Here is a 56655-nt window from a genome sequence, read left to right as displayed (position 1 = left end):
AGTGGCTCGGTGGTCTGGTTTGTGTGGGAAGAGCGAAGAGTGCAGAGAGGAGACAGTGTTTGTCGTAGAGAGCGGGAGAGTTGTATGAAAGATAAAAAAGTGTAAAAGCTGAATTTTACCCTTTTTTTTTTTTTTACTGTAAAATATTACTGTTGGCCAGATTTACGCTTACAAATATATAAAATATTTTGTAGAGGTTAGAGGGGTTTCAGCAATATTGTTTGTATTTTTTTGATATACATATGGGTAAAAAATTATATAAAAATACGTAAAATATTATTTAAAAACTGAAAACAAGTATTTAAAATACTTTAGCAAACGCACCTTAAGTAATTCCGAACTACAATCTTTTATCTTATATTGAGAAACTGAAGCTAAATGAATGCATTTGTAAATTTTTTATTTTTTTACTTTGATTTTGGTGGTGCTGTAGTTGCACCGAGTTGAGAATTTGAGAATACGAGGAACGAAAGAATCATTGAGACAATACGAAAAAGGGAGGGAAAATGAACTTTTTGTTGAATAATGGGTGGAACTTGGAAGTGAAGAGGAGGAAAATTAATTGGAAGTATTTTTTTTTTGAGCAAATGCAACCCAAAAGTTTGCATAGATAAACTTTTATTGGTTTTTGACTGGAGTCATTATTAACATCATGTTTTTACTTGTTACTAACAATAAGTAAAATTAGTTAGTTGTGAAAAAAAAAATTCAATATTTTTATGTCTATAGAATTTCTCATTATTTTCCCCTCAAATTTACTATTTTTGTTCTTTCCAAATTGGAGAGAGAAAAAGAGGGAGAGGCAGGGATAGACATTTCCTCCGGAGGTTTGTTTAAAGGCTTGTATTAGTGAGTGAGTATTTTATTTATTCTTTAATTAAATATTTCGTTAAAGAAATCTCATTGTGTATTTATAGAAAGTCAAAATCCTCAAGGAAAAAGTTATCATGTTTGTTCAAACTTTAGAGGGATTATCATTTGGTGAAGCCTCAGCCTCTAAGGAAGTTGATGTAGATTATGAAATCATCATTGAATTATATAGACGAAACTACAATATTGGTCCCTCAAGTTTACCATGTGTATGCAATTGATTCCTCAAGTTTTAAAATTGAGTTGTATTAGTCCTTTTACTAACTACTGATAGTAGTGTTACTTACGTGGCTAACGGAATAATGACTTGGCATTTTTTTAATGATATGACATGTTTTTAATTAAAAAATTACAAAATAAATTTACATGTAAGAAACAATATTTACAATCCAATACCAAATTAAAAAAAAAATATATATATATATATATATATATATTCTACTCCACACTCACAAAAATTTCAATCAAAAAACAAAGAAACCAAAAATCCATATTAGGCTATCCACACCAAACAAAAAAAACTAACTGTTTTTTATTTCCTCTTGTTTCACTTTTTTTTTTCTCAGATAACAAACAAAGACACGCACCTAAAACAAACCTAATCATTTTCCCCTTGTTTTTCTATTCTATTCCAAAATTTTCTCGGTTGCCAAACAAGAAATAAAGAGAAACGTAGTTTCAATGCGTAAGAAAGAAAATTGAAGGAAAAAGAATTACCCGCAAGATAGGAGGAACATTTTTCCCAACGAGATTTACAAATTGAAGCGTTGTATTCAAGAGCCAACACTCCATCAGTAACTATTGAGGATATTTCAGAATCAAGGACCCATCAGTTGCCTTTCACTGGGTACAAATTCAATATATATATATACATATGAAAGTCCCCACCAAACATTGGTGTGCGGGAATTCAGATTCATTGTGCTCTTATAGTGACAACTTTCCTACAATCCTCTTCTTTACACTTACAGATCTTGTTCTTCTCTACAATCTTCGATGTGTCCGCTAGCAAATTCCTCTCACACACACTCGCACATAACACCAATCCCTGCGCAAATTCCTTTCACACACACTCGCACATGGATTTTTTAATTTGGTACCGGATTGTAAATATTGTTTCTTACATATAAATTTATTTTGTAATTTTTTAATTAAAAACACGCCACATCATTAAAAAAATGCCAAGTCGTTATTCCGTTAGCCACATAAGTAACACTACTAACAATAGTTAGTAAAAGGACTAATACAACTCAAGTTTAAAACTTGAGGGACCAATTGTGCTCACTTGAAACTGGAGAGACCAATTGTGCACACAGGGTAAACTTGATAAACCAATATTGTAATTTCGCCAATTATATAATAGTCGACAAATCCATTGGGCGCAGCTATTTATACTGGTAGTGCTTGTACTTTCTTTCGAGTAACGAAGCATGAAAGTTGGTATTAGGTTTAATCATAAGAATCAATGACCTAGAATGATGATTTACTTTGTTTTTTGTTAGAGTCAAGTGCATTTCTTCCATAGTTGTGTAGAGTTGTTTTTAAGAGAGATGAATTATTATGTTAGGAAGTCAGTGCATAAACCCAATGATAATCCATAATTCCTAACCACTTCAGGCTAACATGATCAAAGCTATTAATCAAGGCATTGTGAAAACACCAAAGCCAATAAAAATTTAACCAGAATGAGGGAAAAGGCAAGCCTACCCTGCCTAAAATGGGCAAACTAACTGCGTTAAAAAAATAATAATAATTAAAAAGAAAAAGGTATACTAACTACTTTCATTCCCTAAATATCAAACATGACTGAAAACAAGGATCAGGCCTTTATTTGGAATCCAAACATTTACATTTCATTTTTATCTATTTGAAGAACAATCCCCAATAATGGTCTGTTTAGATTGAAGGGGAGAGAGGGAGAATAGAGTAGATTTGGCCTAAATTTAGCCTACTTTTAGCCCATTCTACTCTACTCTTCTCCACTCCCCCTCCTTCCCTCCTCCATCCAAACAGGCCCTAAATGTTGAGTCTCTTCAAAACACCACCAAACACAATGTCATGCAGCAACCTTGTCAATTTTACAGAACTTGTCAAACCTAAAGCACCACACCAATTCAAACCAACCCCCCCCCCCCTTCTCTCTCTCTCTCTCTCTCTCTCTCTCTCTTACCCCATCCCAATAACAAATATCAAACCTCTTCTATAAAGTATGTCAAAGCTTTACAATTTGTTTTAAAGTGGAAAATGAATCATAAACCATTTAAGAAGATTTGCACAGAGTATTAACTACAGAACTTAGAGATGGCTTTAAATCCCCAAACCATTTATTCAATCTCCTCTCTTGTTTCCAACTAGCCTCAGCCGATCTGTCCACGAAAAGGGAAAAATATTATACTTAATGCAATCATTCATCTCAAATTTCAACTAAATCAACAGAACTATAGAAAGCTAGAATATTAGCAGCAAAACCTTTTTAACCACTATAGGTAGTCATAAATACTGATAGTAGTTTTTTCCCTGTAGCAAATTCACCTTCTTTTCCTTTCATTATGCCTATAGTAGCTAATGACAGAATCAACAACCATAAGTTTGACTTTAGAATTTGTAGGCCATATTTTAAATAAACATGTTTATGAGGAGTGAACAAATAAGTAGGATATAAATTTTCATATAACTAAGATAAGGCATGCATATATACAAGTACACTTATTGGTTGAAAGAATCTTCTAAACGATGGCATTCTATCTTTAATGATAATAAATCCAAATTCACATTTGTCCCAATCATTTCTATTGGCTATCAATCAGAAAGACAGTGAACTATTCTGTCTTTACATCATAGGATAGAGAGGATAGTTCAAATATATTGTAGATCATGCACACAATGTCATAGTAACTCGTACCGATATTAAAAATAAAAATAAAAACAAAACAAAACAAAATAATATTTCACTTCTCAATATGATTTATCTGGAGGAAGCTTAACGTAACTTAAAATCAAAATATAATAAGGTAGTGGGGTGAAGCAACTTCAGGCCGGTTTTTGGCCATACAAGAAGATCCTGAGATTTTTCAATTTGTGAAACATAAAAAGCATGTGCATTGTATTCAATATTCATCCCTTTCACATCATTTTCACAATTAAACTGTATAAGATCTCAACCAAGCCAGTATGCTTTTACACAGTTCATTTTCATCAATGAGATGACATGTTTATGATCATATAAAAATGGAAATTGTTTTATTGTGCACATTAAAGAGGTATGAGTAGCATCTAGGATGGACGCATTAATGTATAAGGGGACCAATGTGTCATAAGATGTAAAAATAGTGAGACTAGTACAAGGAAAGAAAAATAGTAGAGATGGAAAATGAATATTATGCCCAAGTTGTCTTTTAAACCAAGTCGCATTTACTAGCTATTTTTTCAAGTCATAACTAACTACATTTCAGAGTGTTTGATGAGGTTCAGAAGTATATTGCAGGCTAATTTTGTAAGAGACCGTGATGAGAAAAAATTAAGCACTATTAGAGGTTAACTTTGTTCAAGCAAAAAACAAGGTTTAGTTGTCTTGCAACATAATAGCCACAAAGACTGAAAGCCAAAATCAGTAATGATTTTTGACCAGCTAACATTCTTACTTTTAAAAAGGCAGCTATTAGGACCATCAAAGATTGAATAGTATGACTATTAGTTAACATGAACACAAAGTTGTAGGGGCAGACAAAAGTCCTTCAAGACTAAAGAAACAAACATAAGATGTAAGATCACGTGATCAGAGCCCCCTTTGTGAAGCTATACTCAGTATATTGTGACAATAAAACTAATAAGTTAAAAATCTTCTTGCCTTTTTAAACTGATCTTTAGTTCTTAGGGTTCATGATGAAACCCACAAAACCACAAACTGGCACTTGCCACATGGAATGCCCTTAAAACACAAGGGATTCAAGCACTTGCCACATCATCAAATTTCACCTAAGTTAACCAAACTGATTAACGGATCTAAGCATAGGGGAGTGAAGTATCGCAAACAAACCATAGGGTACCTCTATTCCATAGGGGTGGTAGTTGCATTCCCAAAAAGAAAGTAAATAAATAAACAAAGAGTACATATAAAGGTGACAAACATAGGACACAAATGAATTCTTACCTACCCGATCATAACTGGAAGCTAACGTGCATTCTTGCACATACCTAAACATTAAACATTCAACAAAATATGTATACCGAAATCTCATTCACACCCTTCAATCCTCCATGTTGACTTTATTATATCAAATGCCTTTAAGCAACAAAAAAGTCATAGTTTCCAACATGCTCTTATCCTTTTCAAACCTCAACATGGTAGACTATGTACAAGAAGACATATTTAAAAATTTCATACCACATTAATTGGTAGCACACTAAATCATCTCTCATGCAGCATAGAATTTCAAAACATAAAAGAATCCCAATGTATACTATTATAGATGAAGCAAGTGTGTGTATGCCACTGAGAGTGTAAAAATAAAGGGGCGGATGTAACTTGCTGAATATTTGTTTATCACAACAAAATTGATTGATAGTTCTCTGTCCCATGAGTCTAGACCATACTCTAATTCATTAGCCTAGATTGTATTGTCTCTCAAAAGTTAAAATCCATAGAATGAGTACTGTTTATAATTGCACTATATATTTTGCATTTTATCAGATAGAAAATGATTAAAGTCCTCCAGGGAACATACACCACTAAGGTACCTAGTACCATAATGTAGAATTAGTACTTTTTACAGTTACAGACTACAGATTTTGCCCTATATCAGATGGGCACAGATTAAAGTGTTCCTTGGAACATACACCACTAATATACCCTGTACCCTACAATTTTCAACCATTGGTAAATAATACAACAGCAATAATGTATCTCTAATTTTTCCCTCTTCAATTTATATCTACTTCCAATGGATGCATAAGTATATTAGTGCTGCTGCACAATTAAACTCAAACTTCATGTATTGGACAAAAGAATCATTATGCTTTGAGCAATTCACAAATAAAAAATAAGGCTGTCTCTGAATCTAAAATCTCCTACAATAAAATTGTTGCCACAGCATTTGCTTACCTCAAAATCATCATCCAATTTCAAGAACGGCCTATTGATGAAGGCAGCAGCCAATTTCAAATTCCCACTACGGAACTCAAAGTTTACAAAGCAGACAACATCTAAAACTTCCAATTGATTAAGCACACACATATCATCAGTAACAGTTACAAGCCAGAAACCAGAGTTGTTCAAAACAACGACTTAGCCAAAATTCACAATCAACAATAAGCATGAAAAATTATAAGTGAAAGAATAGCCAATTCTTTCATTTCCAACAAAACCTAGATCCTTTAGATTCTGTCTTTCATGCACCACTAAGGATTCCATTAAAATTTCTTCTTAGGTGTCATCAACATTTTGCTCATTGCTTTTCCTTTTTATTTCACTCAATCTTTTCCTTTATTTTCTGGGTTGGTATTATTTTCCCTTTGTCATTAAGATACGTTAGTTGTCACTGTGTCCAGAATATAACAATTCAAGCACAAAAATTTGATTGTATAGCTCCACTTAGTTACCAAGATGTCAGTGAAAAGTGAAGAAAGCTTGCAATTTTTCCAAATCCTATGTTTCATCTAAACACTTGCTCCATGCAATTAAGCAAATCCCATATATGAACCGCAAAGTTCCCAGACAAAAAGTCAAAATCCACCGCTGTTGAACTGATGAGATGACCATATCCATAAATAATTCAACAAACTCATCATAGGAAAAAACAAAAACAACAACAATAATGGGGAAAGCCCACAACTTTAGAGGGATATAAGAGGTTGTAATAACCAAACAGTTACAGTTTTGCAAGGATCAGTAAAGTATAGTAGAAATTAAAGAGACGGAAAAAGATATGTTACAGTACATAACAAATAATCAGCATGATAGAGAAATATAAGAAATTGTAATAACCAAACAATTATAGTTTTGCAATGATCAACAAAGTGCAATAGTAATTAAAGAGACAGAGAAAGGTATATTACAGTACACCACAATAATGATCAGCATGGTTTTTAGAGACAAACCAGAAAGCTTTGGACTTGTGAATTTGACAGTCCAATCAGCCAACATGGAAGGGTCCAATATCACCAGTTCTAAGAGAGCCAGCAACCTCATCAGCAACAGTCAAACAGGAAGACACCCACCCAGATAGAGCCACCCACACCATCTTTGCCATCCACAGAGTCATGGCCCATGGCACTGCCATTGCCTCTCTCTCTTTGTTTTGGTTGTTCAATCAAAACCCAGTAATTGTCTTGGGATTCAAAGAGAACACATTTGAGGATCAGCCCCTTTATTTGGAAAGAAACAAAGGAAATCAATTTTTTTTTTTCTATAAGCAATGAAAATCAGAGTTATACATACCCAAAGAAAATTGCAAAGGTGAAGTGTAAGGAAAAGGAAAAAGAGCAAATGAAGGCTAGGGAAGGGTCAAGGCATGTGGCCATGTGGGGTCCCTATAATCTTTTGGGTTTGCTTATAATTTATTGCTTATAATTGGGTATTCTTGGTTTCTTTTTTTTTTTACTCCATTGTCCAAACTATATGTCCCACCCCACCAAAAAAGAAAAGGCACCATTTGATAAGAAAAGGCATCATTTGATAAGATAAGGATGATATCACATATTTAGTGATGACAAATTTTGTTTCTCAGGAAAGAAAATGATGACAAATTTTAATCACACAGACAAATAAATTTAATGTGTTATATAACCGTTTAAATTTTACGATATTTTAACCATTAAACTTTTGTTAAGATGATAAATTATGATAATTGGTGTCACATTACATTTGTAAGAGTCCACCATTAAACATTTATTATTCATCATTTACAATTTATCCACGTAACTCTTTTTTTTTAAATAATTGTTAAGTTTTAACTTAATAATTTTAAATAAAAATTGTGAAATTTGTTTGATATATAAAAGAGAAATTAGAAGAAGCTTTTATGATAAGGGAGATTGGATTGGATTGGATTGCCAGTGAGAAATGCCATAAAGTAACCCCAGAATGTTGCGGCACAGCACAACTTTGAATGGGCTTTGGTTGCAGCAAAAGGCTGAAAATGAGTCCGCAATTCAAAGCATGAACCGAGATTTACTGTAAATAATCATTAGTTTTTTTGTTTTTTATGGGATAATCATTAATTAAACTAAAGTCAACTGTTAATAAATTATAATAGAAAAATTTTAATACAGTTTTATAATAAATTAAAAAACTATTAACAACAAAATGTTTCTAAAAAATCATTAATTCATGAGTTGCATTAATAACTTTCGACAAACTAGAACTTTTTTTGTAAAATATTCTGACAAATTAGAATTATTGGGTGTACTGTTTGGATTCCTTATGGCAAAAAAAAATATATATATATCCGCTTAATCATCGTAATTAATTATGGGGAGTTGGGGACTCTCTTCTAAAAATTTATATGGGGACTCGCAACTAGTTGTGCTATGCTATATTAATTGCATGGGTAAATTATTATTAAAAGGATAATTTATTTGATAAGAGAAATGATGCTGTTAGGCCGTACGGAAATTATAAGTGAAATGATATTTTTTAGAATGAAAATATTTTTGATAAAACTAATTTAGTCATAGGCTTAAAGGAGCTCTAAAACTTTTTTTTTTTATAGGGAAAAACAATTATTTGAATGGTGACTGTGATAGAATAAAATGATGGTTGTTGTTGCCGTGATCAATAAGGTAATGATGAATCATTAGATGATTACCATTATACAGTGAAAATCTATTTGCTTTTATATACTTGGTATGAAATAATAAAAGATAATTTTTTGTTAACTCGATTAGTAAAGTCTATTATTGATATCAAAAGAAATGAAAGGAAAAAGAATTAGATGTATCGAATTCATGACCTTACGAGGTTGAGACGTTTAGTTAGTGGTTTTCAAAACCTCTTGAGATCTATGAAGTCTTAGGTTTGAAATCTCTAATTAGCATTCAAAACCTTTAGCTAGTATATTTGAGACACCTCCAAGAGATTCTTTTTTGTAATTGCCTTATGTCCCTTGATACACACAAATGCATTTAAAAATAAATACAATTAGATACATATTAGCATTTGTACCTAAACTTAATACTATCAAAAAGAGATTGTAGGACAATATTTAGTAGAGTATGCAAATCATTCATTTTTTTATTGATCCATTTTAGTTAAGAAGAAAAGGTATATATTTAATCTGTACTCATTAACGTAATTTTTGTTATGGCGATGTAATGAATTTATATAATGTTTAATTTTTTTCAAATAATATATGAAGATTGATTTATTATAAAATATATTGAAAATGAATACAAATTTTAGAATATGGTAAATTTGTCATTCACGTTTATATTTTAATAATAATAAGTTTTGGCAAGGTAGTTTGAGTTAATGAGATTAAAGCGGAATGAGATAAAGTAATTTTAAATTGGAAAGGAACTTGACACAAAATTATAGTGTAATTAGAATCTAGTCGTAATTATTTATTAAGCTTATATTTAAATATATTTCTAGAATCATATATGCGAGATGCAAATAATAAAATAGATAGTACAAATAAAAGAACAAAAAGTACCTCAAATTACATGAAGAATTTATATTGGGTAAGACCAAGTTTTCGTTTAAAAAAATTCATGAATTATAAAATAATTTAAAATAAATAATCAAACTTCTTCTAGATTTCTTTAAACTTAATAATTGAGTTTTTTATGAAGTAATGAAGAATTTATATTGGGAAAGACCAAGTTTTCGTTTAAAAAAATTCATGAATTATAAAATAATTTAAAATAAATAATCAAACTTCTTCTAGATTTCTTTAAACTTAATAATTGAGTTTTTTATGAAGTAGTATTTTAAATTTTCTGAGACTTTGGTTAAAAATTTTCATTTAAACTAAACTATATTAATATTTTTAATGAATTTAAAATTCAGGGCTTAATTTAAAATAGTAAGAAAAAACTCAATGAGAATTATGCAAATTACCAAAGTCTTTAATAGATGGTAACCACTTGGTGCAAGGAAAGTGTAACAACTTGTTGTAGAGAGAGAAGATATCCACTAAGTTCAATCACAACCAAATGAGTTAATCTCATACAAGAGGCTGTACCGGTTTGACCAGTGAAACTATATATTTCGGTACCGGTATACCGTTTCGGGTCTACTATTATTTTTTATATATTTATAAATAAATATATATGTGTGTGTATTAATAAATATAAAATTTTACCATAAAACATTTCCTCAATTGAAAACAAATTATTCATGGTTTTAGACTTTAGCATCAATTAAAAGAAAAAAAAACACAATATAAAAAATAGAAATCTTAATTGTTCATTGCATACTAAGAAAACAAACAATACTAATAAATTAATGCAAATAAGTTACCATTATACCCTACCAAAAATTCAAAAATTACAACAAAAAAAAAAAAATTGTACCAGCCGGTATTTAAACCGATACGAAACGTTGATGTTTCGATACCAGTATACGTACCGGTATGTTATTGACTACCTTGATCACAACTCCTATGACCCAACTCTTATTTTGGTTAATTTAGTCCATCACTTTGTCCAAATAAGTCAATCTAGTCATCTTGTCCAAAATTCTTAGAAAATTTTTGCTAACCAAAATTCTTAGAAAATTGTTAGCAAATAAAGTAGATTTTTTATTTAATACTCATTAAACAGTAAATACATTGGGTTCCTTTTGTCCTTTCCATTGTACACTACGCACGTGTCACAAAAACGATACACATGGCCTGTTTGGATACTGCTTATTGTTGAAAACTGAAAATATTGTAGCAATTTAAAAAAAAAATGTGTGAATAGTGTCGTAAGACCTAGTTTTAATAAAAATTTTGCTAAAAAAAAAGAGGTTTAAGGGTTCCAAGAACAGTACATAAAACCCACACGTAAAAACATGGGAGCTGAAAAACGAGTAAAACACACTTCCCAAACTCACACACAATCAATCATCTAGACTTGTGGAAGATGGTGTATTTTTTTTTATTTTATTACAGGATAGAAGTTATACTCTAACATAATCTAAATGTATTTGTGTGTGAAACTCTCTTTTGGAGACTTGAACCCTGGTCCTTGTCCCTCTCTCCCCCCCCCCCTCCCTCGCCTACAAGAACTTTGTACTTGTGAAATGACTATCATGCCAATGGGTGCGTAGTGGTGGAAGAGGGTGTAGTTTAGCGTAGCCAATCGTCTCAAAGTCTAAACATCATATTAGTAATAGTTAATATGAGTTTATGAATATTTATTGTTGGGTTAAGATAGCTTGACCCTTGTTAATCAATTCAGTTATCAAAGTTGATTAATTAGGCTAAATTGTATGCAAATCGTGAAGGCACCAATAAATCACCAAAAATACTAAATGTAGCAGAAATTTTTTTTTTACGCAAATGGGGAAAACCTCTCCCAAGGCAAAAACCTCACCAAGTGATTTTAAGGTCACTACTCCCAAAAATCCACTAATCAACAATCAAGAGGTTACAAGTATAAGGAATCTTACCACTAACTTGGCTTATCCCGAAATACCAACCTACAGTTGAACATTTGCTCTAATACCCAATTGGACTTGATTTTGTAGTAGCCTTCTTTTCTTTGTTGCACAAATCTCCAATCTGTGACTAACTCCTTTGCACGGGTCCCAATATATGACTAACTCGAGCAACCTCAATGGTTGTAGGCTGCAAAGTTCTTCACTTCATCAATAATGAGGATCGGGATGCACTTGGTTACAAAACCCTATAACGTACAAACGCAGTATCTTCTCATAGAGAAAAATAAACTCTTGATCTCTGTATCCAAAAGTGGCGGCTCTTAAAATAAGCCTTATATATGTCTAGGGTTGTGAAAAAGAAACCCTAAACAAATACATCAACATAGGCTGAAATTCAAATCTAGAAATTCTAAATTTGAAAAGTTCAATAGATCGAGCTTGTGTTAAACTTATGTCGAGCTACCCATTAAATCTCGATAGCAGCTTTCTGTCGAGCTATCTATCGAAGTTCAATAAAATAGCTTTTCTTCACTTGTTTTTTGGATTAATTTTCATGTTTTTAATACAACCACTTGATATGTATCAAACCCAACTTAGATCTACCCAATGTACAAGTAAAGTGTGTTTTGTCAAAAGATTAGTCAATTACATAGAAATTATGACCCTAAACATTTATGTTTAGCAATGATGAAAAGGAAAGATTGAGCATTGAATATCTTGAAGTAATAGTCAATTTTTTGAAATCTTCTTACATCTACCGATGAGTGGCGGATGATTGTGATGAATATGTAGTTTGGTGAGCACCCTCTCTTTTTTAGGAAATGTTACTGTACACATAATTTTCGTAAAAGATGAATCATACGATCACGAAATAGTGTAACAAATAATCAACTTGTATTTGATTTGTATATATGTGAGTACAATCTTCTGTATGAATCTTTACAATGAAAGAGTACAATAAACTCCTCTGATTCGATCTCCAAGAAACTTTACTATCCAATGGGGCTATGAGGCTTGATCTTGAATCATGCTTTGGTGTCTCTAAGTTGAATGAATATTTGAATGTGCTTGATTTGATGCAAGGGCCGTTAGCTTAATCTCAAACTGGATTGAAGGAGAATCCCTACTTTGATTTGAAGAAGTAGGAATAAATCTTGATGAAAAGATGGAATGCTTGTGGACTTAGAGATGACTCTCTATTTTGACAGAGTATCAGTAGGGTTTTCTCTCTAAGTGTCTCCCAATAGTATTTAATTTGGAATTTTCTTAGCATTTATTGAGAGTTGAATTATGAATTTAATTTGGTATTTCATTTAATAAAAACCTTCCATATAGGTCCTCTCTTCTGACGTTGCCATATGGCTGTCTTCATTTGATGTTGCCACGTGCCTTGATTTCATTCGATGATCGTCCACATCATCAATTGAAGATTAACTTGATCACAAATATTTTATCATGAACAATCGGACGGTTGTGAATACATCATAAAATTTTGATGTCTAAAGTTACCCATACTCGCTAGATTGCAGACTTGTACAACCTTAGGAGCAAGGGAAGACGTTGCTGCTGATCAACCTATAGCATATTAAAAAAAAAATGCCTATACTTTGTTTTTTTTTTTATAGCAAATAAGATAATAATAATATTTATTTTTTATAAAAAAATGCCTATACTTATTATAGTAAATAAGATAAAATGTATAATAATATCTATTACTTATTAAAAAAAAGCCTATACTTCGTTTTTTTATAAATAGGTTAGAATATCAACCTATAGCATTTATTCTAGATGGTTGCTCTCTATCATCAAGCCAAGACATATATTGGTTTTGGTGAGATGACAACTAAATTAAAAGCATGAAAACTCTCCTATACTTAGTTTGATGTGCAGTCCACTCGGCCATTCCGTTAATTTTGACATTGCAATTTTCGAATTTGTCCTCTTCTTGGACACTTCGTCGTAACTGATTTTTGATTTTTTTTCTTTTTCATGCTTGAAGAAAAGGGATTTTGATGTAGGGATTTGGGAAAAAACATTTGGATAGATGTCTAATCTTACTCACTATGTATAAAACTATGACTTTTGTTTATGCCAAAACTGATGCATAGACAAATGCATCTTTTGTTTCTATCAAACGTTCTTCTAACTGGGACAGACTTAGTGAGGCTCGTAAACGTATCGTAGAATGTAAGTATAGTAAAGAAGTCTATTAAAAAAAACGATTTTTGAGATTTTTTTCCAGTGCAATGTGTTTGGGCCAGTTTAAGTGAACTAGCATCCATATTTTCCATGATATTTTACCTTGTTTGCATCTTATTTTTGTTAACTTGTACCATCTAGCTTTGTATTTTTAAACACACCAAACAACTTGTATCTCCTAAGAATTGGGTTAATGCTTCCTTAAATTTAACATAAAGAAACCAACAGATCACTTCCATGGTCATATAACTCACAAACATAAATCTACTCTCTATTTTTGGTGAATTTGCCTTTGCATTCTTAATCTGTTGTCACAGCTCTCCTTTAACTCTCACGCAGTGCAAGATGGGGATATTTGGTTAAAAATTAGAATAAAATCTCAATCTTTCTTTCCTTATACTCAAATTACCTCTTTCTTCCTCCTACACTCGGCTTGATGTGTAGTCCATTCGGCCATTCCATCAATTTTGGTATAAACAAAAGTCATAGTTTTATACATAGTGAGTAAGAATAGACATTTATCCAAAAGTTTTTTTCCCAAACCCCTACATCAAAAACCCTTTTCTTCAAGCATGGAAAAGAAGAATCAAAGATCAGTTACACAAAGTGTCCAAGAAGAGGACAAATTCAGAAATTGCGATGTCAAAATTAACGGAATGGCCGAGTGGATTGCACATTGAACCAAGTGTAGGATAAATTTTTCATGCTTTCAATTTAGTTGTCATCTCACCAAAACCAACACGTGTCTTAGCTTGTAGATAAAGAACAATAATCTAGAATAAATGCTATAGGTTGATATTCTAACTTATTTATAAAAAAGGGGTAATTACACATAACCTACCTGTGGTTTGAGCGAAAATCACTTTGTCTACCCATGGTTTGAAAAGTGTCACTTAACCCACATATGGTATGTTTCCGTTAATCTCCATAACCCACCTCAAGCCCAGCCGTTAAAAAAACACCTCTTAACCCCAAAACACAACATAACGCGAATCAAAACACCTACAAATTTAGAAACTTTTCGCGAGAGAGGCCTGTGGTGAGATCAATATGTTCTTCGTGGTTTGGAGTGTCTGGAGGGGGAGAAAACACAAGTTTCGCAACATCAAAGTTAGGGAAGGTAGTTTCGGTGAAGAAAATCAAGGTATTTGTGTCTGTTCTCGATTTAGGGTTTCAGATTTTGTTTAAGTGCCAACTTACTATGTGAAACTCTAAATTTGTACTTCCCAGGAATCGTGTTTTGTTGATATGTTTTCATCAAGTGGTAATTTCTTGGGTTCGTGTGGGCATATGTGCAATGAGTAAACTTGTGTTTTGAGAACAAGTTTGAGTTTGTATAATTTTGGGAGGAGGTTCTTGGGTTGTAGCCGTTATAAGATTGGTCCTAAGTGTCATTTCTTTGTTTGGCTTGATAACCCAACCTGTCCTCGTAGGAATGAAACTGCACCTTTGGCTCTAGAGAGGATGTCTAGGCTTGAGAGTGCTCTCCAACTTGTCAATGAGAGGAAAAGGACAACTCTGGAAATAGCAGAAGAAGCTAGGCAAATGGCAAAAAAATGCTCTTGAAGAGGAAGCCAAAGCTAAGGAGAGGGAGAGAAAGGCTCGAGCTATCTGTACAAAAGTTAAGGAAAAGGCCATGTTTGCTAAAGAGAAGCAGAGAATGTGGAAGTTTGCATGCATTTTGTCATGGATATTTTTTGTTATTGTTATGTTGTTGTTGTGTTTTGGCTCAAATGAGTTCTCTAGAGTGAAGAGATTGAGGTTGTTGCCCTGAAGTAGCTAATTGGTTAGTAGAAATAGTTATGGCAATGACGTTAATGAATTGCCTATTGATGTAATGTTTTGATATGTCAATGAATGAAGAATTGGTCAATTATTGAGTATTTTGTGCATACCATAACAACCATTCAATGAAAGAGGTAACCGGTCATGCCACTAGTCTCTGGGCATATAATGAAAGAAGTATTGGTCAATTATCAATGACCTACGCATACCATAACAACCATTCCACAATAACAACTTTCATATACTCTGTATTGGAAAATTTTACTTAGACACAATCTGTAGTAGCAATAAATAAATTTCCATATAATTTGGTTTGGACAAATAATGTTCTATACAGTTACCTACGCATACCATTACAACCATTCTCCAATAACAACTTCCATACACTCCGTATTGGAAAAATCTACTTGGATACAATTTGTAGTAGCAATAAATAAACTTTCATATAATTTGGTTTGGACAAATAATGTTCCATATAGTTACCTGCGCATACCATAACAACCATTGCACAATAACAACTTTCATACACTCTGTATTGGAAAAATCTACTTGGATACAATCTGTAGCAGCAATAAATAAACTTCTATATAATCTGGTTTAGACAAATAATGTTCAATACAAACTGTTTTGGACAAATAATGTTTCATACAAACTAAATTGAATAAATACCACAACTTTCATACCATAATACCACAACTTCCGTATAATACTACAAAATTTCATACCATAATATAACCTGGAGTGTATTGTACCTTAACTTCTAGTAAATTACAAAAAAAAGCACATTCCAAGGTTAGCTACAAAAAAACACATTCCAAGGTGATTGTTTTTTACACTAATTGATAATTACAAAAAGTCAACAGTGGTCTTCACAAAAAACACTAGCTATAAGCCCACATGTTCCCACTAGCTTTACTCCCAATGTTGGCATGCATACCCACTAGCTTCATTTCTTGCCTTTACTCTTTCCACCCACTGAATTCATTTTTGGTGGCCTTTGTGCAGCAACCTGTCCTTTAGTCCTTACACCACTAGTGCTCCTATTTGCATGTGAAGACTACAAAATAAAAAATAGATCCAGCTGTTATATCATATCCCAGTCTACACAACATCCAAAAAAGAGGTAACTCAACTAAGTTACTTGTGAAGAACTTGGTAGGGTATCCCAGGTCTCCTTTGGTGTGTGAAACTCTGGCTATAAGGAAGAGAACCATCCTGCTCTCCTGTGAGATGGCCTAGCTTGATTTCCTTGTTGTGAAGCTTGATTTCCTTGCTATAAGGATGAAGGCTGAGTGGCAGACCTCATGTTGTAAGTCTAGGTAGGCTGCTGGGATGGTGGCTAGGGTGCAAATCCAGATCTGGTACTAGGTGCAGGCACTCCTCCCCTTACCTGCAATAAAACCAGTTTCAGTACATGAATACCTTTGTAAGTATAAAAACAAGTTTTTTTTTTTTTTTGCCATTTAAATCCCATTTACTTACAACTTTTTCTCTTTGAAGCATCTGTCTCCTCTGCCATGGTGTCTCCCTAGTGATGCCAGCCTTGCACCCTCTTGAGTTATGCCATTCCTTTTTGCATTGTCCACACCTTACAAGTCTATTCAACCTACTTGCTTTGTAAGGGTTCTTAGGCTCATCAAGAGCCCTCTTTCTTTGCTTGGGTGGCCTACTTGGTGGTTTGTATATGTGAGGTGCTAGGGGAGCAGGCTGTCCAATCTTAACCCATTCTGACTGGCCAGGCATGGGAGGAAGTACCTCCTTGCATATCTCGATGTAAGTTTCTTTGTGGTAACATGGGTGGGTGTAGTCTTTTGGTGTCTCAATGTTTGTATAAATGACTGATATGGCATGTTTGCATGGAATGTCATTTAAATCCCAAGACCTACAGCTGCATGTATTCTTGACAAGGTAAACTACATGCCTCTCATACTGATTGGCTACCTCATAAAGGAAACTGCCAGCTGGGGTAGCACTAAATGGCTTGCTTTCAACCTTTAATTTCTCCAACTTATTTTGTATGCTTGGACACAACTTTCCAGCATACTTCTTTATCCCTTCCCTTTTTGTGTAAAGCCTAGTCATAAGTCTAACCCTAATCCACTTCAACATTGCCAAGATAGGCTTGTCCCTAGCCTTCAATATTATTGAGTTAAAAGACTCACTCAAGTTATTTACCAAACAATCTGTTAAGGCCATAGGAGTGAAGTATAACCTTGTCCACTGTGTAGGTGCAATATTTGCAAGATACTCGTATGCATTTTCATCCAAATCCTTTATGTACTGCATGCATCTCTCAAACTCCCTTACTATTGTGGCAGCAGCACACCTCCACAGTGCATCCTTTAGCTTCAATCCCTTGTGATCCACTTTGAAATTGTTGTAGATGTGTTTCACACAGTATCTATGCTCCACAGTAAGGAATAGTGTCTCCATTGCAGGTATAAGCCCCTGCAAATAACCAAACAAACAAACAAAACATGTTAGTTCAGCCCACTAAGTAAACCATTTAAGTATAACTGAACAAAACTTGCATACCTTTTGCCTATCAGAAATGAAGACCTACTGAAGCTCCTCTAGCCTCCCTATATCATCAGCAAAAATTTTCAAAAACCATATCCAAGACTCCTTATTTTCTTGTTCCACAACAGGCATGGCTACTGAAAAAATGTTGTCATTTGCATCCTTGGCAGTGGCAGATAAGATTTGCCCACCAAATCCGTGCTTTATGTGACAACCATCTAAACCTATAAATGACCTGCATCCATCTAAAAATCCTACATTTTGAGCATTAAACCTAACATACATCATCTTAAATTTGGGTTGGAAAGTCTCATCAGCCATTTCTGTCTACAATATAACCCTACTCTCATTGCCTACAGTGTTTATCATTTGTGCATAGTCCCTAAGGACACCATATTGCAGTTGCTCATCTCCATTGATCAAATCATTTGCCTTTCTCTTTGACCTATACACTTGGTTTACACTTAGGTTAACTGATAAATATTGCATCACATGGTTGTGTACACCATTCACCTCCCAATTTGGATTTTTGCTAAAATCCTCAATAAACCTTTTAGCAACATAAGCTAATGTCGCTTGGCTATTTTTAAAAGACTTGGGGCAAGTACAGTCATCAGTTAAGGTCTTAATATGAAATGTTAGCTTTCCACTTATTTGAGATGCATAACATCTCCACCCACACTCATTCTTGTAGTGAACTGATATCTTGGTCCTCCCATTAAGCTTGAATTTGATGTCAATAGGTTTTTAATTGCATACTCTCTCAAAGCAGCTCTGAACACCTTTGCATTAGAAAACTTCATCTCCTTTTTTAGTACAACATTTCTCATGTCACTCTTAGCATTAAACTCTAGCTGCTCAGGTACCTGCTCAACATCAAACCCATCCATGCTTTGCCAGGTCATCCTTAAGAGCTGGCTCAGCCCACTCAGGGTCTGCATGGGGTGCATTGTTTGATTCTAGGGCTGCGTAGGGTGCATTGCTTGATTCTAGGGTTGTATTGGAAGCATCATTTGATTTTGGAGCAGAACCTTGTGGCATTGAGTTTGGAGCAGCAAATATGTTATCACCAAAGTCATCCCCCTCTAGGCCTTCATATAGCCAATCACCATCATCATCATCATCATCTCCTTCAACATTCTATTCTTCAACCTCAACACCATGTTCTTCAACTCTTGCATCAATCTCAACATCCTCAACATTCTCAACAACTTCTTCTTCATCATTCTCATCATCTTCTTCTTCCTCCAATACAACTTCATCATAATCACTCTCCACATCTATTTCATCCACCCCTTCATTGCCACCTACACCACCTACATCACCACCTACACCATCATCTGCCACTCCTCCACCATCAGGATGCTCAATTGCCAGTGGCTCCACATCTATGTCAGTATAGATTATGATTTTGTTAGCTGGCCATGCCCTATGAAGGGTAGTCATGTTCATCACATCTGCATCTGTTTTTATGGCTCTTAAATCATTTTCTAGACCACCTTCAGGAAGTAAATACCTATATTTACTGTGTTCATTAGAAGCACCAATTAGATGGCATAAATCTCTAATTTCAAAGAAACTCAACTTGTCAGGGTCAATCTCTGTCAATGTATGTATAAACCCACCCACATATTCAAGGGTTGGGTCCTCCACAAAACATCCCTCAACATGAATTTCAATGTCAAATGTCAAATGTGAAGTTAACCATCTGCAATTAAAATAAGTTGTTTGTTTACACACTGACATACAGAAAACAACAACAGGCCAAAAGAGATAGCAAGCCAAATATAGTGCTATTTTGTTTTCATATAAAATTGGTTTTGTTGTTGAGAGACAACACATGGACAAAGGACCACATAGAGCACATGCAAAACCAGATTCCCAACAAATTCATAGGGACCACACTATCCATAGTTCACAAACAAGTGTAATCATTGACAAATAAACTTGATTCTTTCAGGTATACGCATTATATAAACAACCATAGCAGTGCATTAACTACATCCTAAACGATTCTACATATAAATAGCAAAATGCACATTTAACATACACGAATTTTGAGATAATTTTACAAACCTTAACTATGTGGGTGGGTTGCAATAAAAAGATGCCATCAATAACCCAAATGCAGATCAACAACAGTCACACATACCTTCCCTAGCTTCGATGTTGTGAAACTTGTGTTTTCTCCCCCTCCAGATACTCCAAACCACGAAGAACACATTGATCTCATTGCAGGCCTTTCTCACGAAAAGTTTATGAGTTTTGGGTATTTTGATTCGCGTTATGTTGTGTTTTGGGGTTAAGATGTGTTTTTTTAACGGCTGGGCTTGAGGTGGGTTACGGAGATTGACGAAAAAATACCACATGTGGGTTAAGTGACACTTTCCACGGGTAGGTAAAGTGATTTTTCACCCAAACCACAAGTGGATTATGGGTTATGTGTAATTACCCCTATAAAAAAACAAAGTATAGGCTTTTTTTTTAATAAGTAATAAATATTATTATACATTTTATCTTATTTGCTATACTAAGTTCTAAGTATATGCATTTTTTGTGCTAAGTAAGTTAATTCAATATAGAAAATGAGGAGTTCAATGTAAATATACCAATACTTAGAGAAAATTTAATTAGATTCAAAATTGAATTTCGCTTTTGTTAGCTTTCCATACAAATTAAATTATTTAGACTTTTACTGTTATTTTTTTTTCTAAACTAATGAACATATTTTTTATATTATTTTTATATATTTATATATTTTGTCTGCTAGGATCTGGAACGTAAAAAATTGTAATTGAGTTGGATGATCTCATGCACATGTTCCCATTCAATTTAGGAAATACTATTAGATTTATTTATTCTTTTATTTTTGTGTCGTATTTAGTAGAAATTCGTAAACAATGATTGTGAATTGATATTGTATATCTAGTATCTAATAGTGATTTTCAAAATTATATACATAATAGCAGTGTAATAAGAAACTTGACTTACCAATATCATAAAAATTGCAATAAAAAACTATTTTAGTACCTCTAAATGTCCTGGTCGAACTAATACTCTATATGCTTTATAACCCAAGCTAACATCAAAAGCACCACTACAATTTATCATTCACGTGCATAAGCACGAGTTACATGCTATTATATAATAAAAGCCAAAGCTAAAAGAAAATCAAATTAAAATCCAAGTTGAATTTCAATTGAAGTCCAATTGTGCGTCATATATCCATCTAATTTTTATTTTTTGTGTCAAGTGAATTATTAATTGTAAAATTTGAAGTATCCAAATCTAATTATATTCTAAATAGGATTTCAATTAGAACCCAATCATGCGCCATGTGTCCATCTAATTTTTAAATTTTTGTGGCAAGTGATTTATTTATTTGTGATGAATGATAAATGACTTATTGGGTGCAAAAACTGATGAGTATATATATATAATATGAGAAATCATTACATATATTAGAAATCTATAGTTTAAAAAAGGTGTAAGCTAATATCATGTATAATTTCAATTTCTTTTTAAAAAAAAGGTATAATTTGATCCATGTACATAATTAGATTCTCAAAATAAAAGTTATATATAAAAAATAAAGACAGGTTTTTTTTGGCTATAAATAGGACCACTAAGCCCAACGTTTTCACTTTTTTTTTTCCACTTTATCAAGACTTAAACGTTTCTATCTCTCTCTCTTTTCGGGTTCCTTTCTTCTAAATTCTAATCTCACGTAAAAAAAAATTGGTTTTTGTTTTTATTTTTTCAAATCTCTTCTTCTTTATTTTTGAATTATTAAAAAAATGTGATTTTTAATGTACTCCCTTTTTTTTTTTAATGATTTATTTATGTTTGTGTTTGAATTGTTTTCTCTTCACATCTGTTCATATTGGTTTTTTTTTTTTCATTTTAATGACTGTATTTTCTATTTTTAAAATAAAAATTACTATGCATGTGATTTAATTGAATAAAGGAGAGAAATGTCTCAAATTGAAGTGAATGGAAAATTATAACATTAAACTTAAGCCACGTGTACTCGTATACTCAAAGCGAAGCTAGTTTTTTATATTAGTTATCACTTATCTGTCCCCGCTCCAGATCCAGAAAATGAAACCCGACCCGGCCTGGCTCATCTGATTTCAGTCACAAACACATTCCCGCTTGCTCAGTTGCATTTGAATTTTTTGATCCCAATTCCAAAATCTCAAAGATCCAACAGAGAAAGAATCTCTCTCTCTCTCTCTCTCTCTCTCTCTCTCTCTGTGGCTATGGCTCCTCACTTCGTTTTCCCACAGAGCCTCAGAGAACTAGAAGAAGACCACGAAGATAACCGCCTTTACGCTCAGAACTCCATCGATGTCGCTTCGCTTCGTTCTTCTGAACTCGAAGAGTTCGTCAAAGGTATCTCCCTCTCTCATTGCCTTACCAATTCCGTTTGGTTGCTGAGAAAATGAAAACGAAACTTAAAACTCAATTTCTACTCCAATTTTGATTAGTTTTGTACATTTATTTGGATAATTTTAACTTAAATTTTCCTCTTCTTCTACTTTTAAGTGAAATTTATGAATTTTGTTTTTTACCTCAATAATTTCAGCAATCAAATAGTGCATAAGTTTGTTTTTATGTTTTTTTTTTTTCCTTATGAAACCCTAAAAAACGGTAAAGTTATGTTTGTTTCCTAGGAATATGTAGAAATGAAAAGAAATTTGAAATTGAAGTGAGAAAAAGCGAAAAATCAACTTAAAAGGGAGTGGTTTACTCTGCATTTGGCTACAGTTTGCGGAATTTTATGTCTTTCAGGAACTAAGAAGCGTGAGTGTAAGACGTCAAATTTGTTTTACTTTGTTTTTATTTCTGTTTTAAAACTCAAATCTTTCTGGGGAACCAAACAAATATCTTAGTGTAGTTTCTCACTTCCGAGAAAATGTACGAAAAGAAAAGGGAGCTATTTTTGAAACTTGAAAGTTTAGACTATTTATTTATTGATTATTGTTTTGCTGTTTAGAGATAATTACAAGTATCACATATTGCGATATTTTGATACGAAAGAAGTAATAGAAAGAGATTAATTCAACTAATTTGTTTACATGTAGTGGGTTATTGTACTTGCAAGAACAAGGTAGTTTATGTTTCAATTTTGCACAACCAAATTTCTTCCCTTCATGATAGAAATCTCACTGATTTTTCAAAATTTTTTTTTTTGTCCTTATCTATTTGAATAGGTGTTTCTTTTGATCTTTCCGACAAGGAGCTCTTTTGCATTGAAGATCAAGATATCTTTGATCGTGTTTATTCGTTGATTCGTGGTTATGCTAGTCTCCCTTCATCTTGTAAATTCAATCTCGTAGAGAGTCTTCGATCTAATCTCAGTGTTCTTCTTCCAAATGTTGATTCGCTTACTCGAACTCAAGATGATGACACTTTGGTGCATGATAGGGTTGCTTCACATCGTAATGCTTTTAAAATCTACACATTTTTCCTCATCAATGTTGTTCTTGCTGAGGAGTCCAATGCTGGTTCCAGCAACAATTCGAAGGTACTCTTTCTCTCTCTAGTATTTGCATGTTCTCATGTATGTGGCAATCTTGGGTGTGATATTGCAACTTTTCCTGGCAATTTGGTGAAGTCTTTTGGCCATGGATTTAGGTAATAGCAACTACAAGGAAGAAACTTATCAAAAACTCATGGAATTGGGAGCCTCAGAGGGGTAGGATACTCAATTTGATTGCTAATTCACTAGAGATCAACCTTGCGTTGCTCTTTGGTTCAACGGACCCAGATGAAAACTATCTGTCTTTCATCGCGAAGTAAGTTGGATAACTGACAATTATATTTTAGGTATAGAACTGTTTTGTGAATGGACTTTAAGTTGAAATTTTATGATTTGTGTTTTTGTAGACATACATTCTCTATGTTTGAGAATGCAATTCTTTTAAAAGACTCCGATACAAAAGATGCTCTATGCCGTATAATTGGGTCATGCACTACAAAATACCACTACATGGCACAATCGTGTGCTTCTATCATGCACCTAATTCACAAATATGATTTTGTTGTTATCCCCATGGCTGAAGCAGTTGCTGGTGCTAAGAAGAAGTATGCTGATGGAAGCCTGGCCAGTGCCCTTGTCAGAGAGATTGGTAGGACTAACCCAAAAGACTATGTGAAGGACACTGCTGGGGCTGAAAATATTGGGCGTTTTCTGGTAGAGATTGCGGACCGGTTGCCAAAGCTGATTTCAACCAACATTGGAGTCCTGGTCCCACACTTTGGTGGGGAATCTTATAAGATAAGGAATGCTCTTGTTGGGGTTCTTGGAAAGTTAGTTGCAAAGGCGTTTAAGGATGATGAGGGTGAAGTGAGTTCTAAATCTGTTCGTCTCCGAACCAAGCAAGCCATGTTGGAAATTTTGCTTGAACGGTGTCGAGATGTTTCGGCTTATACTAGGAGCCGCGTTCTTCAGGTTTGGGCTGAACTATGTGAAGAGCATTCTGTTTCAATTGGTTTGTGGAATGAGGTTGCAGAAGTTGCTGCTGGAAGGTTGGAGGATAAGTCTGCAATTGTCAGGAAATCTGCATTGAATTTGCTTATATTGATGTTGCAGCACAATCCATTTGGCCCACAACTTCGAATAGCTTCATTTGAAGCAACCTTAGAGCAGTATAAGAAGAAGCTGAATGAACTTGAACCAGATGTGCCTGCAGAAAGTGTTGTGGATGATCTACCTTCTGATAATGATACTTGCAATGAAAATGGTGAAGTTCATAACATAGATGCTCAAGTTCTGGCTGAAGAGCAGCAGGAAAGTTCAACTGATAGTTGTTTGACTCAGACGGAAGAAGAGATTATTCAGAAGGATAATTCTGTGCCAGATGTTGGGAATTTGGAGCAGACCAGGGCCTTGGTTGCATCACTTGAGGCTGGCTTAAGGTTTTCTAAGTGTGTCTCTGCCACAATGCCTACACTTGTTCAATTAATGGCTTCATCTTCTGCCTCTGATGTTGAGAACACAATTCTCTTGTTGATGAGGTGCAAACAGTTCCAGATTGATGGTTCAGAAGCCTGCCTCCGCAAGATGTTGCCACTGGTAGGCTTTCATTTTTGGTCATGCCATGGAAATGGTCCTAACAGTTTCTTTGGAAGTCAAGATGTTTATACTCCCCCCACTTTTTCCCCATATGTATTTGCTGACATTTACCCAATAGATTTAGTTCTTGATCCATATTTGGAATTAAAAGCAATTTATTTGCTCTCTTTTGTAGGTATTTTCCCAGGATAAATCCATCTATGAGGCTGTGGAGAATGCCTTTGTTACAATTTATATAAGGAAAAACCCAGTAGAAACTGCAAAAAATCTTTTGAGTCTTGCCATAGATTCAAATATAGGAGATCTAGCAGCTTTGGAGTTTATTGTTGCGGCCTTGGTGTCCAAAGGTGATATATCTTCTGGCACGGTATGTGGAGTATATGTTTCTGAATAATATCTTGTATCAATTAGTTCTGAGCTTTTATTCTAACATGTCTAGTACATTTTCTTGATTTTGACACACAAAAATGCATAAAATGATGACTGTTTCAGCCTTTAAAACCTACTATTTAAATAGGTATAAAATAATTTATAAATTAGCTTCAAAGATGATATATAATTTCTAGCCCTCAATTATAGGGGCTAACACATGAACACACAAATTTTAAAAATAAATAGTAGCTTAAAAAGCTTAAGCCTAGGTAAGCCCGTTATGGACAAACCGTAGATTGTGCAATTCTGCTCAGGTTTTGTGCCAAGTTAAGAACTTTTATGCCCAGCCTTATAATCTGAACATTAGGTTTTTCTAATATCTTTCTTGAGCTTTTCACTACACAATCTGAAGCCACTTGACTAAAAGTTGGGTAAATATTCAAATACAAATTCATCCATTTGTTCCAATAGTTTTAATCTTCTTTTTTATTTAATTTTGACAAACTTGGTTGTAGCTAAGACTATATTTGGATTTTTATTGTTTGAGTAGACACTTCTGTTCTGCTTGAACTTCTTCAAGGAGAATATCTGTCGCAGACTGGATAAACATGTTGGAAATGAGAAGCAAATAGAAGGTATTTGTGATAATTGAGTTTGATGATGATCACTGAGAGAGGGTTTCAGATCTAATTTTGGAAATTTACTTAGAGAGCTAGTTTCTATCATGGATCATGGTCTGTCCTGCTTCATGAATGCTTTATCAGTTTTTAGCATTGTTGAGAATTTGCTCTGTTGAAACTATGTTTCTACCATTACTTGAAGAAGTGGTTCCTTAATAAAGTAACTGTTTCTGCAGATATCAGCATTATGGGATTTCTTTTGCTTTAGTGTTAGTGGAACCACTGCAGAGCAAAGTCGTGGTGCCTTATCTGTCCTTTGCATGGCGGCAAAATCATCCCCTGTTATTCTTGGCTCTCACTTACAAGACATTATTGATATTGGGTTTGGTCGTTGGGCTAAAGTGGAGCCTTTGCTTGCTAGAGCAGCATGTTTTGCTCTTCAAAGATTATCTGATGATGACAAGAAAAAGTTGCTATCAGTTAATGGCAGTCGTGTATTTGGTATGCTGGAAAGTTTAATTTCAGGATCTTGGCTTCCAGAGAATATATGGTATGCTGCTGCTGATAAAGCAATAGCTGCAATATATACAATTCATCCCACTCCAGAAACACTAGCTGCCAATATAGTGAAGAAATCTCTTAGTTCTGTGTTTGATTGTAGCGGAGGAGATGAGTTGCAGAATGACATTGACAGTGGTAGTGCTGGAATACTTACCACAGTGCAAGTTGTGAAATTGAGTAGATATCTATTTATTGCAAGTCATGTTGCCATGAATCAATTATTATATGTCGAATCTTGTGCTCGAAAGATCCAGAAACAAAGAGCTGCAAAAGAAAAGGCGGATATTGATCGTCACAACTTACAAAGTAATGGCACAACACCTGCTGATACACTTAAGGTAAGATCAGATGCTGTACTTATTTATCAATGAAAAGGAATAGGGTATTAATATTGGTTGTTTGATATTTGATATTTTCATTTTTCTTCATTATTAATTTTTTGGTTTGATATAGAAGATTTCTTCCTTTGATAATGTTTTGCAGGACAATAATATCAATGCCGAGCTAGGTCTTGCTGCATCTGCAGATGCAATGCTTGATACATTATCTGACAAAGCAGAAAAAGAGATTATTTCTGGTAATTCCAGTGAGAAGAACTTGATTGGGCATTGTGCACCTTTCCTGTCAAAGCTTTGCAGAAATTTTAGTCTGATGCAAAAGGTGATTGCCTCAGTTTTCTCATCCTCCATTTCAATGGTTCCATGATTCTTTAACTATATCAAAGTATGATCTTCCCATTACATTAATTTGAAATCAGGCTTTGTAGTTCATTCAGTTAAATTTAGATGTCATTAACATGATTAAAAAAATAAAAAATAAGAAGCTTCCATTTAACAAAAAAAATTGGACTGATGTCACATCTAAGGTTACAAATTTACAATATAACACATGATATGATTGTTTCAAATATAATTTTATAAAAGTTCTTCATACAAGCGTTCATTTAGCTCATTACTGTGAGTAATCATTCTTATCTTGTCCAATACTTCTGCTCTCTTTTCAGTATCCGGAACTACAAGCCTCTGGAATGCTTGCTTTATGTCGATTTATGATCATTGATGCAAAATTTTGGTGAGATCTCGTGCTCTCTCTCTCTCTCTCTCTCTCTCATAAAGAAACGTAAAATGATGCTTGAGCTTTTGAGTGCTTGAATTTTCAGTGATGCGAACCTACAGCTTCTCTTCACTGTTGTGGAGAATGCATCCTCAGAAACTGTTCGTTCCAATTGCACTATTGCTCTTGGAGATTTGGCAGTTCGGTTTCCTAACCTGTTAGAACCATGGACCGAGAACATGTATGCCCGGTTACAGGATGCTTCAGTTTCTGTTAGGAAGAATGCTGTTCTGGTGCTTTCGCATCTCATATTGAATGACATGATGAAGGTCTGAGAGACTGGCTTATTTCTACTTGTTCTTTAGCTTTTGTTAGATTAATCTAGAGGCTGATGTGGTCATTTGCTTGAGCAGGTAAAAGGTTATATAAATGAAATGGCTATACAGTTAGAAGATGAAGAAGAGCGCATTTCAAGTCTAGCCAAACTTTTTTTCCATGAGTTATCTAAGAAGGGTAAGTTTTGAGACACATCCAGTAAAATGTTATGATTGTTATCTTGTCTTGTGTCATTTTTTTCCTGGTCAAATGAACAATGTTTTTTCCTATTATGCCAACAGGAAGCAATCCAATATATAATTTGCTTCCCGATATACTTGGCAAATTATCTATCCGGAATTTGAAGAGAGAGTCTTTCTGCAACATCATGCAGTTCCTAATTGCTTCCATCAAGAAGGTATTAGATTGTTTAACTAGGTTGAATTGCCAAGCATTTTTCGTAATGATGACTAGATGCTATCTTTTGAAATTGCTCCAGGACAAGCAGATGGAAGCTCTTGTTGAAAAGCTCTGCAATAGATTTAATGGAGTTACAGGTATGCATTTATTCAGTTCTTGTACTTTATTCTTATAGAACCATTTGCAAAGGTGATGCCACTCTTGTCAGAGTTCAGGATATGACACTGTTGTAACATGCAAGAGCTAAATCATGTCTCTCTTCATTTCTTTTAAACGTTAGTATATTTTTGAAGCAAATATGATATAGGAAATAGCAGTTTTTCAGATTGAAAACATAATTTATTGTACTTTTTAGTAGAGCAATTTCACCAACCTGACAAGTTCTGGTTTGTGTTTGCTATTGCATTGATTTAGCAATTTGATATCTAGTTTATGCTGTGCCTTTATTTTTCCTTCTTAATCACGTGTCGCATTGTATAGCAGATGCTTTCAACATGAGTATAGAATGTTATTGGTCAGTCATTGGTAACCTTGCTATTGGTCAGTTGATGATAACCCTGCTATTTCTAGTCTCTTAGTAATTTGAGCCATTTGAAAGCTGTAACTAACACTTTAATCATGAGCTTTATTATACTCTTACTAATTTCATACATTTCTGAGTCTTATATCCACATGATAAGACGTTGCTCATATTTTTAAGACCAGTAGGCTGTCATTTCACTTTAGTTTTGTTTAAAGTTTTATTTTTTTTAACAGCAAGTATGGGATGTGGGAGGCTGGTTGTCATTTTCACCTTATAATTTTTTTTTTGAGAATACCTTAAGTTATTATTTTCTAAATTTTTAAAGGGCCACATATCCTTTGCTGATATTCCTGAGACTGAAATGGGTCCCAAATGCCGTTAGACCAAAAGAAGTCAAGTTGGTTTTTTGCTGTTTTCTGTTTTCATAAATGATCAAAATATAACTTACAATGGGGGACTATTCTTTTGGTGCAGATATCACACAATTGGAATATATTTCTTACTGCCTCTCTCAGCTGGCATTTACTGAGAAAGGAATGAAAAAACTCATGGAGTCATTCAAGACATATGAACATGCCTTATCAGAGGAATCTGTGATGGACCATTTCAAGAATATAATAAACAAGGCATTAATTTATCTTATTTTCATGTTCACCTTATTCAAAATGTTCAAGATATGTTTTCTATTTACACTAACTCCTTTTTTTGGGGGATTTGGGGGAACAGAGCAAGAAGTTTGCAAAACCAGAACTGAAATCGTGCATTGAGGAGTTTGAGGATAAACTTAATAAATTTCACGTGGAAAAGAAGGAGCAAGAAGTGACTGCAAGAAATGCCCAAATTCATCAGCAGAGATTTGGTAGCACGGAAGGTGTACCAGTATCTGGGAACGATGGAGAAGATAGTGCAGATTCTGATACTGAAGGTTACTTTAATTGGCTTTTGCTATGGTTTAATGTTAATTTCTTGTACTTTTTGTTTCTTCATGATGCTGATGGTACTCTAGTTTAGAAGCTTTAAACAACATTGCTGGAAAAATTGATCATTGCCTTTTATTAGTCTGTTAATGATACAGATATGGTTTTTATTCCTGAAAACATATAAGAGTAAAGCATACTGTGTGATGATGTATTGCAATGAGGTTTCCTTTGATGCATTATATAGTTGAGTAAGGACTAGCGTATTAAAAACATGCTTAAGGACTTTATAGTATTAGTTGGACATGTTATCATATGTTTTCCCAGAACATGTAATATTGCTATAAATAATTTTAATCCTTTCTCATCAGTGTAAATCAAATGCATCTTTTGATGGTCTAAATATATTCTTTCAAGCATCACAGCCACTCACTTCTTTGAGTTCTTTATGCAAGCAGCAAGATATAACATCTTTTTTTTCTCCCTTTCTTCGCCAGTTCTGTGTAATGAGGTTTTCTTTTAGGATTAGGCTTCTGCCATTTCTTAGAGTAAGTAATTCAAATATATTTTGCTAAGAATTTAAAAACTACACGACCTAATTATACTTGAAAGATCCCTTTAAGTGTCTTGCAATTGATTGTTTTCTTTGAATAATTTTGTTGCTTGATTGTTTAATTAAATGTTGTGAAATGTTGTGTTGGTTATTGAACTTCAATGTCAGCTGGTTCTGACTCTGTCAATCACCAAAAGTTAAACTTCAAATTAGTTTAAGCCCTATCCTACTTTATGTATATTATGCAAAATTAAGAAGGAAATTTTTTTTATATTTGCCAATTTATTTTCTATGTACTATGGCATTGAAGTAGTACTACCATTTACAGGGGTCACTAAATCCAGAGCTAAGAAAAGCAGCATGAAAGATCAAAAGGGCAATGTTTCTGCATCCACCAAAAGAAGTATTAGGTCAAAACGAAGGTAGAATCTGTAGCTCTCTCTCTCTCTCTCTCTCTCTGCCTTTTTGGTAATGTGCTATTGCCAGCATTGCATGTAGTCATGAATGTAATATATCAAGAAAACTGTCATGTAAAATGTATATATTTTTTTCATAGTTAGAACTTCTGCCTTTCTATCAAGGCGATTGTTAAATGTTTAAATTTGTTATGACTTATTACACCTTTACATCAAGAGGGTTTTCAACACGATGAATATGGGTTCTTTAGGCAAGTTATGAAAAGTGATGCAAGCAAACTTGTGCACAGTTGAGTGGATGGATTGCCATCATTACAAATGATTAATGCAAGAGAGTTAATTAGAGTTGGGATAAATTTACCAATAAAACAATTTTTGCATATGCAATTTGGTTATCATTTTGGACTTTTTGTATTTCTATAGAAAACACCATTCAAAATTATGATATAAATGCTGCAAATTGCTTTTGAAAATGCCAAGTAAATTACTGATTAGTCATGCTTTATTTTGTGATTTTAGCATATTGCATAGATTAGAAAATGCATTGTGAAACAGCTTTTCAAGAAGGCCACATATATACAAAAAATTTGCATCCGTTTTTACACCATGTAAAAGGGCACTTGATAAATTTAATAGCATTAACTTCATACTCAAACTAGTTTCAAAAAAGGGGATAATGAACTTGATACAAACAAAATGTTTCAAATGATGTTTACGGTATGGTATTTTACAGTTTTTACACATGCATTACATTTAAGGCAAATGATATTTTGGTAATACTTACCCCAAATAAAGGGCATGACCTGGACAGAAGATGTGAGGGCAGTGAAGTCAGCATACGGTTTGGGAAGGGTGTTAGAAAGAGTCTGTCAGGGGGCTTTAAAATCTTTACTGAAATATTTTTTCAGCAAGAAGTGATATTCTTGAACAATGCATCAGAATAAATAATATAGATTTCACATTTTTTATCATCACTGAAGCTCGCCCATCTTTTATTTATGTTGTATTCAACAAATTATTTGACAGATTTTCATGAATATGCAGGTAGAAGAAAGGGTGTGAAATTATTCTGATCAATCCTAAGGATTTTTTTTTTTTTTGTTTTTGGTGTGAATGGAAGCGAGAAGTTGTTGTTTTCTAGGTGTTTGTATTGTAATGATTTGATGTAATACTGTTGCTTGAGTTAGGTAAAAGAGTACTGAAAGGGGCAGGGTGGGGGTTTGGGTGGAACATATTACATATCTATCTGACCAGTAGAAAAGAAAGATGTTTGTAAGTGAGTCATGTATATATCTTGCTCTGCTTAATGAAGACACCAACATTAGTGGCTCTTACCTTTCTGCTTATTTTCTCATATCTGGACCTTTGCATTTGCTTGCTTTCTCATACCCTTTGCTGCTTATTATTTCTGGATCTTTGCATTTGCTTACCTTTCTGCTTATTATGACTGCTCTATGAAATAAGCATGTTTCACTGGACACAGCAGAATTAGGAACTGGTATGTAGGTGTAGTATTGCATGCATTCTGATTTCGAAGTTAATTATTTAAGATCTTTTAAGTTCACTATAATAAATTTGAGTCGCCAATTGACAATGGGTATAATTAAGTTGCACACATGTCTGGCACATACGTTAATACAAGAGCAAGAATGAACCAAATGACACCCAGTGGTTTGCAAAGGAGAGAAACTTCATGCAACTAGCAATTAGAAACCATTTTTCAGTGATTCAGAAGCACTTTTACTGCTCTTGAAATGGCTCAATTATGGTAAAAAGATGTTGAGATGCGTTGCCGACATTTCACTCCTTGTAGCAAGAGTTCCCGGAATCTTTTGGCAAGTTGGCAAGGACCTTTATTGTTTGGTTGTAGTCTCCCGTTCCGGGTAAAGTTTTTTTTTTTTAAATGTTTTGGGAATGTAAAATAGCAATTTGGGGGTTGTAGATGCTTTAAGAGCATTCCCATGATCCCATCAGGTGTGCCAAATGCCAAATATTTGGCATTTGACACACCAAACACCAAAAACAGATTATCATGAGATGTGTTAAATGCCAAAAAGTTTTAGCATTTGTTACAATAGAATCTCATTTTGAAATGATACGGAAGGAAAAACCATTTGTTTTTTATTATTTTTTATTAATCTCTCTCTCATCTCACGTAAAATCTCTTCTTATCTTCACTTTGAGCCACACATTCACTACTTCACCCTCTCCACTCTCACACTCTTTTGTTCTCCCCTCTTCCCTTTTGCTCTCTTCTCTTTCCATTCATGACCCACTACTAATGTCCTCTCTACTATCTCACAAATTCAATCATCACTAATCTATAAAATCTCCTTCACCGGTTTATTTATTTATTTATTTTTTCTCCTGTTTCTTCACTTTCTCCTCTCTGCTCTATCTCATACATCGAACCTACTTGGTTCAGTTTAGTTCATCTAAGAGCAAAGCACTACTGTTTTGTCTAGCATCTCAGCTTATTGGGTTTGTATTTTGATATCGCCGATTTGTTGAAGGTATCACCAATTCAATCTCAGTATTGTTGATTCACCACCGAGGCAATGGTTTTTGTTTTAGAACATGTGATGTAAAGTGTATTGTAAAATAATGTGCTAAAATTATAAAGTAGGCTTTTTGGTGTGTCAAATTGAATATTTATAGAACACCTGACGAGAATGCTCTAAGTAAACTATACTTTAACTAACTTTTAGCAAATTAGCAAATAAACAGAAGACTTAAAGCATTTACAACCTCCAAATTGCTATTTTACATTCCCAAAACATTAAAAAAAAAAAAAAAAAAAACCCATTTTATCCGGGTGTGTATCTAAATTTTTTTACATCCGTGTTACAGTCTTTAGTAAGTTGTAAAAGAATTGTTTATTTTGAAAATATTGTGGGTGGCTGAGAGAGAGAGAGGGGAAGAGAGACGGAAGTTAGAGAGGAGTGGACATTTTTTAGATGGTAAAATAACAACATTTATACCAACCCGGATGTGAATGCTAAGGTTTTAAAATGTTGTATATGAGCAAATAAATTAAAAAGCTAAAAGAAAAGGCTTATGCCAAATATGTAAGCCAATTGAAATTAGAATTCTCTATTCTAGAGGTCCTACTCTAGAGGCAATTCAATTTAAATGATCACAACACTTCTGTTCTTGATTTTCTTTTCTTCCCGTTTTCCATTTAATATTAAATGTTAAACGCTCCCATACTACTGTTAGCACACTTGAGCCCAAAGAACTACATTCTTCCTCAAAAAATTTCAAGTTCACATCAATCCCTCACCCAAAGGTTTCAACTGTACCAATTGCAAATAAAGAAATTGCTGTCTCATACATACAGAAAGGTTATCAACATTATGTAAAAACTGGAAGCATAGGAGTGCTCTCTTCTTGAACTTATATTTCATCCACCTCAAAGGGATCTTGTTCAGGATAGTCACCAACCTGGAACATGATAAGATTTGTATCAGCATCTAAATTTATCAAGAGATCAAGTTGAAAATAGTAAAAAGACTAATGAATTGGTAAGCTATGCTCTCAGTTGTATGGTACTGAAATGCAATTGCATTATGCATAAAATATTAAAATGAAGGTTGAAATATAACGTTCAACCCTGAAAGTTCGATTTTTATCTCAAATTTAAAAACTATTTTCATCCACCAAACTGATATCATCAGTTTCTAAAAATAAAAACCAATCACTGACCAACAGATAGAAACCAGCATAACCAACATCAAAGAAATGTCAGTTTCATCAGCTGGCTTTGTGGCAAAGGCAGTGGCGATTGACAATGAAATCAACACCAACAGATCAGTACTTGAACTCAGTTTTCAAGTGAAAAAGATGCAGACAAATCTATAACTTGAAAGACAGGATCAGAAGAAGATGATGATGATGAAGATTGGAGGAAGAATAAAAAGAGGGAGCATATTGGTTGGTTCGGGCCACATCAGTTGGTTTGGGGGAATATCAGTTTCAAACCAAGACTCTCGGTTTTCTTAACACTGGCAGCAACCATTTGCAGGGAGTAGAAAATTCCAATCATAATTGACAATGGGATCTGTTTTCCTTACACCCCTAACTGGAAGAGATTTCTTGTCAATTATTTAAATCAAAGTTTAGAACAAATTAATGAATGGCTTTCTTAGATATTTACAGACAAGCATTAGACGCTTCAATGCTCTCATACAAGGGAAAGGTCAATCAATCCTTTTCTTATCTTATCCCATAAAGAAATGGTTTGTGGTGAAAACAATACACACACACACACACACACACACACTTAGCAGGGCTCAAAGACAAGTCCTGAAGCCACTCTTTTTGCTCATGAAAGTGGCTTAAGTAGTGAAGTCGCACGACTCCAGCCCTTGAATTTATGGTTCACATTCGTTAAGGTAAACTAATTATGCATATACTCCATGTGATCCATGGATGGCAAGACAGTAAGATGCCTCTGCATTTTACTAGGACAATGAATAGCATGCATGTTAAAGTTCCTATATAATGTGTCACTAGAACATAGTTGCACACGAACCTTTACTTTGTCTGGCCTTACAATTACACCATGTTGAGGAGGGCAATCAAAGTAACGTACTCCTTTCACCCTGCAACGTGACCAAGACAAATTCTAACCCATGGATATCGAGAACAAAGCATGTCAATCAATTAAGAGAGGAAAATAGTTCAATTTAACAATCTTTATGCAGGCAACCATCAGGAGGCATTCACTGAGGATAAGAAGCAGAGTCCCAATTAAAGTTCAAACTTGATATGGTTGAAAATAAGTAACTCATGATACAAGAAAGACTGAAGACTAAGTAGCAGACAGTCAGAGGCAAATCTCAGAATGGAACAAGGTTGTATCTGCAAGACACAGTAAGAATGCTTCACAATAATCAATTTTAAGGCTACTGAATGCCGCCAAATTATATATTACACAGCCCAGCATATCCATGTCTCATAATTCAATCAGTTGTTGATGCATTGTCTCCCTGACTTTTTTAGCATAATCTAACCAGAACGCTAGAGCCAAAAACAAAGATCATCTAAAATCTCTCCTCTTTGGTACACTGTTTCATTGGGCTTGTATTTGGGGGTGTATGAATTGTATTTCTTTAGCTGAATTCTTAGTCTCCATTTCCTTTAGTTATGGTTATATTATATTTGTTTCATGTTCAGAGCGTTCACCATCGTGAACATGATGTTCAATTTTTTTCAATGAAAGTCTTATTACCTATCAAAAAAAGCTAGAGACAAAAACAAAGAAGGAACAGTGTTTCAACTTCTGTTATGGACTTTATAGAGTAATGACAAGAGCTTTTAATTTTTTAGGAGTACTTTGTGTACACATCCTGCATGCATAAGGTATCTCCTCTTTCTCAATAAAATTATATTACTTATCAAAAATAAAATAAAACATAAAGGACTAAAGGTTGAAATTGTTCAAAGGAGAATCACAATGACTATAGTGCTTCATAATTTTACCACAGACAAAATTATTTATTTGATATTATGGGTAACTAGTTATGGTGGGACCAGTTTTGTCTTGTCTGTTGCCCTTTTCTTTTGCCTATTTCACCTTAGGGGGTTGGTTTACTAGTAAAAACACAACCTAACCATGAAAATCAACCTATTATCAAAACAAGCCCTCATAAATGTTGAGCATGAGTTTTACATTAGCCATCTCATTACAGCTGCTAGTTTATTTTTTTCCCTTCTTTTGAGAAGTGCAAGATTCAATGGAAAAGTAAAAGTGTACTAGCCAAGTACACAGGAAGTATAGAAGAAAAACACTAGAAAAGAGAAACAAGAAGAACTGTAGTTACACCCAAAAATAACAAATCCAAGAAGTCCTAGCATGGAAAGAATGGAAGCTAGTAGCCTAGTAGACACCGCCACCCAATTGTAAAGTAATTTTAAAATCAGATTCTCCAACTTAGCCACTGAATAAAAGTTGGAGCACTTCTATATTTTCAAATGCACCACATGAGACATATAGGAATCACATTCCACAATCCACATCATGCTATTGAGATTACCCTAGTTTAAGTAATTAAAAACATTTGAGGTTCTCACTAAGCTTGCCTCCAACTTCTAGATTTATTAAGGATGGCTTGTATAATTATGGCTCTGTCCTCAAGGAATACTCAGAATGTTTACACAGCTTTGTAATGGCCTAAAGTTCATTGGAAAGGGATTGCGCATATTTATTCTGTCTTTTCATTTTCCAGTTTCAATAAAAAAATTTACTTTAAAAAAAGGGCCTAAAGTTCTGCATTTTAATCCCAAAGATCTTCCGTTTTCCATTTTAGGTTTTTCTGGTTATCCTACTCTTGGCTGTAAAATTTCTGAACCCAGTCATAAGCTTGCTTTTTTTTAATTATTATTTTGAAAAATAATTTGTAAGTTACACATGCACCCAATGGTTCTTGAACCCATGACATCACCTTCCACCTTGCTCTTGCAAGGGGAGGAGAAGCCATTTGAGCTAGAGCTCAAAGCCAATAACTGATGACATCAATTTGCTGAAAATACTTGAGCTACATATAATACTTATCAAAAGAAAAAATTGAGCAACAAATACTTGTCATCCTTTCCCAATTAAATAAATAAGTAACTCCACAACAAGTGCAGAAGCATAAAGGGTAAAAATGGCAATTAAGTGCTTTGAATAAATTAAATATTTTTATGCCTAAAGATTTGATGCAGGACCGTTAAGAAGTTCAGCACTATACTAGATTTCTTGATGAATTCTTGAATAAGGATTGATGTTTAAGAGTTTCGGTTAGAAAAGAATGAATGTTGACAGCTGTTTGGGGCTGAAACAGGGAATAAACAGAAAATAACATAAATAAAATACTAGGCAATCACACCTAGGTCTTCCTAAGCATCACACCTAGCGTTACTTGGCATCAAACCTCGGAGACACAAAGCTTAAGATTGAATTTTATTAATCAATCACAATATATTTTGAAATAACATGACTACAAAAGAGACTATATATAGAGGTTATAGTTATCCTTTTCCTAGTAGGACTTAGACTCTAAATAACCTATTCCTAGAATTAATAGGAATACTAATAATAATAATTAAATAAAAGACTCATGAGCCTTTGGTACGGCCAAGGACAGCTCATTCCAGATTTCTGGAAATTACCAAATTGCCCTTATTCTAATAGAATTTAATTAAAATTGATCCAGCAGCTTCTCAACCTAAAAGACTCAATACTAATAACTAAAATGACCTATCAAAGGTGCTAAGAGGGTCCGACATCAAAACTAGACCACAATTCTTGAATATTGGTATATTTAATCTTTTTTTTCCTTGAGCTCTTCCTTGTCTTCATCAAATTAATAATCAGTTAGTTCTTTGCGGTATTAGTATTGGTTTTTAAGTTTTTTTTTTTGTGAAATTTTTTGTGATGATTTAGTAAGGTGTGGAGTACGTGAGAATGTGTCCAGCATCAATATTGTTACTAACTCGTTTCTTGGGAATGTCTTAGACTACTTAATAAACTATCTAGCATTTATTATGTGTCTACAGTAGCAAAGCTTAGTAACCACTTATAACTATCAGCAAAAATATGAAGATAACAGACTATCTTTGACAGAAACTTTGATTAATTCTAGTATTACTTCCCCTTCTACTTTTAGGCTTATCTGCTACTAAACCTATCAATTTTGCAGCCCTATTAGGGGTGCTTCAACAAGGGTTCCTATAATTAAGATGAAGTAATATATTGTTATTGCTAAACAACCTTTAGCATGAGTATATTTAATATTCTTCTTTCAACCACCTTTTTTCTATTATTTGCTGGCATGCCATTTACACATACGATCAACATATAATTTCAATAGGAAGTTGTAGGATTTTTTTTTGGACAAATAAGTCACTTTTATTAAACAAAGATGCAAGGAATACAAAATTGACAGAATTACAATCTTAAATTTAGACTATCTATGAAGTTGTCTAAGGAAACCACAAAGAATATTACAGAAAGCAAACCACAAAAATAAGAATTTTTTTTCTATAAGTTCACAAAAGTGAGAATTAAGTGGCAACTTACATGCCATCATGATTTCCCAATGGTTCATCATATTGAACTCCAACCCAGAAACCAGGTGCCAGTGATTCTGCCCGACCCACAAATTTTACCACACCTCTTTTCTCCCCCGGTTCAACTTCGCATCTATCTCCAACCTTAGTTATAATAAAAAAGAAGAATGAGAAACAAAAAACATAGTTGAAAAAGGAAGAATGAGAAAAACATATGTTCAAATTTGCACGGTCCATTCATGTGCTTTGTACGTTACACTAATTTTTTAATTTTTATAAGTTTTGTACATTACCTTTTGTTCTTGACACAATTGATGAATTAATCACTCACCTTTTGTTCTTGCATAATTGATGAATTAATCACTCTATCTAATTATTGTCACTTTTTTCCTTTTCGATATGTCCAATAATAAACAAAAAAGAAAATATAAATCAGTACACACAAGAATTTGACTACCCAAAAAATTCCTATATTTTTTGTTAGAAATAGAATAAAGCACCAAACAAGGATTAGTTTGGAAAGTAAAAATCTTTTTTCACTGGAAATGGAATGACAAATGATGCCCCCTTAAAGTTGGAATTTACGAAAAGGACAAGCGAAATGTGACGGAAGGTCTATTAATGACAATTCACGATTACACATAAACACACAAAAAGAAAGAAGCATTCATGTAACTGAAGTTACTGAACCTTCAAATGCTATATCTTTTACCATTTTCCTTCCTTCCAAAGCTAAGAAGCCAGCCACAATAATTGGATCAATCTGTCAAAAAGCTTAGCCAACTTCTTCTACTCTGTACTTAAAAATTTCTAAGAGACAAGGCTAATTATCTTTTACAGAAGTGTGGAATACACACTCATACAAATTATAGTCTTCTCCAGTTTGTGTAAAATAAAATTTCAAATAATTAATAGGAAGAAAAGTTATCTCATGGATTTTTTTTTTTTTTTGATAGGTAATCAGAAAAATAATATTAATGATAAAACAAAAAGAGAAAAGTACAAGATTATTTGAAGCATTATTTGTTTTCAGGGGAAATCAAATTATTATTAAAAAAAAATGATGCTAATAACCTCTAAAAGGAAATGCATATGACAAAAATCAATAACCATAAATTCTTTCTTTCATCTTTAAGTTTTATATCCTATTTTACCACCCATAAAGATTACTTCTTTAACATTCAACACCACTTCAGCTAATACCTTTTTCACTATTAAGGTAGGGACTTTTCCCCATACCAGCTTTGAACCCAAGCTCACCCATGGGGGAGTCAGGCAGCTGCTAAGCCAACCAGTTGAGGGAAAAAAGAGGTAATAAACACAAGCATACAAACACACATGCTTACAACTAACCTTGATATTGGCACAGAGATCTTCCATGTAGTTGTCTGGTTTCTGTAAACAAATGTCTAGTTAATGTGATTAACAATAGCACAATGCTTACAATAAACACAAGTTTGTTAATTTGAAAAGAGAGACTTTAACATAATGCAATGCTATCATTACCACCAAAGTAAAGAGAACAAACACACATGAACTTACCTTGTTCCCAAGAGCTGATGGATTTTGAGAGGCCAATCTTCCCTTAAATTTCCTAAAAGTGCCTGAAACAGACAAAAAATATAATATGTATAAAATAAGAGAATTTTAAATTATTTAAATCTATTACATGATTTCAAGTTTTTAACTTTACTAATTCCCCCTTGAACATAGTAAATAAGTATTTTCAACCAAATGCTTGTTCCCTTTAAACAAAAAGAATTAGCTTTCTTGAAAACTTTACCATCACGTTTCTCATAAGCTTCTTCTGAAATCGAGTATTTCTCCACCAGTGAAGTGTCTTCCAGCCAACCACCAGACGTTACTGATGAAGGGTCAAGATCTATAATATGTAAGCGGTACCTTTTAACAAACAAAAGCCAGTCAATCAGTAAATCAAGGAACCACCACATCGCCAATAATAAAGACAAAACCAACAATGGTTCTGCCCTTCACAATGCACAACATGAAAAAAAAAAAAAAAAATTCATTACAGGATAACAAAGCATAAATCTTGACCAAACTCAATTTGCAACTCTTGATTTCCCAAATTATGCCAAAACAACATAAAAAGGTAGTACACAGTGCACAAAGCTCCCACTTTAATGGGGCCTGGGAGAGGTGATTGGTAGGCAGCCTTACCCCCAATATCGTTATGCCAAACAACATAACAAAACCAAAATTCATATAGTTGGGCGAGTTTTAATCACAAAATGAAACACATACATAGTTACATACATACATTCACACAACTGGGGTTCAATGACATAATAAATTAATGACCTTTCTCTAGACAAAACATAAGATAAAACATATTGAGCTAAAGATGTTTCTTAAGCTTTCAACAAAAAAAAAAAAAAAAGCAACTTTTAAAAAGGGAATGAAATGGGTAAATACCCATTAAGCGGAGAATAGAAACCAAGAGGCCTGGAATTGTCAGACAAGTCGGAAAGTTTGGTGTTGGTATCGTCATAAAGCTCAAGGCACATTGAATTAACAGAAGTCCCACATTTTTTCCAGAGCTTTTCTTTGACGGAATCCACTGTGGACTGAGAGAGAGAGACACACACAAAAAAGTTTTCAAATTTATGTTTGATACATGAAAAAAAAATATAGGAGGTTTGTTTGTAAGATTGGTACCTGAAGTGAGAAGCGAATGTCAGCGGAGAAGGTCTTGAGGTTGGCGTGGGTAACACGCAATAGCACGGAATCGTCCCCTTGGATCTGTAGCCGATTAGCAGCCATTGCTATTGCTTTATCTTCTCGAAAGTACAACACACTTCACAACTGAAAGCCTTTCCCCAATGCCCACCTAAAATGAAATGGACGCGTCCCTTCTCTCTCTCTCCTTTCTTCTCTGTAAAAAAGTACCTGTTGTTCTTCACATTTATTTGAACTTTAAAAGATTGTCTTTTTTGTTTTTGTTCTTTAACCCGTTTGCCAATTTTTTATCTTTTTATCTCTGTATATGTTTATATCTTTTATCTCGGAATGCGAAGAGATTCTGAAAGTTAATTATTATTATTTTTTTAAAAACACCCCTAATTTACCTTTGTATAATTCAAAAAAGTCCGGTTAACGTAGATTCTTAGAAAACACATTAAGTTATTTATTTTTGATAAAAAAATTTTTAGAATTGAAAAAGTTGTCAATACTTTTTTAATTTTTAAATTTTTTTTTTCCAAAAATGGTTAATTATTGTGTGCCTTTAGAGCATACATTAGCAAAATCCTTCAAAAAATTAGTTATTAATTTTTTTTAAATATCTCTAATTTAATTAACTTATTCTTATTTCTAAATAATAAAAATGAGGTTAAAATCATAAATTTATATAAAAAAAAATAAACCTACCCATGTTTATGAAACTAAACCATGTTCTATAAAATTTCCCCCTATCCCATTACACAACCAAAATCACTCCCACGTTCCTATAAAAAAAAAGACTACCCCATGTTCCTATATTAAAAAAAAAAAAAAGCTTCATTGCATATTAATGATTTAAATAAGTGTAAAATAGTAAAAATAACGAAAATGGCTAACTTGGTCACTCTTACGAAATACAAGTTCAAGTGTGCGTTTAGGACAAGTTGAAAATTTCAACTTATTTGCAATTTTAGCTTATTTTTGCTACTATTCATGGATTTCACTACACTTTTGGTACTATTTACGAATTTCACTATACTATTCAACTAATTTTATATTTATCTACGGTACTTACAGTAAAATGTTTTCAATTTCAACTAAATAAGTTGTTCCCAAACGGACACCGAGATTTTTTAAAAATGGCTAACTTGGTCACTCTTATGAAAAATACAAGTATTAAGGTTCAAGTTGGGTCTAAGAATGGGGCACTTTCAAGGAATTTCTCCCTGTAATAATTTAATATGTGTGGGGCAGGGGGAGTATATACACTCGATAAAATAATCCAATACTCAAAAAGGTTTGAACATTTATGTTTGTTAAAAAAAAGTTGGGTTTGGGGACCAAGTTAGTAATTTAAAAAAAAATCATGAATGTTATTGGTATTAACCCAAACTTTCTAACCCTCTAGAGTAAAGACATCCGCCCATGAGGTTCAAATTTATTTTGTTATTAATTATTATAAAAAATTATCGAGTTTAAAATGTATTTTTTAAACAAAGATATTAGACATCATAAAGTTAAGCTTTTTTTTTTTTACTGAAATCATAAAAGTAAACTTATGTGGCGTTGGATTGTTCTTTATTACATATTCCATAGGCATGGCTTAGGTATGTTTTTCTTACAATAAGTGGGGCAAAGTGATTTAAATCTAAATTTTCCCCATAAAAACTAGGAGACGCCACTAAGACACAGATTCATAGATTGAATCTAATTCCATCTTTATGTTGTGCCATCATGTAGAACCAAACTATTAAAGTTGGAGTTTTTTCTTTTTTTAATAAACCATGCATTTACTCTGTTTATATATAAAATTGCAGTATCAAATGCATGTACTCAATACTAAGTCATTAAAATTATGTATTAAAAAAACATTATTAAAAATATTTAGTATACTAGTAAATGCCATTATTGAGTATTCAAAAGGAGAGCCAATTTATGTCAAATATTGAATGCTCATGTTTGAATTAACAACAAATAAAAAATGTTCAAGCTTGTCTTGAACATAATCCAAGTTTACAAACAATGTTTAAGTTTGAATTCATCAAAAAGTTCAAAAACTTGAGCTTGGCTTGAGTCGTTAGTAAAGCCGAACTCAAGTTCAAACTCTAGCTCAATATTAAGTTCTTGAACTCGATATCCAAAACAAATACATTATCAAGCTCATTTAGTTTGGACTATATGTCCAAACTTTCAATTAATTAAAGGCTTTTTAAAATAAAGTTTATTTTTCAAACCTATATCAAACTTATTACCAAGCCTATGAATTAACTTAAGTTTGACTTGTATTTTATCAAACGTTATTGTTCATCACAAGTCTATTCATGAACAATATTTTATTGAGCCCTATTGGTCACGAATTTGTCCAGGTTCAAACTTAGCTTGCTTATAAACAAACAAAAATAAATGGTTTTTTTTTCATCTAAGTTAGAGTTTGTTTTGAATGACTTGTTTATTTACGCACAAAATTTCCCTCAAAGCAAAAGAGAAAAATCTTGTGTCTTGTTTTGTGTCACCCACAAGCGACACAAAACATTGTGGTCTGCCCACTAAAAACCCAAACAAAACCTCACACGTAGTACTCACCAAGCCCTAGTCTCTAGATGTACCAACCTTAAAATGGCGACTCTGTACATTCATTACCAACTTCAAAGATGAAACACATTACTAGCATTTCTCTTACATTAGCAAAACCCAAAGCCCAAACCCCATAACTTATCAGAAATAAAAACCCTCCATAACTCCTCTTCAATTTTCATGGCTTCCACCTCTTCATTCTCTCTCACCCCATGCTTTTTCCGCTCCACTGATTTCAGCGATCACGTAAGCTTCCCCTCCCTACTCATTCTTTTTCTGCATTACTCTATGTTTGGTTACCGAGAAAAATGCCCGAAAATTTAGTATGAGGAAACTAAGAGGACTGAGGAATAGTAGCCAGAATTTGATTTGATTGCTTCTTCTTTTATTCATTTATTTTTATTGCTATTTAGATGGATAGGCAGAGGGTTAGAGGTTTTTGTTCCATAATTATAATTGTTTTGATTGTTGACTGTACTATTTTAGAACCTGTTTTGTGTCTTACTCTCTGTTTGCTTCCCAAGAAAATGCCGCAAAAAAGTTTTCAATTTTGTGCTGAGATTGTCGTGTTTGAGAAAACTTAACATGAGGAAACTAAGAGGACTGAGGAATAGGAGCCAGAATTTGATTTGATTACTTTTTTCTTTTTAAATTTTTTTATTCTTGCTATTTAGATGGATAAGCAGAGGCTTGGGGTTTTTGTTCCAAAATTATGATTGATTTGATTGTTGACTGTACTATTTTAGAACTTGTTTCGTGTGTTACTCTGTTTGGTTCCCAAGGAAGTGTGTGAAAAATTTTCTATTTTGTGCCTAGATTGTCGTGTTTGAGAAAATTTAACGTGAGGAAACTAAGAGGCCTGAGGAATAGTAGTCAGAACTTGATTTGATTTGATTTTTTTTTGTTTTGTTTTTGTTGTTGTTTCTTGCTATTTAGATGGATAAGCAGAGGTTTAGGGTTTTTGTTCCATAATGATGATTGTTTTGATTGTTGACTGTATTATTTTAGAACTTTTTTTTGTGTTACTCTCTGATTGGTTCCCCAGAAAATGCAGGAAAAGACTAGGAAATGACAAGAAAGTTTTCCATTTTATGATGGTATTGATGTGGTTGAGAAAATTTAATATGAGGAAACTGAGAAATTTTTAGGAATAGCGGATTGTTTTGTGTGTTACTCTCTGTTTGAGTTTTATGCGTCGGCCGAAACTTAAATACAGCTATTTGGATGCAGTACATTAAGTTTATGAATTGAATTTAAATGCGTGGTTGCATTGACCATTGAAGCACAAAAAGTGTTATCTTTTCTAAGAAAAAATAAATCCAATGCAGTTATGGTTTTAAATTTAATTGAGAGCCTAATATGTTGCACCTAAGTCTTACTCTTATGCGTTTTGATTATGATGATTTCTTGTTGTTTTTCTTTGATTAGAAGACAGTTTGGTTGCTGAGAAATTGTGGGAAAGCAGAGAATTTTTTGACATTTTCAAGAATTGGGGTGTACACTAAAACATCATTCATGTTCGGTTGGTTCTCTTAAAACTTGTTTGTGCAGCATTACTTTGTGTCTGGTTCACTAAAAAAATGTAGAAAAGAAAATGGATATTATTTCTTTCCATTTTTTGTACTGACGTTGTCTTGGTTTGGGAATTTTAATATGAGGAAATGAAGAGGTCTGAGAAATAGCAGTCAGACTTTGATTTTTATTTGTATTTTTCTTTTTAGGTGGATGAATGGAGGGTTAGGGTTTCATGCTTTATGATTCTGATTGTTGATTGTTATTTGTCTTTAATGGAAGAATGGATGTTCTCTTTGGTTGTTGAGAATGTGTGGGAAAGCAAATCCATAAACACTTTTGAATTTTTTTTTTTGGGGGGGGGGTGGTACACTATAAAATCCATGCTTAGTTGGAGACAAATGCATTATTTTGTTTATTGAAGTTGCAGTTTTTATATATTAGAAATTTTTGCAACTTTAACTTTAAGTTTTATAAATCTGTTGAGTTCTTTGTAATCACTATTCTGGGTGATTGTTCCCTTTGGTTGTAGAGAAAATGTTGAAAAAGAAAACAGCAAAAATGTTTGGAGGTTTTATTATTTTGGTTCTGGAAATGGAGAAAACTTTAACTGTAAAATTATTTAGAATTAGTTTTTGAAAAATAAAAAAATAGAGAAGAAAAGGTTGGTATTATTATTAATTTTTTTTCCATCCCTTCATGTTGTTTTCTTTAATTTTCAGGAAGTTTTTTTTGTTTTGATTCTAATTCTGATTGGTGGTTGCTCAGGATTTAACTGCAAGGAACTTCTTGCCAAGCTTTGGCTTCAAAAAGACTACAAATTTTAAGGGAAACCAGTTATTAGTTGGGAGGTCATTTAAATTGAATTGCTTGGTAGACAGAGAAATGGATGTCAGCACATCTGCCTTGGTTGATGGTGTTGCAGAGTGCTTAAATGGTATGTGTGGTTGTCATATTGCGGCTATCAAGATATATGATTTTGTTAATTCTATCCAAATTTATGGTTTTTCATCATATTTGTGGTTAATTTGTTTTGTTGGTTGCAGAAATGGAGGTGAAGGAGCCAAGTATTTCAACAATGGTACTGAATTTTGAGAATAAGTTTGATCCTTACGAAGCAATGAGTACCCCACTTTACCAAACAGCTACCTTTAAGCAGGTAATACTTGAGAAATTCTTGCTATTTTTTGTGAATTTGTTTGTTTCTGGTATTCAAGAGAGACAGTTATGAGTTTGACTCATTCAAGAAGTTAAATGCGGGGCCAAACTGTGATTACTTAAATTTTTTTGATAATGTGATATCTTAAATTATATTTATTAAAAAACTTTTGGATATGAACCCTTTTGGGAGAAAGGTTGGGTGGGGGGGGGGGGGGAGGTTTGTATGAAGGACTATTGATGTCATTAACATTTCTTTATTTTTCTACCCAAAAAAAAAAAAAAAAAAATTTATTTCAAACTATTGAGCAATGTTTTTGCTTTAAGGCACAGTGGGTGCTTATGGAAGCAAAAGGTTGGAGATATGTGATATCTGCTTAATTAGTGAAAGGGGAACTGGTGATTTCATCAAATGGTTTAAGTAAGGTGATGGGCGACCTTGCACACTCTCCATTTTGTGTCATCTAGTCTAATTAGTTTATGCCCTTGAAATTGTATTTGTTGTTCATCTTAAGGAGGTTTTCTTGTCCTTCTCATCTAATTTCTTTTCTTCTCCTAGCACACTTGATTTTTTTGGAGGGTGGGAAAAGGTTGGTTCATATATATATATATAATTAAATTGATTTATATGATGTTCTAAGCATGTATATTAACTCTCCCTTTTAAATCTATGTTACATTTTTCATTACTTCTTTGCTGATTCCTTTTTGTTTTCTTTTTTGCTTCTACTTTTCCAAATTCATGCCCAATCAAAGTTGTCAGTGTTTTAAAGCATAAGGATTTTTCTAATTGGACATAATTCAATTGTTGCCCAAACCTTTTCTTTTTCCTTCAAATTTTTAAGGTCTCATTTTCCACCCTTTTATATTAGAGTGTTGGATGTTTAGATCACAAAAATATCTGTGTACTTTTTCAGATGGACTGAACAAAGACTGTTGTGATAATTACTAATTCACTGTTGGCTGTAAACTACAATCATCTTGTAGTTTGTGCCACCTTATTGGCGGGCATGCACCTATGATTGTGCTTGACACATGCACACACACACACACAAGGATTCTGCCTGTAAATGGGTATTAATCATAAAACATGAGATTTGGAACCCATTTGGACTTTGGATGTCTATATATTATAAGAGAAAATGTGCTTATTGGGCATCACACCTATGCATTTATCTGGATTGCCTCAACTATTTTTCTGACTTAAATGGTCTTTAATACTCTGTTATGCAGCCTTCGGCAACAGAAAATGGTCCCTATGACTATACCAGAAGTGGAAATCCTACACGGGATGCTCTAGAAAGGTGAAATTTTTTGTTTGGTATACAAATGCAGTTGAATGAGCTCTCTTAATTTATTTTGTGCCTTTTCTGTTTTATTTCTGATAAGCTTCACCTCTCTGTATTCTCAGCCTTCTAGCAAAGCTTGATAAAGCAGATCGAGCATTTTGCTTTACTAGTGGAATGGCTGCTTTGGCTGCTGTTTCTCATCTTGTCGGAACTGGTGCTTCCCAGTCATTAATGTCTAGTATTTAAGTTTCTTGGTATACATGTATTAGATTCTCAAATTAATTTTCAGTGCTGTCAAATTAGCTGGATTGATGTCCTTTGGGTTTGTAAAATCCTTGCTGATTGTCTAATTGTTGGCTATCTGATTTAATTATTATTTTTAATCTATTTATTTATTTCATTTTATTAATTGCTAAAAGTGTCTTTTTAGGTGAGGAAATTGTTGCTGGAGATGACCTGTATGGTGGTACTGATCGTTTGCTGTCAAAAATCATTCCTAAGAAAGGAATAGTGGTGAAGTTAGTATTCCTTTCTCTTTTTCTTCATATTAATTCAGCTACAACTGATATTGAACATTATAACTCATTGCTTACAATGTGCAGGCGAGTGAATACAAGTGATTTGGATGAGGTTGCATCTGCCATTGGGCCCCGGACAAAGCTTGTGTGGCTGGAGACTCCGACCAACCCTCGACAGCAAATATCTGATATAAGAGTATGATTTCTTGGTTCTAAAATTCTGAAAGTAGGTTATTGACTACCGTATTTGGTTTATTTAATACTGGGACAAGATCGTAGCCAATGAAGACAATAAAATTGTATGACTATTAATCTGCCAAGATTCTGCGTAGTAGCTTATATATTATGTGTGTTCCTGGTAACAGTGTCTTAAATAGGTGGTCAAGGTACCAAGGGACATTGACTTTAAATGGGTTTATTATTTTTGTAATGGTTGTATGCTGCATCCCTCTCACATTGGAGTGGACCCCACAAGTGTGGGGCCCATTTCCATGTGAGAGAGGATGTTGCACGTAACCGTTACACATAATACCACCTCCTTTAAATAGGGTCTTTGCCACAAAGTTACTACCACTTAGTCTTGACCGGTTGTGATAAGACTAAGGATGCATGCTGCTTCCATTTTTTCTGGCTTGTGTTTCTTTAAGCTCTTAAGAGATTCCATATTTCTGGATTTAGATTTTATAAGATCCGAAGAAACAAGATAAAAACATTGACTCTGGTAAGTTTACCACATTGTTCTACTTATCAAAAAAAAAAAAAAAGTTTACCACATTGTTCTAATAAATAGTTATTCAGTTTGATTTTTTGGGTGATGGAATCTAAGATTTGATCTCATAATTGGTTATTCCATGTTTTGTGCTTTGTTCTATATTTCATGTATAAGATATTTTGAGTCTGTGAGGCTAGAATCTAAGAATTCAGATTCATGGCTTGAAAGGTAAACATGTTGCAGATTGTGAACACTGGACGCTTCTTTGTCTCATTGTTGGCTGCATCACTGTGTCATTTTATTTTGTTGGATAAGAAATGTAGCTTATGATCTTTCAAAGGATGATATGATAGGCTTATAATTGTGAATGAGAATCCTCAGCACTCATCAGATTTACTAAGCTTTTGGCAGGGAAATAACGTACAAGCCCTTTAAGGCTCATTATTACTAGACTTCTTATTCAGTAAAGCCTTGCCTAGCTAGAACTTCATGTCACATCAAAGAGAACCATGGAGTCATGCTAGCTGTGGGGGAGCCGAGGACAGAGGAGCCCAATCCGAGGACGAATCTGTCTGATCTTAGCAAAGTAGGGTAAGCAAATTCAAAGGATTGCGCCTACCCGAGGAGAGAGAGAAAGCCAAAGGATGACTAGCACACCTTGTGAATCCCAGGGATAAGAGAAAGGACATTGACGGGAGGAAAGGAGACTTGCGAGGGTGGAAAGAGGAAGCTTCCTGAAAAAGACACCTTCCACAACATTTAATGTTCTGCACCAACCCAATCAGCTGCATTAATGTGGAAATGATCCCTAAACAACAACATCATAGCTAGCAACTCTCTCTCTACCACCTCCAGAAGGGTTCTGATGGGACAAGTATCCTGAAGGATCACTTGAAACGTATAGATGGAGGGTTGGGATACTAGGGAAGGGACTATAAAAGGAAGGGAACCCTCCAGAAAAAAGGGACGGAGAATCCAGAAGAAGTAGCCAGAAAGAAGAACTGAGAATTACCTTGTATAAAACTAGACCCAAACTTATTTATAAGAAAGTGATCCTTGGACTTGCCCGAGGAGGATATTATTCCTGATTATCGTTCTAAGTGCAATCTTTTGTTACTTTGAATTTTACAGTCTTAGACTTGGACTTATTTTTGCATTACACTTGAGTTAGAAACCCACTCTCTTACAAATTCTATTGTCTGGGCTTGATTTGAAGGACAAGGTACCACTACTCTAGGGGGGCTTGGGCCTTTATTTAGAAGCGGTATTGGTTTCTTGATTAATTAGTTGATCCTAGACTCATTCTATATTTCCATCTTTATTGGATATAGGTGTTTTGAGTTTATAATTGAAACATAAAATGGGGATATTAGAGGAGCTTTTGGTCAAGGTAGCATCTACCCTTCACAACTTATTTGGACTCTTTTTAATTTTGAGGTTGAGATTCTTGTGCATCAAAAAGCCTCATGGAATTAGAAGTTTGTGTTCTTGGAGCTGATGTAAGGTGATAATAGTGATAATCATTGTTATCGGCATATAGGAATAAATAGTTTTCACTTATATGTATATATATATATATATATGTATGTATGTATGTATGTATGTATGTATACACACACACTAAAGAAAAATGATTTATACAAAATGAAGAAATTTGTTTTAAGATAGGAGTGGCTTCTATTAAGGAAAAGACAATGGAGAGTCACTTGAGATGGATTGGTAATGTGTAGAGGAGAGCGATAATTTTAGGCATTACACATCTTAGGTTGACTTTACTTGACGGTGGTATTGCATTTGACATAGAACATCATTACTGATAATGTAAAGAGATGCATCTGTAGCTATTTTAAATAATTGGATAAACTTTTACATTTCTTTGTAGCTGTGAATCTTTGTGCCTAGTTGTTGTGATTGGTTTCTTCATGTTTATATGATAGAATTTTCAGAATAGTATTCCTTCTTTCTTTGGGCTGATAAAATCATATAGAAAGTCACTACTTTCTAATGGCAAAATTCTTTTGTGTTGATCTGTTTCAGAAAATAGCAGAGATGGCTCATGCCCATGGAGCTCTTCTGATGGTAGATAATAGTATAATGTCCCCTGTATTATCAAAACCATTGACACTTGGAGCAGGTTATTAACCATCCGCTATAGATGTAAAGTTTTTTTTTTTTTTTTTTTTTGCAATTTTATAATCTTCTATTTTTTAACTGGTCCTTCTTCCTTTTAGATATTGTTATGCACTCAGCTACAAAATTTATTGCTGGACATAGTGATCTCATGGCAGGTGTGCTTGCCGTGAATGGGGAAAGGTAATACCTCTTACTCTGTGCTTTCAGATTAAACATATAGCACGCATCTTTGTGAGTTGTTTTATCTGAACTATTTAATTTTCATTTCAATTTGTTGCCTTATGCCAAAAAAAGAAAAATAATTTCGTTTGTTGGAAAGTTATGAATCAATTTGGAAGTGAGCAATGAACTTGATGTTGATTAAAATAGCACGCTTTCATGCACTTAATGAACTGAACATCTTAAAAAGATAGTTCTTCAAAATTTGTTGAAGCTCTTCATGATGGCGGTCTGATGCAAGGTCCACTCAGTCAGTGAGCACTTAACTCCATGATAAAAAATAGCTTAAAAAACCATTGCTAATTGCTCATCTATGAATAGTATTGTCTAACATCGAGCACACCATTTTGCTGGTAGGAGTTGTTTTTTATGTCTTTGCTTATTTTGCCAATGTTGTTAGAGTGAGTTCTGGCTTTCCTATTTGTGGTCCTATGCATGTGAGTTGCATCAATTTTTTTTTTTTTTTTTGATACTTCAATAGTTACAATAGGGGAAAGGGGGATTTGAACCTGAACGTCTCTATTAGAAACACCAAGAGGTGCCAGATGAGCTATAATGTTGTTCGCTCATCTATGCATATTTATGATGATTTAATTGACAATATGCAATTTGTTGGCAATGGACAAACTGTAATGCAATATGTGGATTAAGGGGATTAGATTCAAATCTGGTCCTTTGACGTCTTAATTTACATGCAAATTGGGCTTTTAGTGGTAAACTATATGCATTGCCCACAGGCCACAGCAGAGCTTTGACCTCAAAAGCTTATTACAGTTACACACCTAAAATTATTAAATCATTAAGCTTATCTGCTACTTAACTTGTTAACTACTGTGCATATGGATGTAACAAATGCATTCTTGAGAGGCTATGGAGTGTGGACCCTAGGTTCAATTTGAAAGTTTCCACTCATGCTTTGACTCCTCTCTCACTCTTGCTCCAAGCTCCACTGTGTGATAAACCTTGTTTTAAACCTGGGTATTATGTGCGGTACTTTGTTATTTTTGGGCAGTCATTTTTCTCTTCTAATTTTTGCATGTTTGTTCTAGTTTAGGTAATTTGGAATTTATTCTTATCACATTTGCTTTTACAACTTCGCCACTGTTCTCATATTTTTCAGCTTGGCAAAAGAATTGTATTTCATACAAAATGCAGAAGGCTCTGGGTTAGCTCCATTTGACTGTTGGATCTGTTTACGGGGGATAAAAACAATGGCCTTACGAGTTGAGAAGCAACAGGTGCTATTTCAAACCTTCTTTAAGTACCTTTTGTACTTTTCTTTCTAAATATTTTATCCAATGATATATGAAATTTTGTTTCTTATGTGGTATTTATTGGATCTCAGCATAATTTTATTACCTCAAATGCTTAGGGCATGTTTGGTACAAAAAATAGAAATACAGAAGGAATTGGAATTGCTATCCTAATCAGTATTCCTGGAAATATAATTGTTATTTCTATTCATTCTTATTGCAGCATTAGAATAGAACATATAATTAGTAAATTTTTTCTTTTTGATGGCTGCAGAATTAGCATTATTGATTTGAGACTTCTTGTTGAAAAGATTCGGTTGGGGTCTTTATCAATTCCTTTGCTTCTAGAATAAAATTTTATTTAGAATCTGGAATTTCATCGTTATCATTTTTGTAGTACATACTGCCTTTGTTCTTCTGCATTGTTTTTCTGTTGCAAGGATAGAAATATGCCGGTGGATTTTCCTATTGAAATTTGATGTTTCCACTTCTTTGGCAGGATAATGCACAGAAAATTGCTGAGTTCCTTGCATCCCATCCACGAGTGAAGGAAGTTTACTATGCTGGTCTTCCTGATCATCCTGGACATGACTTACATTATTCTCAGGTACTGATAGATCTCTGAGATTAATACTGCAATACCAATACCCACTGCTGAAACTATTTATATGTTTACCTCTTCCAGGCAAAGGGTGCAGGGTCTGTGCTTAGCTTTTTGACGGGCTCACTGGCACTCTCAAAGCATATTGTGGAGACTACCAAATACTTCAGCATTACTGTTAGCTTTGGTAATCACTCTCCTACCTGAAGTTCCTGCAAGCCTTAACAGATAATGAAAATGAAAATTTTTGGTTTAACATCAGTTTCTCCAGGGTATCACATGGTTAAGAAAATTGATGGTAAAATTGAAGTGTTCCATCCATCCATCCATCTTGAGTATATATTATGCAAAAAAAATCCAGATTTTTCTCTCCATACTGATTTTTTGGAAAATAACTAACCCAGGCACCAATTAAAAATCTACTCATTTATCCTCTCTCTCTCCCTCTGTCTAACTGTCACTTGGTGCGTCAGTACTATGTGCATTGCATTGCACTTGCTTTGTATGATATCTTGCATGAGACAGAATTATATTTGAAAGTTGGTTAAACTTGCTATTCCAAAAAATAAAAAAGGTTAACATTTATTTCCTTTTAAATTTGAAATTTTATTATATTAATCTTTAGCATTGACAAAACTTTATAAATTTAGATTTAAGGAGATTGTGGACATCTTACTTTGGGGGAAAAAAATCATGTGGTTCTTTACCTATGTAGTTGGAACAATAATTTCTTTTTATCTTGAAGTATACAACTAAATGAGCAGTAGTGATTTCCCATGAAACTGACTTAAACAGCCAATTTACGCATGTTTTTGTGCAGTACTAGTGGTATTGTACTTACGTCGTTTCGTATCTTGTAGCTGGTAAGATATGGATTAACGTGTGATATGTATTGTTTCTCATGCAAAATCTATGACAAGATACTACGGACTTTGGTCCTAATCAGATTCTGAATTAGATTTTTCTATGATCTTTGGTTGTGAATCTCTTGTGACATAATCTTGGTTGAAAATATACCTATATAAAAAAATAATTCTTGGCTAAAAATCAACATGGGATTTACCATTTCCATAAAACTAATTTCGCCTGACCAATTATGAAGTTTGGATTTGATTTTCCGAAAATTTCTTAACCTCTGTAATTGTATCTATGTTTCATTCATAGGGAGTGTGAAGTCCCTCATAAGCATGCCCTGCTTTATGTCTCATGCAAGCATACCAGCTGAAGTGCGTGAGGCTAGAGGTTTAACTGAAGATCTTGTTCGTATATCAGTGGGGATTGAGGATGTAAATGATCTAATTGCTGATTTAGACAATGCTCTTAGAACTGGGCCTCTATAGGTGCTTTTGGATATCCAACCTTTAAGCACTTGGCTGCGACGATGACCTGAATCTGTTTCCAATTGTTAACATACGAATCATATGATTCGTGCTTAAAATTTATAATAGATTTGGGTGCATTATTGTTCTTAGTCTGGGTTGGCCCTAAGAATATTTTTGAGGTTCTTTTGATATGTATTCATAGTTAAGAGAAAAATGCATTTTGGGCCAAATCAGCACCTTAGTTTATACGGTTGTAAACTTGTAAATGCTATTTTTATGTGTTGGTCAAAGCCATCTTTGAGAGTGAATTTTGAGATTTATCCATGACTGCTATTTCCTCTAGACTTAAAATCTCAAATTCCTCTGTGGGCCTAAAAACTGGTTTTTCCTTAATTTCATGAGCTGTGCATGGATTTAATCCAATCCTGAAATGTGGACCTAGGACACATCGTCCTCTTCTGCAAGGCCTTTGTAGTTGTGTATGCCTGTTCTCTTAGGCAGACAAGTGAAATTCAAATGATATTGATGCCATGAGCGATTAAAATTGATTGCATTGTTTCATTTGAGGCCAGTTTCTTGTAATATATATGCCATTTTATAAGCCCTGAATCTCTCTTTTGTCATGAAAGTGTTAATTGGCACGTTACTGGCAAAGATGTCAATTTTGGTCTGGTGACCATTCGGTTTGTCTATTAGAAAAAAAAATTGAAGTATTAAATATCCTGCTGGTGTATCATTTTGGCTTATTATTGATTCATTATATATATATATATATATATATATATATATATATATATATATATATATATATTTATATCAGTATTATAAAATAGATATATCTAACTATTTATCAGGTTTATAATATATAAAAGTTATTAACACCATCCCATCAAAAAATAGAAAATAAAAACACCATCATTTAATAATAATGAGGATTTTTTTCCCATTTGTATTAATAGGTTTTGTTGGCATATCTAATTTATGGTGTTGTAACTTATATATTTTATATGCTTCACACCTACACTAATGGTAAAATTAAATAATTAACAAATATATAGTAAGAAAAGTTAAAAAGAAGAAGAAGAGAGAATAAGGAGAGTACAGGGTGGGAAGGTAGCACCTTTTGTTAATTAATGAATTTATTCTCTCCTTTTCCAAAAAGAGAGGGTAAAATACAAAATTTACTTGTGAGATTTGGGTTAATGTCAAGTGCTACGAAAACTTTTCAAAAATATTCAATTTACTCTCTAAGCATAAATGTTACTTAATACTATTTGAAAATTTCCCTACTTTTGCTTCAATCTCCATCTTTGGCTATTATTTATCTATCATTAATTATCCAAACACTCCATTGTACATATAATTATCAATGAGATTTGTATAGTCAAGATAAACTGTTGGAAGGAATCAGAAGACTTGGAACATGAAAATTTCAAATGGTATTGAGTATTTGAATTCTGAACACCTCTATTGAAATTACCAAGATATTGCAATTGAGTTACAAAGTTCTTGGCACTAGTAAATTAATCTTTACTTTGTTTAGATATGTTTAGTTGATTTAATTAATGGGTTGGTTCATATATATGTGTAATCTACAATGGTTAAATTACTTTGTAATAAGCAAACTTTAAACTATTGACCATTTAATTTTCAAATCGGAGTATAGATTAGAATCTTCTAGAGTCGTTAGGGTAATTTCGTTAAATATTATCTATTCATTTTGAAATAAGTGAATTGAATTTTATCACATAATAATCAATAATTCAAATACACTTGCAAATTGTGATAGTTAAGGTGTGTTTAAATTTGATAACACGAAAAAAATTCAATTCACTTATT

At 33.5% G+C, this 56655-nt stretch overlaps 4 protein-coding genes across 7 annotated transcripts; 2 read left to right on the top strand and 2 right to left on the bottom strand.

The window, feature by feature from the left end:
* Positions 1-2676: 2676 nt before the first annotated feature.
* LOC142609545 (uncharacterized) lies at positions 2677-7408 on the bottom strand. Of its 2 annotated transcripts, XR_012839627.1 has the most exons (3): positions 6966-7408; positions 3339-3431; positions 2677-3235 (listed from the first exon to the last, which is right to left on the bottom strand). XR_012839627.1 is itself a non-coding variant. In XM_075781151.1 (2 exons), the coding sequence occupies exon 1, from the start codon at positions 7145-7147 to the stop codon at positions 7001-7003; it is 147 nt and encodes a 48-aa protein (XP_075637266.1). In that variant the 5' UTR covers positions 7148-7398; the 3' UTR covers positions 2677-3235; positions 6966-7000. The 2 variants fall into 2 exon arrangements, 1 of the variants encoding a protein (XP_075637266.1); XM_075781151.1 differs by lacking the exon at positions 3339-3431 and having other exon boundaries at positions 6966-7398.
* Positions 7409-22146: 14738 nt separating this feature from the next.
* Positions 22147-32136, top strand: LOC142609623 (condensin-1 complex subunit CAP-D2). Its single transcript, XM_075781253.1, has 16 exons — positions 22147-22353; positions 23175-23488; positions 23599-23759; positions 23851-25039; positions 25215-25406; positions 26268-26930; positions 27076-27252; positions 27596-27663; positions 27752-27974; positions 28059-28158; positions 28263-28378; positions 28460-28517; positions 29378-29529; positions 29630-29828; positions 30702-30795; positions 31834-32136. The coding sequence occupies exons 1-16, from the start codon at positions 22221-22223 to the stop codon at positions 31835-31837; spliced, it is 3843 nt and encodes a 1280-aa protein (XP_075637368.1). The 5' UTR covers positions 22147-22220; the 3' UTR covers positions 31838-32136.
* Positions 32137-34002: 1866 nt separating this feature from the next.
* On the bottom strand, positions 34003-41768 carry LOC142609464 (tubulin-folding cofactor B). Of its 2 annotated transcripts, XM_075781049.1 has the most exons (8): positions 41524-41768; positions 41281-41432; positions 40628-40746; positions 40387-40448; positions 40198-40239; positions 38855-38988; positions 35324-35393; positions 34003-34233 (listed from the first exon to the last, which is right to left on the bottom strand). In XM_075781049.1, the coding sequence occupies exons 1-8, from the start codon at positions 41626-41628 to the stop codon at positions 34186-34188; spliced, it is 732 nt and encodes a 243-aa protein (XP_075637164.1). In that variant the 5' UTR covers positions 41629-41768; the 3' UTR covers positions 34003-34185. The 2 variants fall into 2 exon arrangements, with proteins under 2 accessions (XP_075637164.1, XP_075637163.1); XM_075781048.1 differs by lacking the exon at positions 35324-35393.
* Positions 41769-44103: 2335 nt separating this feature from the next.
* Positions 44104-55134, top strand: LOC142611078 (cystathionine beta-lyase, chloroplastic). 2 transcript variants are annotated; one of them, XM_075783106.1, is made up of 14 exons: positions 44239-44346; positions 45529-45622; positions 46381-46549; positions 46659-46771; positions 48003-48073; positions 48181-48272; positions 48489-48576; positions 48661-48772; positions 51326-51422; positions 51520-51601; positions 52761-52878; positions 53393-53500; positions 53579-53681; positions 54659-55134. In XM_075783106.1, the coding sequence occupies exons 3-14, from the start codon at positions 46498-46500 to the stop codon at positions 54832-54834; spliced, it is 1212 nt and encodes a 403-aa protein (XP_075639221.1). In that variant the 5' UTR covers positions 44239-44346; positions 45529-45622; positions 46381-46497; the 3' UTR covers positions 54835-55134. The 2 variants fall into 2 exon arrangements, with proteins under 2 accessions (XP_075639219.1, XP_075639221.1); XM_075783104.1 differs by lacking the exon at positions 45529-45622 and having other exon boundaries at positions 44104-44346.
* Positions 55135-56655: the final 1521 nt, after the last annotated feature.

Source organism: Castanea sativa, chromosome 9 (genome assembly GCF_040712315.1).
Source record: "Castanea sativa cultivar Marrone di Chiusa Pesio chromosome 9, ASM4071231v1".
NCBI lineage: Eukaryota > Viridiplantae > Streptophyta > Magnoliopsida > Fagales > Fagaceae > Castanea > Castanea sativa.
Note: the sequence above shows the minus strand (reverse complement) of the source record. Positions and strands in the feature narration are given on the sequence as shown.

What these genes read in the sequence shown, in the direction of transcription:
- LOC142609545 (XM_075781151.1), bottom strand. Translation starts at nt 7,147, where the DNA reads ATGGCAGTGCCATGGGCCATGACTCTGTGGATGGCAAAGATGGTGTGG.
- LOC142609623 (XM_075781253.1), top strand. Translation starts at nt 22,221, where the DNA reads ATGGCTCCTCACTTCGTTTTCCCACAGAGCCTCAGAGAACTAGAAGAA. An exon ending in GTTCCAGCAACAATTCGAAG is followed by an intron (nt 23,489 to 23,598) that starts GTACTCTTTCTC and finishes CCATGGATTTAG; the next exon opens with GTAATAGCAACTACAAGGAA. An exon ending in TATTGAATGACATGATGAAG is followed by an intron (nt 27,975 to 28,058) that starts GTCTGAGAGACT and finishes TTGCTTGAGCAG; the next exon opens with GTAAAAGGTTATATAAATGA.
- LOC142609464 (XM_075781048.1), bottom strand. Translation starts at nt 41,628, where the DNA reads ATGGCTGCTAATCGGCTACAGATCCAAGGGGACGATTCCGTGCTATTG. An exon ending in TTCTATTCTCCGCTTAATGG is followed by an intron (nt 40,747 to 41,280) that starts GTATTTACCCAT and finishes GTTTGTTAAAAG; the next exon opens with GTACCGCTTACATATTATAG. An exon ending in ATCTCTGTGCCAATATCAAG is followed by an intron (nt 38,989 to 40,197) that starts GTTAGTTGTAAG and finishes ATTATAACTAAG; the next exon opens with GTTGGAGATAGATGCGAAGT.
- LOC142611078 (XM_075783104.1), top strand. Translation starts at nt 44,281, where the DNA reads ATGGCTTCCACCTCTTCATTCTCTCTCACCCCATGCTTTTTCCGCTCC. An exon ending in TACGAGTTGAGAAGCAACAG is followed by an intron (nt 52,879 to 53,392) that starts GTGCTATTTCAA and finishes CTTCTTTGGCAG; the next exon opens with GATAATGCACAGAAAATTGC. An exon ending in ATGACTTACATTATTCTCAG is followed by an intron (nt 53,501 to 53,578) that starts GTACTGATAGAT and finishes TACCTCTTCCAG; the next exon opens with GCAAAGGGTGCAGGGTCTGT.